The sequence below is a fragment of the Pistacia vera genome, unplaced genomic scaffold, assembly GCF_008641045.1.
Source record: "Pistacia vera cultivar Batoury unplaced genomic scaffold, PisVer_v2 Contig732, whole genome shotgun sequence".
Classification (NCBI taxonomy): Eukaryota; Viridiplantae; Streptophyta; class Magnoliopsida; order Sapindales; family Anacardiaceae; genus Pistacia; species Pistacia vera.
In genome coordinates this window covers 141,429-213,517 of record NW_022196593.1, presented here as the reverse complement: position 1 = coordinate 213,517, position 72,089 = coordinate 141,429, and the positions used below count along the sequence as shown (strand labels likewise).

The following is a 72,089-nucleotide window of genomic DNA, read 5'->3' as shown; positions in this document are numbered from 1 at the left end:
ACACACACGATAATTTATTCTTCTGCAACATTAGTTATTAATAAAAGCTAAATAGTTAAGAGGATGATGAGTTGGTGTTCTTTTGGCTCGTTGTTGATGAAGTAACAGCATCGGGTGCAGGATTAGTTATTGGAGGTTCTCCAGTGTCGGTTGTTGGTGGATTTGATTGTGTAGTAGTGTTATTCGTATCGAGTAAATCATTGGTTTCTGGAGGACTTCCCTCGTCGATCGCAGTCGCTAAGAGTGCTATAGTGTTATTATCTTTCTCTGCAACATTCAAGATGTTACCATTACTTATATTATCTTCTTCTTCTGCAACATTCAAGTTAACATTAGCATTGATACTCTTGATTGCCAGTGCGCTGCAAGGATTGTCTCCATTGATTTGTGGATCACTGCCCCCTTTTCTGATGACAAGAAGAATGAAAAAGAAAAACATATGCAAAAGAAATTAATTTTTATCATACTGATAAAATATATATGCTAAAAGAAATTAAACATCAAGAACTTGATTATAAAATTCAACTTACGATGTCGTATTTTTTTGGTTTAAAAGGGCTTCAAAATTAATGGACACGGCGAGGTGAATATTTCTTGGCTTTAAAGAACTGAATCTACCAATTAGAGCCATATTGAGCAAATAATGAAGAAGTTATAGCTCCTTTTAAATTGCTCAATCAATCTTGAGCAGTTAAAGAGGAGAGTTTGATGGGCTTCAAATTGAGCAAAAAGCATAGAGTATTTATACGCAAAATGTTGGAGAATATTAATTAGTCACACTCAAGTCTACGCAGGTAATTTTAAATGCTCAAAGTCAGCTTAAAATTTTCATTATTAATTCCTCTACTTATTGCTTAATTAGTTAACATTGTTTTTTGTTTATGAAAAACATAACCAAACAATCGATAATTAGTTGAAACATTGCATGCTTTACGTCGGTTGTCAATTCATTATTTGGCTACATATGGTAGGTCATTAATTTGTTCAAATTTTACGTTTTTTACTAGAGACTGATAGCAACTGTAACCTTACAAGCTGTGAAAGAAAAACTTAATTAATATTTATATAATTAAATAGACCTGTATTATATTGACTAGAATCTTTGGCTCAAGTCTCCCAGGTAATTTTAAATGGTCAAAGTAAGATTAAAGTGTTCATTATTCACACTAGCGACTATGATAGCCACTACAAACAATCGATAATTAGTTGAAACGTCCTTTGCAGTTAACTTTGAATTATACCACACTAGAGAACAGAGTATGTATGATAGCAACAGGAAGCCTTTCGAAAATAATTGTTTTTATAATAGATTATCTTTTATTGATTATATCATTTTAAGGCTAGGATTTCTTTTTCTTATACTTTTACTATAATTAAAAAGAATTCTAAATCCTTTATTTTGCAAAAAAATATGATACTTAAGAGTAGTAATACAATTTGTCAACCTTAAGCGATTGATTTTAAGCCTTCATGAAGTTTTGCTTTGCCTTTGTCCTGACATTTTCTTGCTCAGAAGGACAAAAAATAAATCTAAAAAAATTCTATTTAAACAAAACGAAAGATAAAATGATGATCAAGAAATTAATTAATTATAAACTTTTTCGATTAACTTTGATACTTAAATAAATACTCCCTGTGTTCACCGACCTTGGCCTCTGCAAGTATGTACGTACGTATTAGAAAATATATACATATATATGCCTAGGTTGACGTGTGGTGAAGATAAAACATTGAAAGAAAATAAAGAAGGAAAAAAAATTACTCCACGAAAACTTTTAATTAAGATGCATGATCCCATTTTTGGGATGGTGGTGTGGATTGAATGGGGGAGTTGAAGCTTGGCGCGTTTAGCCTCATGAAGCTACCCAAGAGAGCCAGGATAATTGAAAATAGCAAACAGAGAGAAGACCTATTTATGACAACTAGGTTGTTGTGGGTTCAAAAAAATTCTCTATTTTTATATAATTCTCTCACTGCTTTCTTCATTTTCTGTTAGGAACCCGGTTCTAGGATGATTGGGGAGATATCCGAAAAGGGTGCATTAAGTAGAATTAGGCAATTAGAATATCTTGTAATTAGGGTATCTTTTAGAATAGGAATTATAATTACTCTATTATGTGATTGGAATAGGAATTAGAATCCTTTTGGGAGTCATTTGGAGTCAGTGTAAGGCTAAATAATAGCCTAAATCTAGATCGTGGTGAGGAATGAGGAATTTTGTTAATTAATCTCTTTGTCTCTTGTTCTTAGAGGTCTCTGTTCTTCATATAAACAGATCATATCTCAAACCCTATCATTGATGCTCTCATTCCTTATCCATGGTGGATGGAACACGTACTTTGGATGATCAAGGGACTAAATTTAAGTTTGCAGTAGCGACGTCTTTCAACCTATTCTGATTCATCTTGTCGCGATTTTTTGGTTCCAATTTGGCGAGATAGACATGTAAGGCGAAATAATTTTTCGATAACCATTGATGTGCCATCTAAACAGCGACTAATTTGTTCTTCGTTTCACATGGATGGACAACCTCTTTCCTGGTATTACTGGATGTCCATCCTCCAATGGACAGTTCCCCGAATCAGTGGAGGTGACCAGAGTGACCAAGAGTGACCAAGGATGACAGTGTCTAAGCGACTGAAGCAAAGGAATCAAGACCAAAACCAAAAATATCGAAAGCTAGACAACTGTGGATGGAACTAACAGGTACGGAAGTCCAAAAGAGCGTCGATGAAGTGGCATAGTAGCATACACTAGGAAATGTCGTCTCATGAAACGCCGCATGGCGAGAAATGTAAACACGGTTGAGGGTATATGGAGGCAACCATACCCACGATGCAACAAGTTGTACCCTAGGAAAATGCAGAGAGCAAACGTGGGGCTAGTTTGTGTGCACCTATCGGAGTAAGCAAAGAGATAACAAGCTTTGTCAAAGTCTGCAAGAAGCCATAGTTAGTAGGACGCCGAAAAAATGCTTCAAAGGGACACCGATTCTGGCGTAATGGTGTCGGTAACCTATTAATCAGAAAACAGTAGTGAAAATGCCTCCACCCAAAGGGGTGGTGGCAAGTTAGCTTTAATAAAAGACAACGTCTTTTCTCCACTATGTCTCGATGTTTCCCCTCAACGACACCATTTTGGGTAGGGTGTAAGAGCTTGGCAGTTGATGGGCAATACTGTCAAACTCAAGAACAGAACGAAATGACTTATTATAAAACTCACCACCACCATCAGAATGATAAATTTAATGGGACACGAATGTAATTTTTCTACTAGTAGTTGACAATTTTGAATAATTACGGTAACGTTAGATTTCTTAAACATGGAAATAACCAAGTAAACCAACTAAAGTCCATAATGGATAGGTAATATTTAAGGAGCAAAGATGAGACAGGAACACTCCAAACATAAAGATGAAGAAGCTCAAGGAAAGCCCAAGTGTTTTGTATGTTCACTTTTAAGGGAAGACAACAACCTTTACCAGAGGAACACATGAGACACAAAGCAGAGAGATCCTGTAACCGTGAATGGGATTAGACACGGAGGTAAGTATAGTATATCTTGAGCACAACGGAGAAAGGGTGTCAGAGATGACGATTCCAAACATCAGATGACACCAAATAGAGGAATATTAGTGAGAAGTAAAGACGTTAGCTGATAAAGTCCATTACTGTTGCGACCAGAGAAAAGAATTCGACCCTTCCGTTTTGACTTAATCACACAAGACCAATGATAGCAAGACAAATCGAATCAGTATCTAATGTAATTTATGAATGGGCAAAAATTTTTGCGTAGTGATGGAACCACACAAACTCAGATATAATACGGAATCAAGGATTCTAATAGACCACACATAACCCTTATAAGTAATAGATAGAGACTAACCATTCCTAAAACAATGGAAGATGTACCATTATGAGGCTGAGAATAGGACATAGCAGTGATAATGGTGTCAAGTGTGTCTGGCTTTCAAATCAAGAACCCAATTGGTCAAAGGGATCACGCATGGACATGGCGGCAAAGGGCGTGGTAACGATATCTACAGACGCAAAATTTATATGCTAGGACAAACGTGAGCAATGTCTTCATGTTTGTCACAATTTGACAAGCACCCTAATGAAAAACATTTGTTGGAGTAGGCAACAAGAGAGGCTGAAACAGGACGAGGTGGTTATTGAGGATAGGATCGGCACCCTAAGGAGAGAACTGCACCACACACCACATTTACGATTTACCATGATTACGAGATCAAGTTGCACGGTATTGGAAGAAGAGTCAAAGGACCTTGATGATTGTGACAAGTTTGTGAGTAGCAACCATAGCCATAGCCTATGTCACAAACTCAAGTGCTTCTGTTGGTGTTGTTCTTCCTAACCAGGAGATCATACAAGTCATCAAATGTGGTAGAGGTCGGAGATGCATAAAGGTGATGAATCCCTATGTACTCAAGACCTAAGTCATCCATACATACTTAACTAAGTCGAATTTGGAATTGGAAGTCAGCTGCAACAAGAGAGTCAGACACGGAGTTGGCTTCATAAGAAAATCAACCATTGTTTGATAGGTAGTCTCTAAGAGTTTGCAACTTGTCACAATAGACTGAAGATGAACTTTGAAGAGTAGATTTAGTTGTATATCAAGGAAGGGGCATGCTTCAGTAATGGTAGTGCATGGTAATACAAAGACTGGACAATGGAACGAAATAATGTATTTGATCCAACTCAGGACCAAGCGATCAACTCTCAACCAATAAGAGTAAGTTGGGTTGGTAGTACCGTCTAAAGAAAAGGTGTTGGAGGATGCCCATTGCCTATGATCGGGATTGTAGGTTATGAACGGCAAAGACATCAGGAGTTGAAACTTCCAAGCACAATACTTGTCACACACGATACGGGTGGAGAAGTAGCTGCCAATGTTAATAGAGGGGCAGGATGCAAGTGACAAAGTGTCTGAGGGAAGAGAACCAATTGTAGAAGGAATTATCACCTGAGATGAAACAATGGTGGTAGAAGTAATAACTGACATTTGAGGAAAGACTTTGGGGAAGTGGGACTGGCGTCATGGTGAGAGAAGTCTGGTGGTGGGAAAAGGAAGCTGCTCATGGAGAGAGATGGAGACACAATAGGATCAGTGATTGGTTATCGATGATGTCGTTTGGGTAAAGAGGACGTTGAAACTGGTAAGTGTAGTAGACACAATAGCTGTAGTGAATTTGAATCAGCCATGGTGATCACCAAGGGTGCGAGTGTCCCTCTCAAAGTTTGGGGGTGGCGAGTGTAACTTCTCAAATTTTGGGGGGCGGGTGTAACTTCTCAAAGTTTTAGGGTGGCAATGAAAAATTTGATTGACTGACAAATGAAACTCGTGAGGTGAAACAAGTCACTTGCCAAGAGACGGAGAAAGCAGTGAGTGGCTTGGTTGGAATGGAACCCAGGAAGGTCGCGATCGAAAAAAGACAGCTCACGTTTTGAATGACAGGAAGTGTCATGATCAATAGGAAGGAAGAGACGACTCACCAGGAGTTGACGCTTGCTGTGTTAGAGGTTGGAGCTCACAGGGTTGACTTTGGAAGAGTGCAACATTGAGGGTGGTAGTTGATAAGAAAAGGAAGCAACTTGAGAGACAGGAGGAAATTGTCAGTTTCCAAGTTCAAGGGCATAGGATGAAATTGTCGGTCTGATCCCATGAAAAAAATGTAAAGATAAGCATATTGAATTGAATGAAATGTTACAATAAAACGTCCCATATAGGAAAGTGTAGTCACATAGTTTAGAAAATATAATCTTAAATATACACATAATAGTGAAATATATATTATAGAATCATATATTATATATTATATAATATATTCTGGGATTATTAATAAATCCTAGAATATACTAAATTAATACCACGATCCCATTTTTGGGATGATAGTGAGGATTGAGTGGGCAAGTTGAAGCTTGTGTGTTTAGCAATGATGAAGCTACCCAAGGCGCTGGTAATTGAAAAAAGTAAAATATAACCCACAACCTCTTCTCCACAAACTTCCTCTTACAACCCCAACGTGGCAGCTTGTAATTGGTAAGCTTGTAATGGGTCTCACTTAAGTCTCAACTGATAAATTGTAACTAACCAATTACGAGCTGTCACGTCAGGGTTGTGAGAGAAGTTTGTGAGAAGAAGTTATAGTGTAATATACTCTTATTGAATAAAGCAAACATAGAGAAGACCTATTTATGTCAATTAGGTTGTTCTGGGTTCAAAATATTCTCTATTTTTTATATATTCTCTCACTTTTTTCTTCTTTTTCTGTCAAACCAAACATTCTCATTTCACTCACCATTATAGTCGTAAAAAAATCTTCAGGCATAAAAATATGCATAATTCAATGGAAAGTTAGTCATGCAGCAAGAAGAAATATTGTAGTAAAGAAAAAGATTTTAACATTAACACCCAAACCAGGTTAGTTCCTAATTTCTAACACATAAAGTGTACAAGAATCTACTTTCTAACATAAAAGGAAGTAAAATGAACTAACTAGACTTATCAGATCCTAATGATGATCAAATCCACTGGTCGATAGATTTAGAATAACAACAAAATATTTATTCAATGATTAAAACTATCATCGGAAAATATACATACTTTGGTCGTAGGCATCAAATTTTAATTGACCACCATTGCCGGGCATGTTTGGCAATAACAGAAATATTGGAATGATCATAAACCTAATTCTTATCTAACCATGAAATTATTACTGGAAAATGCATGACTTCTATTTTTTAGCCCTAGAAACTGGTAAAACTTTGATTGGGCCAAGATCAGCCCATTGTTTGTATAGATCGGAAACAAGGAACATTTTTGAATAAACATACCCATAATTATAATAATTATAATTTATTGAAAAGGGAAGTGTCCCCACTTTTTAAATTATTTTTCGTTTTAATAAAATTACCTTAATTTAAATTACTAGAATAGCAATAATTTCTAATACACTTATACTCTTTTTTTTTTTTTTTTTTTTTAACATTTAATCTTACATAAACCCTAACCCTAAATTTTCATAACTTAATCATGAATTTTCATAATCATTAAAACCTTTGTTTTATTTAAATATTGTTTGTTTGTGATATATATATTAAAATTATGGAAAAGTAATTACAAAACGGAATGAATCTGAATCTGAAGAAGAAAACTTAAGTTGAAATTGGAAATTGTAGAAAAAAGGTTAAAGAAATGAACTAATTAAGTTTGATTGGGGAAAAGGGTATAAAAAGAAAACCTAATTAAGTTTGAAATTGAGAAAATAAACTAATTAAGCTTAGAAGGTTATTTTTTGTATTAAATAGGATTTAAGAGATTTTATTTTAATTATAGAAAAGGTATACTTAATTAAGGGATGTGAAGATCAATTAGATGGAGCTAAAATCACTTCCCATTTAAATTAAATTAGTGTGAATGTGGGTTATCTGAACCCACTCTATACCCATATAAACCCAATGGTTTTACCAAATCTAACAATGAAGGGGTAAACCCAACCCAAATAAATCCAACAGTTTTTGTTGTCATCGCTGTAAGTAGATGGGATCTTGCTCATCCAAGTGCTGCACATTCAACACAATCGATACCCCAATAATGCTACATTTAATTAACTAATATGATTGATCTATTAGCTGCAGAATTAACAGAACGATGGTGCTTGCATGATGTCTCAAATTGTTGATAGTTGAGGGGGTTTGGTTTTGGATTTGAGATATTGTCATAAAAAATATGCTTAATTCAATGAAAAGCTAGTCATAATAATGAAAGAATGATCCAGTATGAGAAAAAAGAGATTTTAACTTTTAACACTCACACCACTTAATTTTAATTTCCAAATTAAAGAGTACATTCATATCAGCATAATTTCTCACCAAGCCAAAACAAATGATAAAAGTACAAGACAACTAACATGGGAAATTAAAAATGACACTAGTAGATTTATCAATCAGATTCCATGATGAGAGATATTAATCTACCAGCTCTCTAGCCCACCACTATGGTTGACTGGACCACACACGTAATTGTTTCTTCTGCAACATTATTATTAATCAAAGTAACAGTTAGAGGATGATGAGTTGGTGTTTCTTTTGGGTAGTTGTTGGAGTATGCGTCGAGTGCAGGATTGGTTATTGGGGTTTCCAATGTCGGTTGTCGGTGAATCATTGATTTTTGGAGGACTTCCCTCATCGATCCGCATCGCCAAAGTTAGCGCTGCTAGGGGTGCTATGGTGACAACATTCAAGATGTTACCATTGCTTATATTGTCTTCTTCTTCTGCAACATTCAATTCAATATTAGCATTGATACTCTTGACCGTTGGTGTGCTGTGAGGGTTTTCTACATTGATTTGTGGATCATTTCTCCCTTTTCTAATGAACAAGAAAATGAAAAAGAAAATATTTGCATAGGAATTCGTTTCTATCATACTGATAAAATATATATGCTAAAAAAATAATTATTATATAAAACTTGATGAGAAATTCAACATACTGGTTATCTGGGCTTCAAATTAATTTCTTAGCTTGAAACTAACTACTGAAAATCTACCAATTATTTTGAGCGTTGAGGAAATTAAATGAAGAAGTTTATAGCTCCTTTTAAATTGCTCAATCAATCTTGGTATTAAGAGAGAGTTTGATGTTTCAAATTGAGCCAAAAGCATAGAGTATTTATACGCAGGTAATGTTAAATGCTCAAAGTTAGATTAAATTTTCATGATTAATTAATTCCTCTACTTATTACTTAATGATGTTAACATTGATGTTTTGTTATGAAAAACATAACCAAACAATCGATAATTAGCTGAAACATTGCATGCTTTACGCGGTTGTCAATTCATTATTTGGCTATATCATAGTAGGTCCTTAATTTGTTCAAATTTTACGTTTTTTTACTAGAGACTGATAGCAACTGTACACCTTACCAGTGTGAAAGAACAACTTATTAATATGTATAGTTCATATATATTAAGTAGACCTCTATTAGATTGACTACATATTCTTTGGCTTAAGTCTCCCAGGTTATTTTAAATGGTCAAAGTCAGATTAGAGTGTTCATTATTCACACTAGAGACTATGATAGCCACTGCAAATAATCGATAATTAGTTGAAACGTCCTTTGCATGCTTGACTCCTTTCCGTGCCATCTTTGGGATACTTTGACCATGAAAGCTTTTAATTCAGATGCATGATCCATTTTTGCCTTTTTTGGATGTGGTGTGGATTGAATGGGGGAGTTGAAGCTTGGCGCGTTTAGCATGATGAAGCTACCCGGAGAGCCACGATAATTGAAAAAAGCTAACAGAGAGAGACCTGTTTATGTCAACTAGGTTGTGGGGTTCAAAATAATTCCTCTAACTTTTTCTGTCAAATCAACATTCTCATTTCACTCAACATTACAGACAGTCCCTAAAAAATCTTCAGGCATATAAATATGCAAATTCAATGGAAGTTAGTCATGCGAGCAGTAGAAGATGATGCAGTATGAAAAAGATTTTAACATTAACCACTCAACTAGCTTAATTCATTTTCCAACATAAAAAAGAGTACAAGAATCACTTTCTAACAATAAAAACAAGAAAACGAAGAAAATGGAAACTTTAAAATGAACTAACTAGACTTATCACACTATCAATATCAGTAGATTGCCCCAGCCGGCAGTACGTAGTATATACCGTTGGTGGAAGAATCTACTTAATATAATTTATTCTTCAGCAACAATATCATTAGTCAAAGCTATATATGGCTGTTACTAAACACTTATTAAGAGGATGACTACTACTTCTTTTTTCCACGTTTTGATAAATTAGCATCGCCATAATAGAAGCATTAACTTTTCTTTTCTTATCTTTATTGTTTTCTGGGGGACTTCCCTTGTCGTTGAGGTGATTTTGCACCTAAGGCTTCTATTTATTATTCTTGTTATTATCTTCCACAGCATTGGGGGAAGAATTGGTTTCTGGGGGACGTCCCTTGTCGGTTGAAGGTGATTGTGCAACTGAGGCTTCTATATATTCTTGTTATTATCTTCTACAGCATTGGGTGAAGAATTGGTTTCTGGAGGGCTTCCCTTGTCGGTTGAAGGTGATTGTGCACTGAGGCTTCTATATTATTCTTTTTATTATCTTCTACAGCACTGGTAAGAATTGGTTTCTGGAGGACTTCCCGGATTGTCTTCTGGTGGAGCTGATGCATCTAAGACTGCATTATTAATTTGACTACTTCCCTCTTTGATTTGTGGATCATTTCCACAGCACCCCCTAGTTTCCTGATATGATAAATTAGAAATTATGTTGAGCCACGGGAAGTTTTTAGCCACACTAAAGAAATGATCAAGACTATTGACAAGCAAATCAACTTACCCACTCATATTATCTTCGAACTTATTATGGACGCAGAGAGATGTATGTTTCTTAGCTTGAGCAAATGAAGAAATTCTTCTTGCTTCTTTCGAATTGCTCATCGATCACGCTGAGTAATTGAGAACATTTGATGGGTTTCAATTGAGCAAAACGCTAAGAGTATTTATAGTAAAATCTCGACATAGTCAAACTTTAAGTCTACGCAGGTAACTTAAAATGGTCAAAGTCAGCTTAAAATTAATGTTCATTATTTATTCCTGTACTTACGACTTGATTAATTATATTTTTATGTAAAATATTACAAACTGAAAGAAATATGAAGCCTACCGTGTCGTTTCACATTAGTTGGGCAGATTAATCCTGGACGTTTGGTTCAAGACAGATCGTGTGGTTCTCATTTGGCTGATAGTCAAGGTATAAAAGACGGCAAATACTTGGGAAAAAATCATGTGGGTTCTTTCTTCTCTGTTAGTGCGTTTGGGTTGTTGTAAAAATCGGGTTAGGGCTTGTTCTATTGGTTGATCTCTCTGTAATTTGGGCAGTAGTTAGATTGAGGGTTGCGTTTCCTTCAAGGGCTAGAGTAGGCTCTAGGGTCTAGTGAGTTAAGTGAAAGGGGTTAGAGTGTTAAGTCTGATTTCTGTCTTCGTATGATCGTAGATCAGATTGTATTTCTTATGTATTGTTGATAATCCTAGTACAGTGAGTCTTTTTATTTCGGAGTTCAACGTAGATGTAATCTATTCAACTTGGACAGATGACACAATAAAAAATATATTTTATGTGTGTGATAAATTAGTTCTTATTGGTGAAATTAGACTCAGATTGCAACACAACAAAATAACTTAATGTATTTAACAATTAAAAACACTAGAAAACAATCTGCAATTAGTTGAAACATTACTTGCTTTACGCGGTTGTCAATTGTAGTCTATTTGTTTACATTAGACTTTGAATTTTGAATCATAATAATATGTACTAAGAACGATAGCAACTCCAGCAATTTTTGGTTAACATTCACATTTGTTAATGCTGAATTTGATTTATGATCTAGATGTCTCTGTACAAGTGTAATATGGGACAAACGTATGTTTATGAATAAATAATTTAAAATGAATATATGCCTACTGCATCAATTTTATGAAGCTTATACCTGTATAAATTACTAAAATAAGTTCATATTTTATCAGATTGAATTAAGATACTAGTGAAAGAAATTACTAAAACACTATTCATCTTCATTAATAGTTTAGTTCAAACGTTTAACCCTTGAGGAGAGGATATTAGATTCTGGATTTTGAATCTTCTCTTTATCTAAACTTCAATCAATTTTGAAAAATCTTTTGACATATACATATAACTGCTCATTAGAAGAGAATTTTAAACATGTTCTATTTGAGTCGAGATTTTAACATTTCTATACCACTATACTTAAGGAATTTCCATCTCTTAAGTTCCCAACGGATAGGCATAATGCTATTGTCTAATGAGACATGCTAAGCCATAATCTAGATTTTTTTCATAAGTATTGAGAATATATCGTCAAACTAAAAGAATTCTACAAAACAACCTGTTATCTCTTACTATGTCGATGTAGTGAGACCCCAATAAACTCATTTCTCTGTAACGATCAAATTGTTATTTTGGATACATGAGAGAATAATTTATTAAAGAGAACCTCAGCCGCGTAAATTGTATATAACTTATTTTTTCTCGGTTTGCTACATAATATTCATTATTCAATATTTTACATGCATGCACACAAGCTCTCATCAATTTAATGGTAGCCTGATCGCCTTTGAAGCAGTAGTAGTTTTTAGTAGAAGCATCGCTACTAATAACACTATCACTCTCATCAACTTCATGAACTGCCAAACTCCTCTTTTGTAACTTTGATATTGCCATTGATTTGTAGAGTCGTCCCAGTTTGATCGTTGGTCTAGTTTGTCGCTTAAATCTTCTAATGAATTTGAAAGAACAAATAAAAATGATATAAACTACGACAAAGCTATCAAATTATAATGACATAACTTTTAAGAAGAATCAACTTACATGGACATATTTTTTGGTGGTAGGTTTGGAAATGTGTATGGGCCAGTAGCCTGTTATTACTTGCCATGATTAAACTGCTACCAGCTGAAGCCATTAACAAATTTACACAACTTTTTCCTTTGAAACAAAGAGAATGGTATAACAGATATTATTATCATTTTTTTCTCTTAATTTCACATATTTCTTCTTATCATTTTTTCTAATTTTGAATTAAAAATATTTTATTTTTCTTCTTAACAGACTAAAGTAGTTCAATTTATCATATAACTATTTTGGCTTTCCATTCTCTTCAATTTCAAATAAAATATAATCATGATAAATTTATTACATTAAATATAATTTTATTATTAGAATTTTATTATTATCAAGATTGATAGCCATTTTTCCCTATATATTTAAAAAACAAAAAAAAAATCAGTCCCTCCCAAATGAAAATTCTAGTTCTCTGTATAGAACATGTTAATTGTAAGAGATTTTAAAAACATTAGCTCACCACAAGAATTTTTTAATTTTACCTATCCAACACTCGGTTGAATGGTATAATTTAAAATGATGAATTGGTAGCAATTGCAAGTCATGAAAGCAAAGTTTGACTGTTGAAATTAGAATTGTTTTTGTAAAACAATTCACATTAACTATTGGATTGTTGTCTCCGTAAGTGTTTAAAGTCTCATGTTTAATAATAATATTTTGGGTTAATAGGGCTTGAATATTAATGGACATGGGAGGTTCATATTTTTGAATCTACCATTCGAGCCATTTGGAGCAATAATGAAGACTTTATTGCTTCTTTTAAATTGCTCAATCCCTCTTGAGTAATATAGAGGACACTTGGCTGAGTTTCAATTGAGCAAAAGCTAAGAGTATTTATATGCAAATGTTGCATAAGTCAACGTACATGCACGCAGCTAATTTAAAAGGACAAAGTCTCTTAAAATTTTTCATTATTGATTCCTGTACTTAATTAGTTCACATAACGAAAAACACTACCACAATGGATAATTAGTTGAAAACTATTGCATGCGTATTTTTTTAACTAAAGACTGACGGCAACTGTATCATTCCTTATCATGTCGGAAGAAATACTTAAACTTCATTAATATTTATAGTTCACATATAATTAACTGAATTCTTTGTGTAATTATATTACAAAAAAAAAAATGAAACCTATATTATATTGTAGAATCTTTGGCTTAAGTCCAAAGTAACGAAGTCTTTCCAGGTAATTTTAAATGATCAAAGTCAGATTAAGTGTCCATTATTCCTGTAACCAATATTTTATTCTCATTAAAAATATATATATTTCCATGCACTTGTAGTTATTGTATTCAATTAAACATTAGAAACTAAATAAAAAACTAATTTATTTAAATTTGATTCGGGAAAGAAGGGTGTAAAATAAAAAACTTAATTAAGTTTGAATTTGAGGAAAATAAATCTAATTAAGCTTAGAAGGTTATTTTGGTATTAAATAGAGTTAACAGATATATATATATATATATATATATAGAAGAGGGGTACTTAGTCATTGGGTGTGAAGATCAATTAAATAGGAGCTAAAAATCACCTCCCATTTTGAAATTAAATTAGTGTGTATGTGGGTTATCCAAACCCACTCTATACCCAATATAAACCCAATGGGTTTACCAAATTTAACCAATCTTAAATGGAAGGGATAAACCCAACCCAAATAAATCCGACAGGTTTTGTTGCCATCCCTATAAGTAGATGGGATCTTGCTAAATCCAAGTGGCGCGCATTCAACACATTCGATGTCCCAATAATGCTTCATTTAATTTAATTAATATATGATCGATCTACTAGCTGCAGAATTAATAGATTGATGGTGCATGCATGCTGTCTCAAATTGGTGATAGTTGAAGGGGTTTGGTTTTGGATTTGAGATATTGTCATCAAAAATATGCTTAATTCAATGAAAGCTACTCATGATAATGCAAGAAGACGATCCAGCATAAGAAAAAGATTTTTAACACTCACACCCACTTAATTTATAATTTCCAACATATGAAAAGAGTACATTCATAATCAACATAATTTCTCACACACACACACAAAAAGAACAAGAACAAAGACATTGGGAATTAAAAATGAACTAACTAGATTTCTCAATCAGATTCCATGATGAGAAATATTAAATCTACCAGCCAGCTAGCCCGTCACTGTGGCTGAGTGGATACACACACTCACTAGATAATTTGTTCTTCTGCAACATTAGATATTAATAAGAGCTAAATAGCTCAGAGAATGATGAGTTGTTGTTCTTTTAGCTAGTTGTTGATGAAGTACTAGCATTGGCTACAAGATTGGTTATTGGAGGTTTTCCAGTGTCGGTTGTTGGTGGACTTGATTGTGTAGTAGTGTTATTTGTATTGAGTAAATCATTGGTTTCTGGAGGACTTCCCTCGTCGATTGCAAAACTAGCTTAATTCCTACTTCCACCAGTCAAAAAGAGTACAAGAATCAACTTTCTAACATAAAAACAATAAAACAAGAAACTGAAACTTAAAATGAACTAACTAGATTATACAGACTCATATTCAGTAGATTGCCCCAGCCGCAGTACGTAGTATATACCGTTGGTGGAAGAATCTACTTAATATAATTTATTCTTCAGCAACAATATCATTAGTCAAGCTATATATGGCTGTTATCTAACCTTATTAAGAGATGACTACTTCTTTTTTCCACGTTTTGATAAATTAGCATCGCCATTAATGAAGCATTAACTTTTCTTTTCTTATCTTTATTGTTTTCTGGGGGACCTTTCCCTTGTGGGGTTGAAGGTGATTTTGCACCTAAGGCTTCTATATTATTCTTGTTATTTCTCCACAGCATTGGGGGAAGAATTGGTTTCTGGGACGTCCTTGTCGGTTGAAGGTGATTGTGCAACTGAGGCTTCTATACTATTCTTGTTTTATCTTCGACAGCATTGGTGAAGAATTGGTTTCTGGAGGGCTTCCCTTGTCGGTTGAAGGTGATTGTGCAGCTGAGGCTCTATATTATTCTTTTTATATCTTCTACAGCACTGGGGTAAGAATTGGTTTCTGGAGGACTTCCCATTGTCTTCTGGTGGATGGATGCATCTAAGACTGCATTATTATTTGACTACTTCCCCTCTTTGATTTTGGATCATTTCCCAGCACCACCTAGTTTCCTGATATGATAATTAAGAATTATGTTAGCCACGGGAAGTTTTTTAGCCACACTAAAAGAATGATCAAGAACTATTGACAAGCAAAATAACTTACCCCTCATATTATCTTCGAACTTATTAATGGACGCAGAGAGATGTATGTCTTAGCTTTGAGCAAATGAAGAAATTCTTCTTGCTTCTTTCGAATTGCTCAATCATCACGCTGAGTAATTGAGGAACAGTTTGATGGTTTCAATTGCACAAAACGCTAAGAGTATTTATAAGTAAAATCTTAGACAAAGTCAACTTTAGTCTACGCAGGTAACTTAAAATGGTCAAAGTCAGCTTAAAATTAATGTTCATTATTTAATTCCTGTACTTACGACTTGATTAATTAATATTTTTATGTAAAATTTACAAACTGAAAGAAATATGAACCTACCGTGTCGTTTTCACATTAGTTGGCAGATACTGACGTTGGTTCAAGACAGATCGTGTGGTTTCTCATTTGGCTATGTCAATGTTATAAAAGACGGCAAATACTTGGGAAAAAATCATTGGGGTCTCTTTCTCTGTTAGTGGCGATTTGGTTTGTTGTAAAAATCGGGTTAGGGCTTGTTCACTTGGTTGATCTCTCTGTAATTTTGGGGCAGTATTTAGATTGAGTTGCGTTTCCTTCAAGGGCTAGAGTAGTGCTCTAGGGTCTAGTGAGTTATAGTGAAAGGGGTTAGAGTGTTTAATTCTGATTTCTGTCTTCGTATGTCGGTAGATCAAGATTGTATTTTTATGTAATTTGTTGATAATCCTAGTACAGTGAGTCTTTTTATTTCGGAGTTCAACGTAGATGTACTCTATTCAACATGGACAGATGAACAACAATAAAAAATATATTTTATGTGTGTGATAAATTAGTTCTTGAATGGGTGAAATTAGACTCAGATTGCCACACAACAAAATAACTTAAATGTATTTAACAATTAAAAAACACTAGCAAACAATCTGCAATTAGTTGAAACATTACTTGCTTTACGCGGTTGTCATTGTAGTCTATTTGTTTACATTATACTTTGAATTTTGAATCATATAAAATAATGTACTAGAGAACGATAGCAACTCCACAGCAATTTTTGGTTAACAATTCACATTTGTTAATGCTGAATTTGATTTTATGATCTAGATGTCTCTGTACAGTGTAAATATGGGACAAACGTAGTTTATGAATAAATAATTAAAATGAATATATGCCTACTGCTCAATTTTAGAAGCTTATACCTGTATAATACTAAAATAAGATTCATATTTTATCAATGAATTAAGATACTAGTGAAGAAATTACTAAAACACTATTCATCTTCATTAATGTTATAGTTCAAACGTTTAACCCTGAGGAGAGTATTTATTCTGGATTTTGAATCTTCTCTTATCTAAACTTCAATCAATTTTGAAAATTCTTTTGACATTACATATTAACTGCTCATATAGAAAGAGAATTTTACATGGTCTATTTGAGTCGAGATTTTAACATTTCTATACCACTATACTTAGGAATTTCCATCTTTAGTTCCCAACGGATAGAGGCAATGCTAATTGTCCTATTGAGACGGCTAAGCAATACTAGATTTTTTTCATGTAATTGAGAATATATCGTCAAACTAAAAGAATTCATACAAAACACTTGTTATCTCTTACTAGGTCGATGTAGTGAGACCCCAATAAACCATTTCTCTGTAACAATAAATTGTTATTTTGGATACATAGAGTAATTTATAAGAGAACCTCGCCGTAAATTGTATTAAACTTATTTTATACTCGGTTTGCTACTATAATATTCATTATTCAATAATTTACATGCATGCACACAAGCTCTCATCAATTTAAATGGTACCTGATCAGCCTTTGAAGCAGTAGTAGTTTAGTAGAAGCATCGGCTACTAAAACTACATCACTCTCATAACTTCATGACTGCCAAACTCCTCTTTGTAACTTGATATTGCCATTGATTTGTAGAGGTCGTCCCAGTTTGATCGGTGGTCTAGTTTTTCGCTTAAATCTTCTATATTTATGAAAAAACTAAATAAAATGATAATAAACTACGAAAAGCTATCAAATTAATAATGAACATAACTTTAAGAAGAATCAACTTCATGGACATATTTTTTGTGGTAGGGTTTGGAAATGTGTATGGGCAGAGGGAGCCTGTTATTACTTGCCATGAATGAAACTGCTACCAGCTGAAGCCATTAACAAATTTACAACAAATTTTCCTTTGAAACAAAAGAGAATGGTATACGATTATTACATTTTTTTCTCTTTTTCCATATTTCTTTTATCATTTTTTCTAATTTTGAATTAAAAATATTATTTTTCTTCTTAACAAGACTAAAGTAGTTCAATTTATCTAACTAATTTTTGCTTTCCATTCTCTTCAATTTTCAAAATAAAATAATATCATAAATTTATTACATTAAATAATAAATTGTTATTATTAGAATTTTTATTATTATCAGATTGATAGCCATTTTTCCCTATATATTTAAAAAAAAAAAAAAAATCAGTCCCCCAAATGAAATTCTAGTTCTCTGTATAGAACATGTAATTGTAGAGATTTTAAAAACATTAGCTCACCATCAAGAATTTTTTAATTTTACCTATCCAACAACTCGGTTGAATGGTATAATTTAATGATTGAATTGTAGCAATTGCAAGTCAATGAAAGCAAAGTTGTACTGTTGAAATTAGGAATTGTGTTTTTGTAAAACAATTCCTTAACTATGGATTGTTGTCTCCGTAGGTTTTAAAGTCTCATGTTTAATAATAACTATTTGGGTTATAGGGCTTGAATATTAATGGACATAGGGAGGTTCATATTTTTAAATCTACCAATTCGAGCCATTTGAGCAAATAAGGAAGAATTATTGCTTCTTTTAAATTTTGCTCAATCCCTCTTGAGTAATATAGAGGACACTGGCTGAGTTCAATTGAGCAAAAGCTAAGAGTATTATATGCAAATGTTGGACATAAGTCAAACTACATCAACGCAGCTAATTTTAAAAGGACAAAGTCAGCTTAAAATTTTCATTTTGATTCCTGTACTTAATTAGTTCACATTACAAAAACACTACCAGACAATGGGATAATTAGTTGAACTATTGCATGCGTAATTTTTTTAACTAAAGACTGACGGCAACTGTATCATTCCTTATCATGTCGAAAGAAATACTTAAACTTTCATTAATATTTATATTTGCTTATATTGTCTTCTTCTTCTGCAACATTCAATTCAATATTAGCATTGATACTCTTGACCGTTGGTGTGCTGTGAGGGTTTTCTACATTGATTTGTGGATCATTTCTCCCTTTTCTAATGACAAGAAAATGAAAAAGAAAATATTATGCATAGGAAATTCGTTTCTATCATACTGATAAAATATATATGCTAAAAGAAATAATTATATATTAAAAACTTGATGAGAAAATTCAACATACGTGGTTATCTGGGCTTCAAAATTAATTTCTTAGCTTGAAACTAACTACTGAAAATCTACCAATTATTTTGAGCGTTGAGGAAATTAAATGAAGAAGTTATAGCTCCTTTTAAATTGCTCAATCAATCTTGAGTAATTAAAGAGGAGAGTTTGATGGGTTTCAAATTGAGCAAAAAGCATAGAGTATTTATACGCAGGTAATGTTAAATGCTCAAAGTTAGATTAAAATTTTCATGATTAATTCCTCTACTTATTACTTAATTAGTTAACATTGATGTTTGTTTATGAAAAACATAACCAAACAATCGATAATTAGCTGAAACATTGCATGCTTTACGCGGTTGTCAATTCATTATTTGGCTATATATAGTAGGTCCTTAATTTGTTCAAATTTTACGTTTTTTACTAGAGACTGATAGCAACTGTAACCTTACCAGGTGTGAAAGAACAACTTAATTAATATGTATAGTTCATATATAATTAAGTAGACCTCTATTAGATTGACTACAATATTCTTTGGCTTAAGTCTCCCAGGTTATTTTAAATGGTCAAAGTCAGATTAGAGTGTTCATTATTCACACTAGAGACTATGATAGCCACTGCAAATAATCGATAATTAGTTGAAACGTCCTTTGCATGCTTGACTCCGTTCCGTAGCCATCTTTGGGATACTTTGACCACGAAAGCTTTTAATTCAGATGCATGATCCCATTTTTGCCTTTTTGGGATGGTGGTGTGGATTGAATGGGGGAGTTGAAGCTTGGCGCGTTTAGCATGATGCAGCTACCCAGGAGAGCCACGATAATTGAAAAAAGCTAACAGAGAGAAGACCTGTTTATGTCAACTAGGTTTTTGTGGGTTCAAAATAATTCTCTCACTTTTTCTGTCAAATCAAACATTCTCATTTCACTCAACATTACAGACAGTCCTAAAAAAATCTTCAGGCATATAAAATATGCATAATTCAATGGAAAGTTAGTCATGCCAGCAAGTAGAAGATGATGCAGTATGAGAAAAAGGTTTTAACATTAACACTCGAGTCAAGGGATCACGCATGGACATGGCGCAAGGGCGTGGTAACGATACTACAGAGTACGCAAAAATTTATATGCTAGGACAAACGTGAGCAATGCTTTCATGTTTGTCACAATTTGACAAGCCCCCTAATGAAAAACATTTGTTGGAGTAGGCAACAAGAGAGGCTGAACGAGGACGAGGTGGTTTATGAGGATAGGATCGAGCACCCTAAGGAGAGAACTGACACCACGACCACATTTACGATTACCATGATTACGAGATCATGAGTTGCACGTATTGGAAGAAGAGTCAAAGACTTGATGATTGCCAAGTTGTAGTAGCAACCATAGCCATAGCCATGTCACAAACTCAAGTGCTTTGTTGGTGTTGTTTCTTCCTAAACAGGAGATCATACAAGTCATCAAATGTGGTAGAGGTCGGAGATGCATAAAGTGATGAATCCCTATCCTCAAGACCTAAGTCATCCATAACATACTTAACTAAGTCAGAATTTGGAATCGGAAGTCAGCTGCAACAGAGAGTCAACACGGAGTTGGCTTCAATAAGATAATCAACCATTGTCTGCTGGTAGTCTCTAAAGAGTTTGCAACTTGTCACAAATAGACTGAAGATGAACTTTGAAGAGAGATTTAGTTGTATACAAGGAAGGGGCATGCTTCAGTAATGGTAGTGCATGGTAATACACAGACTGGACAATGGAAGGCGAAAATGTATTTGATCCAACTCAGGACCAAGCGATCAACTCTCAACCATAAGAGTAAGTTGGGTTGGTAGTACCGTCTAGAAAAAAGGGTGTGGAGGATGCCCATTGCCTAGCATCAGGGATTGTATGTTAGAACGCAAAGCACATCAAGGAGTGAAACTTCCAAGCACAATACTTGTCACACACGATAGGTGGAGAAGTAGCTGCCAATGTTAACAACAGCGCGGTGAGGGAAAGAACCAATTGAAGGAATTATCACCTGAGATGAAACAAGTGGTGGAGAAAATAACTGCATTTGAGGAAAGACTTGGGAAGTGGGACTGCTCATGGGTAGGAGAAGCCGGTGGTGGAAAAGGAAGCTGCTCATGGAGAGAGATAGGACGACAATAGGATCTGATTGATTATCGATGATGTCGTTGGGTAGGAAGAGGAGTTGAAACTGAGTATGTGTAAGACACAATAGCTTAGTGAATTTGAATCAGCCATGGTGATCACAAGGTGCGGTGTCACTTCTCAAAGTTTGGGGGGTGGCGAGTGTAACTTCTCAAATTTTGGGGTGGCGGTGTAACTTCTCAAAGTTTAGGGTGGCAATGAAATTTGATCGACGACAAGATGAAACTCGGATATGTGAACAAGTCAGCTTGCCAAAGAGACGGAGGAAAAGCAGAGCGCTTGGTTGGAATGGAAGCCAAGGAGGGTCACGATCGAAAAAGGCAGCTCACGTTTTGGAATGACAGAAGTGTCATGATCATAGAGAGAAGAGACGATCAGGCCAAAGGAGTTGACGCTGTGTGTTGAGGTTGAGCTCAAGGGGTGACTTTGGAAGAGTGCAACATTGAGGGTTGTTATTTGATGAGAAAGAAGCAACTTGAGAGACAAGGAGGAAATTGTCTTTTCCAAAGTTCAAGGGCATAGGATGAAATTGTCGGTCTGATCCCATGAAAAAATGTTAAAGATAAATGTCATATTGAATTGATAAATTTAACAATAAAACGTCCCAATATATAGAAAGTGTAGTCACATAGTTTAGAAAATAATCTTAAATATACACATAATAGTGAAATATATTTATAGAATCATAATAAATATATATATAATATTTCTGGGTTATTAATATCCTAGAATATACTAAATTAATACCACGATCCCATTTTTGGATGATAGTGAGGATTGAGTGGGCAAGTTGAAGCTTGTGTGTGTAGCATGATGAAGCTACCCAAGAGAGCCGTGGTAATTGAAAGGAAAATGTTATACCACAACCTCTTCTCACAAACTTCCTTTACAACCCCAACGTGTCAGCTTGTAATTGGTAAGTTTGTAATGGGTCTCACTTAAGCCCACTGATAAATTGTAGCTAACCAATTACGAGCTACACGTCAGAGTTGTGAGAGAAAGTTTGTAAGAAGAAGTTATAAGTATAATATTACTCTATTGAATAAAGCAAACATAGAGAAGACCTTTTATGTCAATTAGGTTGTCTGGGTTCAAAATATTCTCATTTTTATATATTCTCTCACTTTTTCTTCTTTTCTGTCAAACCAAACATTCTCATTTCACTCACCATTATAGTCGTAAAAAAATCTTCAGGCATATAAATATGCATAATTCAATGGAAAGTTAGTCATGCAAGCAAGAAGAAGATGATGTATATGAAAAAAGATTTTACATTAACACCCAAACCAGGTTAGTTCCTAATTTCTAACACATAAAAGTGTACAAGAATCTACTTTCAACAATAAAAGGAAGTAAAATGAACTAACTAGACTATCGATCCAATGATGATCAAATCCACTGGTCGATAGATTTATCAGAAAACAAGAAAATATTATTCAATGATTAAACTATCATCGGAAAAAGACATACTTTGGTCGTAGGCAGTCAAGTTTTAATTGACCACCATTGCCGGGCATGTTTGGCAAAACAGAAATATTGGAATGATCAGAACCTAATTCTTATCTAACCATGAAATTATTACTGGAAAATGCATGACTTCCATTTTAGCCCTAGTAAATGGTAAAACTTTGATTGGGCCAAGATCAGCCCATTGTTGTATAGATCGGAAACAAGGAACATTTTTGAATACTACCAATAATTATATAATTAATATATTTGAAAAGGGAAGGTCCCCACTTTAAATTATTTTTCGTTTTAAATAAATAACCTTAATTTAAATTACTAGAAATAGCATTATATTTCTAAATACACTTATACTGTTTTTTTTTTTTTTTTTTAACATTTAATCTTACATAAACCCTAACCTAAATTTTCATAACTTAATCATGAATTTTCATAATCATTAAAACCTTTGTTTTATTTAAATATTTGTTTGTTTGATATATATATATTAAATATGAAAAGTAATTACAAAACGAGATGAATCTGAATCTGAAGAAGAAAACTTAAGTTGAAATTAGGAAATTGTAGAAGAAAAAAGGTGTAAAATGAACTAATTAAGTTTGATTTGGGAAAGGGTATAAAAGAAAAACTACTGACTTTTTCGATTAACTTTGATACTTGCAAAATAAATATTCCCTGTGTTCACCGACCTTGGCCTCTGCAAGTATGTACGTACGTATTAGAAAATATATACATATATATGCCTAGGTTGACGTGTGATGAAGATAAAACATTTAAAGAAAATAAAGAAGGAAAAAAAATTACTCCACGAAAACTTTTAATTAAGATGCATGATCCCATTTTTGGGATGGTGGTGTGGATTGAATGGGGGAGTTGAAGCTTGGCGCGTTTAGCCTCATGAAGCTACCCAAGAGAGCCAGGATAATTGAAAACAGCAAACAGAGAGAAGACTTATTTATGACAACTAGGTTGTTGTGGGTTCAAAAAAATTCTCTATTTTTATATAATTCTCTCACTGCTTTCTTCATTTTCTGTTAGGAACCCGGTTCTAGGATGATTGGGGAGATATCCGAAAAGGGTGCATTAAGTAGAATTAGGCAATTAGAATATCTTGTAATTAGGGTATCTTTTAGAATAGGAATTATAATTACTCTATTATGTGATTGGAATAGGAATTAGAATCCTTTTGGGAGTCATTTGGAGTCAGTGTAAGGCTAAATAATAGCCTAAATCTAGATCGTGGTGAGGAATGAGGAATTTTGTTAATTAATCTCTTTGTCTCTTGTTCTTAGAGGTCTCTGTTCTTCATATAAACAGATCATATCTCAAACCCTATCATTGATGCTCTCATTCCTTATCCATGGTGGATGGAACACGTACTTTGGATGATCAAGGGACTAAATTTAAGTTTGCAGTAGCGACGTCTTTCAACCTATTCTGATTCATCTTGTCGCGATTTTTTGGTTCCAATTTGGCGAGATAGACATGTAAGGCGAAATAATTTTTCGATAACCATTGATGTGCCATCTAAACAGCGACTAATTTGTTCTTCGTTTCACATGGATGGACAACCTCTTTCCTGGTGTTGCTGGATGTCCATCCTCCAATGGACAAGTTCCACAGAATCAGTGGAGGGTGACCAAGAGTGACCAAGAGTGACCAAGGATGACAGTGTCTAAGCGACTGAAGCAAAGGAAGAATCAAGACCAGAACCAAAAATATCGAAAGCTAGACAACTGTGGATGGAACAGACAAGGTACGGAAGTCCAAAAGAGGCGTCGATGAAGTGGCAGTAGTAGCATAACTAGGAAATGTCGTCTCATGAAACGCCGTATGGAAAATGTAAACACGGTTAAAGGGTATATGGAGGCAACCATACCCACGATGTGACAAGTCGTACCCTAGGAAAATGCAGAGAGCAGAACGTGGGGCTAGTTTGTGTGCAACTATCAAAGTAAGCAATGGATAACAAGCTTTGTCAAAAGTCTGCAAGAAGCCATAGTTAGGAGGACGCCGAAAAATTGCTTCAAAGGGATACCGATTCTTGCGTAATGGTGTCGGTAACCTATTAATTAGGAAAACAACAGTAGAAAAGGTCTCCACCCAAAAGGGTGGTGGCAAGTTAGCTTGTAATAAAAGACAACGTCTTTTCTCCACTATGTCTCGATGTTTCCCCTCAACGACACCATTTTGGGTAAGGGTGTAAGAGCTTGGCAGTTGATGGGCAATACTGCCAGACTCAAGAACAAAACGAAATGACTTATTATAAAACTCACCACCACCATCAGAATGCATAAATTTAATGGGACACGAATGTAATTTTTCTACTAGTAGTTGACAATTTTGAATAATTACGGTAACGTTAGATTTCTTAAACATGGGAAATAACAAGCAAACCAACTGAAGTCATCTATAATGGATAGGTAATATTTAAAGGAGGACAAAGATGAGACAGGAGCAACACTCCAAACATAAAGATGAAGAAGCTCAAGGAAAGCCCAAGTGTTGTATGTTCACTTGGTTAAGGGAAGACAACAACCTTTACCAAGAGGACACATGGGACACACAGTAGAGAGATCTTGTAAACCGTGAATGGGATTAGACACGGAGGTAAGTATAGTAGTCTTGAGCACAACGGAGAAAGGGTGTCCGAGTTGACGATTCCAAACATCAGATGACACACAAATAGAGGAAATATTAGTGAGAAGTAAAGACATTAGCTGATAAAGTCCATTATTGTTGCGACCAGAGAAAAGAATTCAACCCATCTGTTTTGACTTAATCACAAGACCAAATGAGTCAAGAAGACAAATCGAATCAGTATTTAATGTAAATTTATGAATGGGCAAAAAATTTTTACGTAGTGAAAGAACACACAAAACATCAGATAAAATAATACGAGAATCAAGGGATTCTAATAGACACACATAACCCTTATAAGTAATAGATAGAGACTAAACATTCCTAACAACAATGGAAGATGTACCATTATGAGGCTGAGAAGAGGACATAGCAGCAATAATAGGTGTCAAGTGGTGTCTGGCTTCAGAATCAAGAACCCAATTGGAGTCAAAGGGATCACGCATGGACATGGCGGCAAAGGGCGTGGTAACGATATCTATTACTCAAGTGCTTTTGTTGGTGTTGTTATTCCTCAAGCAGGAGATCATACAAGTCATCAAATGTGGTAGAGGGTCGGAGATGCATAAAGGTGATGAATCCCTAATACTCAAGACCTAAGTCATCCATAACATACTTAACTAAGTCAGAATTTGGAATCGGAAGTCAGCTGCAACAAGAGAGTCAGACACGGAGTTGGCTTCAATAAGATAATCAACCATTGTCTGATCGGTAGTCTTCTGAAGAGTTTGCAACTTGTCACAAATAGACTGAAGATGAACTTTGAAGAGCAGATTTAGTTGTATACCAAGGAAGAGGCATGCTTCAGTAATGGTAGTGCATGGTAATAACAAAGACTGGACAATGGAAGGCGAAACAATGTATTTGATCCAACTCAGGACCAAGCGATCAACTCTCAACCAATAAGAGTAAGTTGGGTTGGTAGTACCGTCTAGAAGAAAAGGTGTTGGAGGATGCCCATTGCCTATGATCAGGGATTGTAGGTTATGAACGGCAAAGACATCAAGGAGTTGAAACTTCCAAGCACAATACTTGTCACACACGATACGGGTGGAGAAGTAGCTGCCAATGTTAATAGAGGAGGGCAGAGATGGCAGAGATGACAAAGGCGGTGAGGGAAGAGAACCAATTGTAGAAGGAATTATCACCTGAGATGAAACAAGTGGTGGTAGAAAGTAATAACTGGCATTTGAGGAAAGACTTTAGGGAAGTGGGACTGCATCATGGGTGAGGAGAAGCCCGGTGGTGGGAAAAGGAAGCTGCTCATGGAGAGAGATGAGGACGACAATAGGATTAGCGGTTGGATTATCGATGATGTCGTTTGGGTAGGAAGGAGGACGTTGAAACTGGTAAGTGTAGTAGACACAATAGCTGTAGGTGAATTTGAATCAGCCATGGGTGATCACAAGGGTGCGGGTGTCACTTCTCAAAGTTTGGGGGGTGGCGAGTGTAACTTCTCAAATTTTGGGGGTGGCGGGTGTAACTTCTCAAAGTTTTAGGGTGGCAATGAAAAATTTGATTGACGACAAGATGAAACTCGGATGATGGTGAAACAAGTCAGCTTGCCAAGAGACGGAGGAAAAGCAGTGAGTGGCTTGGTTGGAATGGAAGCCAAGGAAGGTCGCGATCGAAAAAAGACAGCTCACGTTTTGGAATGACAGGAAGTGTCATGATCAATAGGAAGAGAAGAGACGACTCAGGCCAAGAGGAGTTGACGCTTGCTGTGTTAGAGGTTGGAGGCTCAAAGGGGTGACTTTGGAAGAGTGCAACATTGAGGGGTGGTAGTTGATAGGAGAAAAGGAAGCAACTTGAGAGACAAGGAGGAAATTGTCAGTTTCCAAAGTTCAAGGGCATAGGATGAAATTGTCGGTCTGATCCCATGAAAAAAATGTTAAAGATAAATGGCATATTGAATTGAATGAAATGTTACAATAAAACGTCCCAATATATAGGAAAGTGTAGTCACATAGTTTAGAAAAATATAATCTTAAATATACACATAATAGTGAAATATATATTATAGAATCATATAATATATATATTATAATATATTCTGGGATTATATAATAAATCCTAGAATATACTAAATTAATACCACGATCCCATTTTTGGGATGATAGTGAGGATTGAGTGGGCAAGTTGAAGCTTGGTGTGTTTAGCAATGATGAAGCTACCCAAGAGAGCCGTGGTAATTGAAAGGAAAATATTATACCCACAACCTCTTCTCACAAACTTCCTCTTACAACCCCAACGTGGCAGCTTGTAATTGGTAAGCTTGTAATGGGTCTCACTTAAGTCTCAACTGATAAATTGTAACTAACCAATTACGAGCTGTCACGTCAGGGTTGTGAGAGAAAGTTTGTGAGAAGAAGTTATAGGTGTAATATTACTCTTATTGAATAAAGCAAACATAGAGAAGACCTATTTATGTCAATTAGGTTGTTCTGGGTTCAAAATAATTCTCTATTTTTATATAATTCTCTCACTTTTTCTTCTTTTTCTGTCAAACCAAACATTCTCATTTCACTCACCATTATAGTCGTAAAAAAATCTTCAGGCATATAAAATATGCATAATTCAATGGAAAGTTAGTCATGCAAGCAAGAAGAAGATGATGTAGTATAAGAAAAAGATTTTAACATTAACACCCAAACCAGGTTAGTTCCTAATTTCTAACACATAAAAGTGTACAAGAATCTACTTTCTAACAATAAAAGGAAGTAAAATGAACTAACTAGACTCATCAGATCCATAATGATGATCAAATCCACTGGTCGATAGATTTATCAGAAAACAAGAAAATATTTATTCAATGATTAAAACTATCATCGGAAAAAGATACATACTTTGGTCGTAGGCAGTCAAAGTTTTAATTGACCACCATTGCCGGGCATGTTTGGCAACAACAGAAATATTGGAATGATCAGAACCTAATTCTTTATCTAACCATGAAATTATTACTGGAAAATGCATGACTTCCATTTTAGCCCTAGTAAATTGGTAAAACTTTGATTGGGCCAAGATCAGCCCATTGTTGTATAGATCGGAAACTAGGGAACATTTTTGAATACCAATAATTATAATAATTAATAATTATTTGAAAAGGGAAGCGTCCCCACTTTTAAATTATTTTTCGTTTTAATAAAATTAACCTTAATTTAAATTACTAGAAATAGCATTATAATTTCTAAATACACTTATACTGTATTTTTTTTTTTTTTTTAACATTTAATCTTACATAAACCCTAACCTAAATTTTCATAACTTAATCATGAATTTTCATAATCATTAAAACCTTTTGTTTTATTTTAAATATTTGTTTGTTTGATAAATATATAATATTAACATTATGAAAAAAGTAAGTACAAAACGAGATGAATCTGAATCTGAAGAAGAAAACTTAAGTTGAAATTAGGAAATTGTAGAAGGAAAAAAAGGTGTAAAGAAATGAACTAATTAAGTTTGATTTGGGAAAAGGGTATAAAAAGAAAAACCTAATTAAGTTTGAAATTGAGAAAAATAAAACTAATTAAGCTTAGAAGGTTATTTTTTGTATTAAATAGGATTTAAGAGATTTTATTTTAATTATAGAAAAGGGATACTTAATTAAGGGATGTGAAGATCAATTAGATGGAGGCTAAAAATCACTTCCCATTTTAAAATTAAATTAGTGTGAATGTGGGTTATCTGAACCCACTCGATACCCAATATAAACCCAATGGGTTTACCAAATCTAACAATGGAAGGGGTAAACCCAACCCAAATAAATCCAACAGGTTTTGTTGTCATCGCTGTAAGTAGATGGGATCTTGCTCAATCCAAGTGCTGCACATTCAACACAATCGATACCCCAATAATGCTACATTTAATTTAACTAATATATGATTGATCTATTAGCTGCAGAATTAACAGAACGATGGTGCTTGCATGATGTCTCAAATTGTTGATAGTTGAGGGGGTTTGGTTTTGGATTTGAGATATTGTCATAAAAAATGTGCTTAATTCAATGAAAAGCTAGTCATAATAATGAAAGAAGATGATCCAGTATGAGAAAAAAGATTTTAACACTCACACCAACTTAATTTATAATTTCCAAATTATAAGAAGAGTACATTCAGTATCAGCATAATTTCTCACCAAACAAAAACAAATGATAAAAGTACAAGAACAATAACATGGGAAATTAAAAATGAACTAAGTAGATTTATCAATCAGATTCCATGATGAGGAATATTAAATCTACCAGCTATCTAGCCCACCACTATGGTTGACTGGACACACACGATAATTGTTTCTTCTGTAACATTAGATATTAATCAAAGAAAAACAGTTAGGAGGATGATGAGTTGGTGTTCTTTTGGGTAGTTGTTGATGCAGTAGCGTCGAGTGCAGGATTGGTTATTGGAGGGTTTCCAGTGTCGGTTGTCGGTGAATCATTGGTTTTTGGAGGACTTCCCTCGTCGATCGCATCGCCAAAGTTAGCAGCTGCTAGGGGTGCTATGGTGGCAACATTCGAGATGTTACCCTTGCTTATATTGTCTTCTTCTTCTGCAACATTCAATTCAATATTAGCATTGATACTCTTGACCATTGGTGTGCTGTGAGGGTTTTCTACATTGATTTGTGGATCATTTCTCCCTTTTTGGATGACAAGAAAATATTATGCATAGGAAATTCGTTTCTATCATTCTGATAAAATATATATGCCAAAAGAAATAACTATATATTAAAAACTTGATGAGAAAATTCAAGATACGGGGTTATATGGGCTCCAAAATTAATGGACACAGAGAGACGCATGTTAATTTCTTAGCTTGAAACTAACTACTGAAAATCTACCAATTATTTTGAGCGTTGAGGAAATTAAATAAAGAAGTTATAGCTCCTTTTAAATTGCTCAATAAATCTTGAGTAGGGGTGTTCAAAAGAACCGGTTGGAACCGGAACCGACGGGTACCCTGGTTTGGTTCTGGTTCCTATCCAGAACCAATCGTCAATGGGTAGGTTCCGGTTCCAAATTTTTGGAACCGGAACCAGGAACCAAGAACCAAAACTAATATAAAATTAAATTAAATATTAGGGGGTTAATAAAAACTTTTGTAGAAAAAGTAATGTGAATATATTTATATTTATATTTCATAACATTTAAAGTAAGTTGGTTTAACTTTTGAGAATCTATTTTTACAAAGTAATGGAGTTTGTAATTTTGAATTTATAATTTGTAATTTTATTTTTGTTAACAAGTGTCAGGTGGGGGGGGTATTTGTAAGTTTTTAAGGGATTTTTTGCTATTTTAAAAACTTTTGGGGGGTCATGAATTTTACAGGGTACCCAGAATCGGAACCGGAACCATTGTTACAGGTTCTGGTTCTAGTTACCTAGGAACCGGAACCGTCGGTTCCGGTTCTGGTTCCAAATTTCAAGGAACCGTTGTTTCCGGTTCCTTCAAAAAGTGCAGGGTACCCGGAACCGAACACCCATAAATTCTTGAGTAATTAAAGAGGAGAGTTTGATGGGTTTCAAATTGAGCAAAAAGCATAGAGTATTTATACGCAGGTAATTTTAAATGCTCAAAGTTAGATTAAAATTTTCATGATTAATTCCTCTACTTATTACTTAATTAGTTAACATTGCATGCTTTACGCGGTTGTCAATTCATTATTTGGCTATATATAGTAGGTCCTAAATTTGTTCAAATTTTACGTTTTTCACTAGAGACTGATAGCAACTGTAACCTTGCCAGGTGTGAAAGAACAACTTAATTAATATGTATAGTTCATCTATAATTAAGTAGACCTCTATTATATTGACTACAATATTCTTTGGCTTAAGTCTCCCAGGTTATTTTAAATGGTCAAAGTCAGATTGGAGTGTTCATTATTCACACTAGAGACTATGATAGCCACTGCAAACAATCGATAATTAGTTGAAACGTCCTTTGCATGCTTGACTCCGTTCCGTAGCCATCTTTGGGATACTTTGACCACGAAAGCTTTTAATTCAGATGCATGATCCCATTTTTGCCTTTTTGGGATGGTGGTGTGGATTGAATGGGGGAGTTGAAGCTTGGCGCGTTTAGCATGAGAGCTACCCAGGAGAGCCACGATAATTGAAAAAAGCTAACAGAGAGAAGACCTGTTTATGCAACTAGGTTTTTGTGGGTTCAAAATAATTCTCTCACTTTCTGTCAAATCAAACATTCTCATTCACTCAACATTACAGACAGTCCTAAAAAAATCTTCAGGCATATAAAATGCATAATTCATGGAAAGTTAGTCATGCCAGCAAGTAGAAGATGATGCAGTATGAGAAAAAGGTTTAACATTAACACTCGAACTAGCTTAATTCATAATTTCCAACATAAAAAGAGTACAAGATGTGGAATTTTGAGATTGAAAGTGTTTGAAGCTTAAAGTGAAGATCTGAGAAGAAAAAGACTTTCTCTATTGATAAAGATACACGAAAAACGCAGCAGACTTCTCTTTAAATACGACGAGTTTCAGCTCAACTTTACTAAAAACAGAGAGAAAAGAAACTGGTCAAAAACGACACAGTTTTTGTTAACACTAAACTGTAAAAAACGTCAGCGTTTCTGGTTGCCACTTAACTGCAGAACGGCAGCGTTTTGATCATGTTTTTATCTTGCTACAGCCCTCCTCAAGCTGAACTACTTCGTAGCTTCAGCTTGCCAATTCAACATGCAGCTAACATTCTGCTCAGGACAAAAAACTTGAAGCTCAAATTCCACTGCTTATAAATTCTGCTTGTAAATCCTGCAGATATTCTCAAGTTTGCTTCAACATAAACTTCAGAGTAACAACTTCAGAGTAGAAACTGATTTTCAGAGTAGAGACTGATAATTCTGCTTATAAAACCTGCAGATATTCTCCAGTTTGCTGCAACATAAGTTTGCTGCAATATAACTTCAGAGTAACAATTTCACAGTTTTAAATTCTGCTTATAAAATCTGCAGATATTCTCAAGTTTGCTGCAATATAACTTCAGAGTACATTTCACAGTTTTAAAATTCTGCTATAAAATCTGCAGATATTCTCAAGTTTGCTGCAACATAACTTCAGAGTAACAACTTCAGAGTAGAAACTGATTTTCAGAGTACAGACTGATCACCAAATGCCAATGCCACATACCAATGCCAACAACTTCAGAGCAAAGCATTTAGAACAACAACCTTTAGAACCAAAAAAACAACACTTCACCAAAAACAACAACCTTCAGAACCAAAAAACAAAACAATTTCACCAAAAACAACAACTTCAGAGTAACAATTTCACTGCTTAACTTTCACCAAAAACAACAACTTCAAAGTAACATTTCACTGTTTAACTTCACTGCTTTACTGTCTTTGCTATCAACAGCAATTTCACCAAAACAAACAATTTCACCAAAAAAAAAAACACTTCAGAGTAACAATTTCACTGCTTAACTTCCACCAAAAACAACAACTTCAGAGTACAATTTCACTGTTTAACTTCACTGCTTTACTGTCTTTGCTATCAACAGCAACTTCAGAGTAAAATTTTACTGCTTAACTTCACTGCTTCACTACAGCAAAAACTAACCAACTTGCCATAATGCATCAATCACTACTGTCATCCATCAGACTTAACCGTTGCTTCATTACTTTACTGCCTTTGCAACCAATAGCTGCAACACAATAACTAACCAATCTTCCAAAAGCCAAAATATCACACAATTATCAACACTCAATGCATACTGCCTTTGCAACCATAGCTGCAACACAATAACTAACCAATCTTCCAAATGCCAACATATCACAACAATTAATCAACACAACATGCTGCCAACATTACAAACATACAGCCAACATAAACAGCTCACTATTTACACATTTTACTGTAGCAGATTCAGTCACTACTGCCAACATTTTACTGCAGCATATTCAGTCACTACTCACTACTGCCAACTTTTTACTACAGCAGATTCAGTCACTATTGCCATCATTTCAACATTTTACTTACTGCAGCAGATTCAGTTAGATTTACAAGTCAGCTTTGCTTTTAATTCTTCAAAATGAGCAGCAGGAAGAGGCTTAGTGAGTATGTCAACAATTTGCAACTTAGAAGGTACATATGAACAGCAACCTTATTAGCCAATAATTGTTCATGAATATAATGAGTGTCAATTTCTATATGTTTGGTACGAGCATGAAAAACTAGATTTGAGGCCAAGGCTCCAGCACTCACATTGTCACACCATATAACTGGAGTTTTGTTGAAAGCCAGTCCTAATTCAGTAAACACCTATTCACCAAGCAATTTTAGTGGTTGTGTGTGCAAGTGCCCTATACTCAGCTTCAGTAGAGGAAAGAGCCACTACTTTTTGTTTTCTAGCTCCATTGGATTAAGTTGGACCTAGGAACACACAATACCCACTGGTTGACCTCCTATCTTCTATATTCTCACTTCCCCATCAGCATCAGCATAACACTCAATTTGAAGAGAGACAGCAGGAGTGATTTTCAGCCCATGATCTTTAGTACCCTGAATATATCGCAGACTCTTTTACAACTTGCCAATGAAGGGTGGTAGGAGCTTGTAAGAATTGACTTAACTTGTTAACTGTAAAGCTCAAATCTGGTCTAGTTAAAGTCAATACTGTATGCTCCTACAGTACTTCTAAACAGGTTGGGATTAGAGAACAGATCACTGTCTCCTGAAAAAAGTCTTGCACTAGTAGCCATAGGAGTAGCACATGCATTATTCTAACATATTTGTCTTGGCAAGTAAATCATTAGCATATTGGACTGTTTTAAATGTAAACCAGTGGCTGTCCTTGTTGCTTCCAGTCCTAAAAATAATGAATTGAGCCAAGTGTTTTGAGTGCAAATTGGTCATTAAGCTCCGCACTAACTATTTTATGTAGGACAAATCTGAACCAGTTAACAATATGCCATCAACATAAACCAAAATGTAGGTAACTTGACCATTTTGATGCAGGATGAACAGGCTCGAATCTGATATAGAATTAACAAAGCCTTTTGTAGAAGAGCTTGTTTAAGCTTGTCAAACCAGGCCCTTGGAGCCTGATTAAGTCCTAAGGGTTTTGTTTAACTTGCAAACTGAAGTGGGTGTGGCAGTATCTTCAAAACCAACACGTTGATCATGTAAACCACTTCATTTAGTGTGCCATTGAGAAAGCATTGTTTACATCCACTTGCTGGATATCCCAATTGTTTGTCATGCCAAGGTAAGAATAATCCGTATTGTGGAAGGCTTGATTACTGGACTAAAGGTTCAAAATAGTCAAGGCCAGGGTTTTGTTGAAGCCTTTGGCTACAAGCCTTGCTTTTTACTTTGCAATGACCCATCAACATTGAACGTTCCTAAAGACCCACTTATTCCCTACAACTTCATTTCCGAAGAAAAAGGGACAAGAGACCAGGTTTGGTTGCAAGTAGAGCATCATACTCTGCTTGCATAGCTGACTTCCACTCATGACTATAAGGCTTCTTGGACAGTTCTGGGTTCAGGTATTATGGAGGCAGCATCTAGTAATGCTGTTTTGGGAAAAACGTAGCAGATTTGCTTCTTGTAACATAGGATGAGTGTTTATGGGCACCTCTGAAGAGCTTGGAATGGCAGCAAACTTGGACAGGTTCAGATCAATTGCAATGGAACATGATGGTTCAGTTTTTCTGTGAGAATTGTGTATGAGTGATTCTTTTTTTCTTTGAGAATTGTGTATGACTGATTCGGTTTTTGAGAACTATATAAGGCTGAATCAATGTTGTGAAAGTTGTGTGGAGTTGTTGAATGATTAGGAAGTTGTGAAGATGTTAAGTCTATGTGATAGTACCAGGCAGTGTTTTGATGGTGTAGATGCACTGGATGATGATATAGGTACAGGCAGTGTATTTATGGTAGAGAAGTACTAGATGATGGTATAGGCAGTGTATTTTGATGGTGGAGATGCACTGGGATGGAGATTGATGAATGATAGGAATAATAGAGAGAAGAGTAAATCCTTACCACTTGTTAGAGGAGAATCATTTGAAGGACGGGCTACTCCAGAGAACCAGAGCTAGCTGAGCTGTAGGATTATGGATGGAAATGAAAGGGAAAATATAGATGTAGGGGAAGGGAATTCAGATGAAGCGGGCTGAACAATTTTACAGTGGTGGAACCAGAAGAAAAAGGGAACTCATCTTCATTAAACCTAACACTAGGAGTAATAAAGATTCGACCATGAGCTAAGACATTGTAACCCTTATGCATCAAACTGTATCCAACAAAAACACACTTACTTGAATGGAACTAAACTTAAACCCTAGGAAAACAAGCACAACCAAAGACCTTCAAGGTATCATACACAGGAGGAAATTTAAACAATAGTTGATAAGGAATGTATGTTGCAGTACATCAGTAGGCATCTTATTTATTAGTAGACTGCAGTCTCAAAAAAAAGCCACCAGAAATTAAAGGCATAGATGCATGGGCTAATAGTGTCAAACCTGTTTCTACAACATGCCTATGCTTTCTTTCACTTCTCCATTTTGTTGATGTACATAAGCACAAGATATCTAAACTGAATGCCTCACTAGTTACAGCAAATCCCTTATACTCACCTCCTTGATCAGATTGAATGCACTTAAGCTTATAACCAAACTGTCTTTCGGCTAAATGATGAATTTGATAAATGACTAACTTCAGCCTTAGTTCTAAGGGGAAATAGCCAAGTAAACCTACTAAAATCGTCTAAGAATTGCACATAGTATCTAAAACCTTCAGTTGAGGCAATAGGTGCAGGACCCCATATGTCACTATGGATGAGTTCAAGAGGAAAGTTAGCTCTAGAATGTGATTTGGGAAAGCTAGTGTGATGCATCTTTCCTAATTGACAAGCATCACAGAACTCAACAGATGTAATTTTCCTGATTGAAAATTAGTTGACGAAGTATTTGATTGTAAACTTTACTTGAGGGTGACCTAGTCTTTGATGCCAAATCAATGAATTAATACTAGTGTTTGTAGTAACAAGGGCTTCAGCATGAGGAGATGAGCTGTCTAAGACACTTGACTATATTTTGTGGAGTATAGGAGCAGAATTAGCAAATCAGCATTAGAAAACACAGCATCAGAGACACAGCATCAGACAGATCATTCAAATGATATGTTTTATCAGATAAATCATGTTGCTGACATTCATTAGACCTATCAATCTTGGAATTTTCAACAGGTACTGAGAGATTGAAACTGAAAGTGGAGTTGTATTTTTATGCAGAAGATTTAACACCAACAATGTCATTGCTATATATGGTATTGTCATCAAACATTACAGATTTTGACTTCCTAACACTGTTGACCCTAAAGATTCTTCTACTGAATGCTGAATCTGTTTAGCCAGCACAATTAACATAAGGTAAATTTGGAGTTCGACTTGGGAGGTAAGTGAGGGTCGAATAGACATACATAAGGTAGCATTAGTCGATATAGCCCTTCTTTAAGATCTCCTTGGAGTAGCACAGTCCTGGAAATTTGTCCTTCACACACAGCAATTAGAATTAAACTCAACAACCACATTATTATCCTTAGTGATTTTGAAATGCTTAGTAAGTTCTTGGTGATTTTAGGCACACACACGGATATTTTAAGGTACAAACATTTGCTGTAATACACTAGGTAATGAAGAAAAACCATGTGAGAAATGTTTAAGAACTCACCATTTCCCACTTGCAATTGATCTGACCTTCGTATGGTTTGCTGGTATTCAACTGAGCTGGATCAGAGGCAATGTGGTCTGTTGCACCTGAATCCATGTACCAGATGGGATCAATAGGTGTTGCTGAGTTTGCAAGGGAATTGACATATTGGGCAGTGTTGTGGAGCACATTTGATACATTTGTGGAGGCATATTTGGGTACTGTTGTGTAGGTAAAGCAGGAACCTGTTGGGACTGCACAGCAAAGTGTGCTTGTGACTTGTGATCCAAACATCATCTGTTGACTTGGGAGACCAACAGGACCAGTTGATATCTGCTGAATTGGAAGACCAATAGGACCAGAGTATCCAAAGTTTCCATAAGAGCCAGAGTTAAATTGTCCAACTGTCAGAGTGTCCTGAATTTCCATAGGAACCAAGATTAAACTGTGAAGATGCATATTGAATAGAACTTGCCTTGCAGAATGGGAATTTCCAGTTTGATAGTGCCCATTGCTAAACTGTGACTGAGACGGAAACATTCCTGACTAAATCCTCCAGAATAGGCTGAGTTCAATCTGTGGTAACATGGATCGTAGTATGTCCTGGTTTATACACACTTGACAAATAGGTCTACCTCTATTGTTGAACCTACCTCACCTCTACCAAAATTATTAATAGCAGGTCTGTAAGCATTCCAGAACATATCAGTTTGGCCACTAGGCTGCTGTGTTGAAGCATTTTGAATTGAATTGAGAAACTGAGTTTACAGGAACAGGATAAGTGGAGTGTGGTTTTTGACTCTGTAAACTATGAAAAGCATTCAATGTAGAGCCATTAAACATTGGAACATTCTCTGTTTCACAGCTGATGTAACTGATTTCCAGTTGCTGCAGTAGCTAAGTTAGCTGAGCTGTTTGAGAAGTCCAAAGTATTAAATTTTTCCAGCCTATTTCATATTTTTGTAGCAAAAACTTTGCTTCTTGCAGAGAGACAGAATCCACTTTAGACTCAATTCGTGAGGTTAAATTCACAACAGCAGCATCATACTTAGGGCCAAGACCATCTAAGACATATTGAAAAGATCCTCATCTGATTGGACTGTCCACTAGCAGATAACTGTCCGCAATCTCCTTCATTTTCTTGAAGTAACTATAATGCTTAGTCCTTCTTATGAGTAGTTTGCACAAGTTCTTTATGCAAAGCTCTAGCCTTAGAATCTATTTCAAATCTTCTCTAGTACAAACCCTATTCACTTGATAACGACACTTAGAGACATGACCAAACATACTTTCTGAAATTGAAGCTAACAGCCAGCTAACCAAGATTATCAGTATGTTTCCAAGCATATAAGCTGGATTAACTTCTCCGTAACTACATTTTCCTTGTCTATAGTTTCACCAACAGTTCCAGCATTATCTTTCTTAACACAAATAAGCGGTGGAGGACAAGGAACAGTACCTATCAGTGATCTCCCATGCATGAGCACCCACGGCAAACAGAACTTGTGATCTCCAGAATCGGTGTAGTTGTCGATGGTGAGCTTAGGTTTATTACTTGTAAATTGGATGAGAACACGGTCGAAGCAAGTTCTGGAATTGTTGAAGTTATTCAGCATCTTGTCGGTGTTAATGTTAGGAGGATCGTTTCAGCCATTGACGTTTGTCAAGGCTCTGATACCATGTGGAATTTTGAGATTGAAGTTGTTTGAAGCTTAAAGTGAAGATCTGAGAAGAAAAAGACTTTCTCTATTGATTAAAGATACACGAAAAACGCAGCAAACTTCTCTTTAATATACAAAAGTTTCACTCAACTTTACTAAAAAAAGAAGAAAAGAAACTGGTCAAAAACGACACAGTTTTGTTTAACACTTAACGTAAAAACATCAGCGTTTCTGGTTGCCACTTAAACTGCAGAACGGCAGTGTTTGATCATGTTTTTATCTTGCTAACACAAGAATCAACTTTCTAACAATAAAACAAAAAAACGAAGAAAATGGGAAACTTTAAAATGAACTAACGACTTATCACACTACATATTCAATAGATTGCCCGAGCCGGCAGTACGTAGTATATACTGTTGGTGAAAGAATCTACTTAATGTTGAAGTTCGACAACTCCAACATTCTCGCACTTGGCGAATATCACCACATGAAGGCCTACCTCATCAACACACCATGTAAACTTGCTAAGCTCACAGCCTTGGTAAAAATCTACAGCATTAACAATGTGTCAACGTTCTCTAACAATACCAATTTTTCCTCCACCTTTTGCCTGATGAATGGTATTGATGTCAATGTGTTTTGATCGCGAATGAAAGGCAGGATCTGGCTAAGTAAATGGCCCCTGATTGTCACACCCAATCTTCACACGCATCAAACTTGAAACCAAGCTCTAAACTCAATCTCGAAGCCACATAGCTTCCTTGCCAGCATGGTCAATGCCATGTATTCTGCCTCAGTCGATGACAAAGCCACGGTACTTTGCCTTTTACTCACAAACAAACAACAGCACCAATAAAGAGAATACATACCTACTTGTGGAACACCTACTATCGAGATCACCTCCCCAATCAGCATCCACAAAACCTATCACATCTAGCTCATCCCCAGTCACCATGCCTCCATACATAATGATAAATTCGAGGTCCCACGAGATATCTAAGAACCCTCTTTCAGCACTCCAATGCTCTTTACCAGGATTTGACATAAAGCGACTCAAAATTCCCACTGCTTGTGCAATATCGGGTCGCGTGCACACCTAGCATACATCAAACTACCTACAACACTCGCATACGGCACATGTGTCTTTCTTCAGCATCTTCCTCAGACTTAGGACACTGATCAATAGACAATTTCACTCCAAAGTCTGGAGTCTTCACAGGTTTGCAGTCTACCATGTTAAATTTCTTCAACACCTCCTCGATGTACTTTCTCTGCCCTAACCACAATTTACAACTCTGACAATCTCTAATAATTTGCATACCCAAAATAAAATTTGCAGCCCCAAGATCTTCATGTCAAATTGTCAGCCAACAAACCCTTCACGAATTTATCAACTCCTTGCTATTCCCTATCAGCAACATCATCTACATATAAGGTTAAAATAACAAAGACATTTTCTAACTTTTTTACATACACACAGTGATCCACTTGCTGCGGCTAAAACCATGCTGAAGAACATAGGAGTCGAACTTTTGGTACCACATCCTTGGTGATTGTTATAGCCCATACAAAGACTTTCTCAACCTACCACCAAGTCTTCCTTCCTTTACATACAAACCCCTCAGTTGCCTCATGTAATTTCCTCCTCTAAATCTCCATGTAAGAATGCCGTCTTTACATCAAGTTGCTCAATTTGAAGATCAACCCACAGCAAAGATAGAACATACCTGATTGATGTTAACTTGGCTACAGGAGAAAATCTCACCATAATCAACACCCTCAATCTCGCGAGAATCCCTTTGCAACGAGTCTCACCTTATACTTTGCAATTGTCCCATCTGCCTGCAAATTTTCTTTGAACACCCACTTGCAACCAATTGCCTTTCTACCTTAGGCAATTTACATAGGATCCATGTACTATTCTTGTCCAGTGACTGCATCTCATCATTCATCGCAACCTCCACAGATTTGTATCTTCCATGGCTCTTGTTTCATTACATTCCTAGGTTCATCACCAATCACATTCAAAGCATTAATCCACTCAGGCACTTAGAGAGAACGAACTGGTGCCTTTCTAACTCTTGTAGATCTCCTCAAAGTTGATGGCACCACAACTCATCATCATAATCATCCTCTGAATCATCCATAGAACCCTCATCAGCCACACTATCAAGTTTATCTTCATGGTCAATTCTGTAGACTCTAAATTTTCAGTCTCTGCAGCAAATATTAGGAGTCATCTCCTCATCTTACTCTACTATAGTCACATCAAACTGAATTTTCTTTGACTGCTCAAGATCTTCAGGAGTTCCACATGTTGTTTTACCTCTCTAAAGATTACATCTCTGCTGTAGATAATTCTTCTACTCACAGGATTCCACAACTTGTATCCCTTGATGCATCATTGAACCCCACAACTGCACTTCTCAGATTTACTGTCAGCTTGCTTCTCTTCTCCTTTGGCACATGCACATACTCAAACCACCAAAACTCGAATAAAAGACAGTTAGGTTTCTTACCATACAAAGCTTCATATGGCGTCATGTCTTTAACAGAAGAAGTAGGAGATCGATTCTTCAAATAACAAGCCATTGCGGTAGCTTCAACCCAAATTCAGACCTCAAATCTGTCGTATTCACCATACATCTAGCCTTCTCTAACAGTGACCGATTGAGGCTTCAGCCACTCCTTTTGCTAAGGCATGTAAGGTGTAGTTTTGCCTTGCAATTCCGGGGCACACAAAATTGCTCAAACTTATTAGAGCAAAACTCACCGCCATTATCAGTTCACAAAGCTTTAATCTTCCTGTCAAACTGATTCTCAACTAAGGCTTTAAATTCCCGAAATTTATCAAAAGCCTCAAACTTGCTGCGCATGAAATAAACCCAACAGTATCTAGAAAAATCATCAATGAAAGATACATAATACCTGGATTTACCAACAGATTCCACTGGAATGGGCCCAAAAATGTTACTGTTAATTAACTCCAGTGTTTTTGTTGCTCTCGTGCCTGTCGATTGAAAAGTAACCCGATTCTACTTGCCTTGTAAACATTCCTCACAAAACCCAAAACTCATGGAACAGTTAGGAATACCTTCAGCCATATTCTAAGTCACCAAAGTAGACAAAGCCGTCTCTCCAATGTGCCCCATTCGCTGATGCAACAATGTTGCAGACTCAATTTCTTTTTCAGCCTCCTTTTCCGAAACATAACCACCCAAAGAGGAATTTCTTACAACTGATGCTTACAGCCTTTATTGTGTACCATGTCGAACTCCTCGTGCAATAACCATAGATCCCCGAGTCATCTTACGGGATGTTCTGTCACAATTGAATACTATACCTGCGTCAACCATTGTTCCAATAGAGAGCAGATTTCTACTCATACCAGGGATGTGCACCACTTCAGGGAGCGTCCTCACTGAACCATCATGCAACCTCAGCTTGATTTTCCCGCGGCCAATAATCTTCACAGTAGTATCATCTCCTAACAGAACGTTTCCTCCATTGTATGTCTCATACTCACAAAACCATTCCTTGTGAGGTGTCATACGGAATGACGCACCAGTATCAACATACCAGACTGATTGGTCTGATCCAGCCATACATGCAGCAGCCACATATCACCATTTGATTCCCGTTTGTACGAAGTTTCAGCTTCTTTTCCCTTCACCAGTTTGTTTCTGCAGTCTTTCTTAAAATGTCCAAATTCCTGACATCTCCAGCATTTAATCTTACTTTTATCCTTGCTCTTAGATCTACCTCGCAACTTTCTCCTGTCGCCAGACTTATTAGAATTCCATCAAGGTTTAGTCCCTTAGCAATTAAAGCATCCCTAGACGAAGCCTCTGAACCTCTTCGCCGCATATCCTTGCCAACAATGTAGAACATACAGATTCCCACGACATCTGTGTCAATCCTCCACCACCAATCGCAACAATCAGATTTTCCCACGTAGAGGTAGAAAAGCAACCCGCCCGGCCCTGCCTAGCCCGGTCCGACCCGACCCAGCCTGCGACGAGTTGCTGTTAATGGCAGGTTGGTTCTGACCTGACCGGTGACATTGGCGGGCCGGGTTAGGCCTGCCAATATTAAGGAATTGGCTGGCCCAACCCAGACCGCCAACCCTAACTCGCCAGGTTAGGCGCGGGTTGGGCCGGGTTAACCCGCTTTTTGAATTTTTTTTTTTTTAAATTTTTTTTTGTTTTATTTTGTTTAAGTTTAAATGTTTAATTAACTTTTCAAATGAATAATTAACAATTTATAAATGTAATTGTTTTTTGTTAATTGTTAATTTCTTTTCAAATATCAATAATTAAATTAATTAATTTTTTTTTTTTTTGGTAACATTCCAAATATTAATTCAATTTTAATACATTAAAATTGTAATATAAGAATAATTAAATTTATTCATTTATTAAAAAATAAAATAAGAAATTACAATAATTAATGCCTCGTTAAAAACCTCACCAAGAAAACTCAATAGGAAAAAACTGTAAGGACAAAAGAGTGCAATAATTGATAATTATTTTTCAAGTTACATTTACAAAACAACTAATTTTGGGTTCGTTAGGACCTCCCTCATCCGTATCATCTATATTACAAAATTGAAATGATTCTATTAAAGTATCGTCGACAACCTCGTATTGACCTTGATGGCACAACCGCTCCCAATCTCGAAGACATGTGGACTTCAATCATTTGTGGTGAAGTTTAGTCCTCCTTTCACTTAAAATTCTTCCACTTGCACTAAATGTTTGTTCGGATGAGACGATTGAGACAGGAATAGCAAAAACATCCAAGGGAAGTCTTGATAATACAGAAAAATACATTTTCTGACTCTCTAATAGTCTAAGAGATCAATGTTAGCTCTCTGTTGTGGATCTACTGGTAACATTTCAGGGTTTGCCAATATTTGTTGAAGCTCATACTCTACGACTATATGGAAGACAGTACATTAGTTGTTGTTGGTTGGTGGAGCTTCGATGAGGAGGTTGTGCTTCGGATTCGGTCCTCTTCGCCTATTCAGTGCACCCCAAGAGTAGAAGTCTTCATTTTGTTCTTCTGATGCAGCTTCCCTGGATGTTTCGCCTCTTTGCGGGTTCCCATACCTGTTTTCATACTGGAATAACTTCGAAAATGTATTTTTTACCTATCCTATTTGATTGGCATATGCTTCGGTTTGTAAATTTTCACATAATTGTCAAAACCATTTTCTAAACCTGCTAATAAGCACCTAAACAATAAAGAAATGAATGGGTTCCCAATTTTAAAAAAAAAATTCCATTGCCTTTATTGGTGCATTTAAATTACATTGTCTTTGTTTTTTATAAATAACTCGGAAATTTTATAATTGTAGTATTACCAATGGACTATTAGATAATATCACCAGAAAGTTGTAAAGTGGATTAGTAAAAAGTTTAAGAAAAAACGAAATACCTTAGCTATTTGCCAATCATTTTCTACAAATAATGAGGACCTCTATTATTTGTTACAAAATAACTAATTATATTAACATAAGTAAACATCAAGCATTAAATAAGTACTATTCTATCTAACAATCATGTCTAATGCAAGTTCTGGAGATATTTTATTTTATACAAGCTTTTTGAAATTCACATTCTTTTATTACTACTAGTAATCCAAGCTAAACAATCTCTATTCTATTAATATTTTCTTTAATTGTTTCATACCACTTTTCACAATTAAATTAATATAGGCATGCACAAATGGTGAAATACTTCAAATTGTTATATAAAGGATAATTTTTTGAAAATAATCTATAGCTTTACTATTAGAACTGCATTTCTAAAGTTAAATTATCACTTACTAACAACGTCATAATCTTCTAAAACTTCAATAATTTTATTATAAATTTGTTCACCACTATGATCAACATCCGTTAGATCTTAAATCCTAATAAAGATTTATTTAATTTACATTCATTATCAAAATAATGACTAGTCACACAAATATAATCTTGTTTAGCTCTACCACTCCAAATATCGGCAGTTAGAGCCACACTAACATGACAAGTATGTATTTTATTTTTTAATTCTAATTTCATTTTTTAAAACAATTTTATTAAATCATTTCTAGTTGTAGTTTTAGAATAACTTTTAAATCCTGGAAAAAATGAATTTTGAACAAATCTTTGAAAATATTTATCTTCAGCCATATTAATAGGTTGATCAGTTGCAGCAATATATAAAGCTAACTGTTCCCTATATACATCAGAATTATCACGCCAATTAGTACCCATATTAGTTATTTGAGTTTGATTGTTTTCTCTATTTCCATGTTGATTAATATGTTTATTAGCATGCATTTTTAAAGTACTAGTACCATTACCTGAATCATCTTTATAAATATTTCCACAGTATTTGCATCTCGCTTTCTTGACTTGAACGCCATTTTCTATCTCGTAAAACTTGCCAAAATGCGCCCAAACGTCTGATGTGTGTCTGTCTTCGCTTTCGACGGCAGTTGATGATCCCGCCTCAGCTTGAGATGAAGTTGGATGAGCACGACGATTACGAGGATGACTTCTAGAACCACCAGAAGCTGTTGGAATCGAGGGCATATTTTGAGGTGTATCGGATTCTGAGAATGGGAAAACGGGACTATTTGAATCTCCTCCTGCATTTATGTTAGTAAAATCAACGGGACTGGGACTAGGACTAGGACTAGGACTAGGATAGTAGTTTCCGTCATCATTGTAATTGATGGGAGAGAAATATCTATCCATTGTAGTTGAAAAAAAAAATTGATGTAGAAGAAATAAAAATTAAAGAAAGAGAATTGGAAATTTGGAATATGGAAATAAGAATTAAAAATTGCAAAAACTAATAAAAATTAAAATACGAGCAAATTGATAACAAAGAGATTAAGAGAATAAATGAATAATTTAGAGATTAGAGAATATGAGAGAATGAGAGAATTTGAGTTGTGAGAAAAATATGAGAGTTTATGGCCAATTTATAGGAAAAAATGGGAAAAAAATGACAAAAAAGACCCCTCCAACGGCTATAAAACGGCTATATTTCAAGGGTAAAGGGGTAATTTGAAAAATAAAATAAAACTTTTTTTTAATTTTTTTAACAGCCAACCCGACGGGTTGGCGGGTCTCTTACAAAAGAGACAAAACAGCAACCCGCCGGGTTGTGAGTTGCCATTGTGCAACCCGGCCCGCCCAGGGGTCGCTGCCGGGTTTAACCCGTATTTTTACCCTAACCCGGCCCAAATGTTCCACCTTTAGTCCCACGTATCAGGCAGCGAGCATAACAATGTTACCACTTTCTCATATTCGGTGAGTTGTACATCCACAGCCAGCAGTTGATTCACCAGAGTATTAAACTCATCCAGATGTGCAGCAAGAGAATCCCCATCATGCATACAGAGATTATAGAGTTTCTTGCGACGAAACAGCACGTTCACCAAAGACTTACTCAGATACATATTTTCCAGCTTCTGCCATAAACCCTTAGTCGTATCCTGATCCATCACATTCGTTAGAACAGAGTCCTCAAGATAGATGCGAATCAAACCTCTGGCTTTCCGATCCATCTTGTCCCATTCAGCAAGTGCGGCACGATCAGTCGCTGATAATTCTCCTTCAAGTGACGTTGATGGTTTAGACCCAGACGTACTTGACAATGCAATTCCAGACGTTTCACTTGTCGTAACAATGGCAGTCCCGACTGTCAGCCTATCATTCACAATTACACTCCACAGATCCCTATCAACGAGTAGATTCTCCATCCATAGTTTCCAAAGCTCGAAGCGTTCGCCGTCAAACTTCTCAATCTCAACCTTTGATCCCGCCATCTCTAAATCACAATCTAACAAAACCTGGCTCTGATACAAATTGAACAAAATAGAGACAACAACAGGAATAAAATATAATAGTAAAATAAATCAAACAGTAAACAGAGAAAATAACACGCGCGATTTACCCTGGTTAACCCAATGTGGGCTACGTCCAGCTGAGTCAATATTATTGCAATATGCCTCACCTCTATCGTTTACAATGAATGAATTGCCCTATGATTTACTATCACAATCATAACAAGAGAAAAGTATATTTAGATACTAGGTTTAAGAGAATAAACCTAGTTTTACAAGGATTTCTATTTCTAAGCCCAACCCAATAAAGAATTAGTAACTTAAAGGAAATCCTACAGCGGTTATACATGGAAAAGCCCAAAACTGTCTACGAGTTCGGGGGCGCTGCCCCGGTGACCCCCGCCTGCTCACTAGGGAGCAGGGCACCCGAATGCATCTGCGTTACCCATTAATACTGAAGTAGTCGACAACTCCAACATATATGGCTGTTACTAAACACTTATTAAGAGGATGACAACTTCTTTTTTCCACGTTTTGATAAATTAGCATCGCCATTAATGGAAGCATTAACTTTTCTTTTCTTATCTTTATTGTTTTCTGGGGACTTCCCTTGTCGGTTGAAGGTGATTGTGCAACTAAGGCTTCTATATTATTCTTGTTATTATCTTCAACAGCATTGGGTGAAGAATTGGTTTCTAGAGGGCTTCCCTTGTCGGTTGAAGGTGATTGTGCAGCTGAGGCTTCTATATTATTCTTTTTATTATCTTCTACAGCACTGGGTGAAGAATTGGTTTCTGGAGGACTTCCCGGATTGTCTTCTGGTGGAGCTGATGCATCTAAGACTGCATTATTAATTTGACTACTTCCCTCTTTGATTTGTGGATCATTTACAGCACCACCTAGTTTCTTGATATGATAAATTAAGAAATTATGTTAGCCACGGGAAGTTTTTAGCCACACTAAAAGAAATGATCAAGAACTATTGACAAGCAAAATCAACTTACCCACTCATATTATCTTCGAACTTATTAATGGACGCAGAGAGATGTATGTTTCTTAGCTTGAGCAAATGAAGAAATTATTCGTTCTTCTTTCGAATTGCTCAATTGATCGCGCTTGAGTAATTGAGGAACAGTTTGATGGATTTCAGTTGAGCAAAACGCTGAGTTTGCTTGGGAGTTTTTTTTCACTAGCTTTGGGGGGGTTTAATTAGACTGGTTTTGAGGTGTTTAAAAACCATTACTTGCCATATTTTTTATGGAATGATTTTGACTGGTTTAAAAACACCCTAAAACCAGTGTAGTGTATTTTTTAGGGGTTTATAAAACACCCCAAATCGGGGTGTTTTGGCTGGTTTAAGAATTTTATCCCAAAAAAAACCCCTTTCCACTATTATTCATATACAATAATCTCTTTGCTAGTTTAAAAATTTCTTCAAACCCCATTCAATCTTCAACTTTTAGATGACTGTTACAATGCTTTTGAATCTTTTATCTTAGGCTTTCTAATCCTTCATTAGAGATATGAAGGTTTTTCTTTCTTTCTTCTTCATTTTCCTCTTCAACTTTTTGTTCTTTTAATCTGGTAAACTCCTTTGCAGGCTGTATATAATTTAATTGCATTTCTTTACCAGCTGTTTTAAAAAATTAGGTAGTTTTTCCTTTATTTGATTCTTTCTATTTGCGTTTAGGTGATTAATTGAATCATTGTCAGTTTGTTAAATAAAGATTGTTTTTTATGGCTTTGCTTCACTGATTGAAGAAAATAACAAAAAATTGTTTTTTAGAAATGTTGTTGCGGTTGTTATATTGATAATTTGCGAAGTCCAACATTGTGGCATCATATTTATTCTCTTAAAATGACAGATTTCGAATGAATGTGTGATGAATTAAATAATATACAATGAAACAACTTACAAATAAACTAAACTTGGAAGGAACTTTGATACTAAGTATTGGTAATTGAAAACAAAAAATCCCAAATCCTGGTTGAAGTTGGGGTATTTTTATGGGCATATATATAAATTTATCATTTTAAAAAACTGTCAGAACCATGGGAAAATAAACTCCCAAGCACAGGTTGAGTGTTTTAAAAACCGCTACTAAAAACCCTCAAAACCATTACGGTGATTTACCCTCAAAACTGCTACGATGGTTTACTTTCATAACCGCTACCATAAAACTCCCAAGCAGACCCTAAGAGTATTTATAAGTAAAATCTTAGACATAAGTCAAACTTTAAGTCTACGCAAGTAATTTAAAATGGTCAAAGTCAGCTTAAAATTAATGTTCACTATTTAATTACTGTACTTACGACTTGATTAATTAATATTTTTATGTAAAAATATTACAAACTGAAAGAAATATGAAGCCTACCGTGTCGTTTCACATTAGTTGGGCAGATTAATCCTAGACGTTGGTTCAAGACAGATCGTGTGGCTCTCATTTGGCTGATGGTCAATGGTACAAAAGAGGGCAAATAGTTGGGAAAAATCATTGGGGTCTTTCTTCTCTGTTAGTGCGATTTGGGTTGTTGTAAAAATCGGGTTAGGGCTTGTTCACTTGGTTGATCTCTCTGTAATTTTGGGCAGTAGTTAGATTGAGGGTTGCGTTTCCTTCAAGGGCTAGAGTAGTGCTCTAGGGTCTAGTGAGTTACAGTGAAAGGGGTTAGAGTGTTCAAGTCTGATTTCTGTCTCTGTATGATCAGTAGATCAAGATTGTATTTCTTGTGTAATTTGTTGATAATCCTAGTGCAGTAGTCTCTTTATTTCGGAGCTCAATGTAAATGTAATCTATCTAACATTGGATAAGTGAATCACAATAAAAAGATTATCTTTTGTGTGTGTGATTGTTCATTCTTGATTGGTGATAAATTAGTTCTTGAATTGGTGAAATTAGACTCAGATTGCAACACAAACAAAATAACTTAAATGTATTTAACAATTAAAAAACACTAGAAAACAATCTGCAATTAGTTGAAACATTACTTGCTTTACGCGGTTGTCAATTGTAGTCTATTTGTTTACATTAGAATTTGAAGTTTGAATCATATAAAATAATGTACTAGAGAACGATAGCAACTCCAGCAATTTTTGGTTAACAATTCACATTTGTTAATGCTGAATTTGATTGATGATCTAGATGTCTCTGTACAAGTGTAAATATGGGACAAACGTATGTTTATGAATAAATAATTTAAAATGAATATATGCCTACTGCATCAATTTTATGAAGCTTATACCTATAATAAATTACTAAAATAAGATTCATATTTTATCAGATGAATTAAGATACTAGTGAAAGAAATTACTAAAACACTATTCATCTTCATTAATAGTTATAGTTCAAACGTTTAACCCTTGAGGAGAGGATATTAGATTCTGGATTTTGAATCTTCTCTTTATCTAAACTTCAATCAATTTTGAAAAAACTTTTGACATATACATAATAAACTGCTCATATAGAAAGAGAATTTTAACATGGTCTATTTGAGTCGAGATTTTAACATTTCTATACCACTATACTTAAGGAATTTCCATCTTTAAGTTCCCAACGGATAGAGGCATAATGCTAATTGTCTAATTGAGACATGCTAAGCCAATAATCTAGATTTTTTTCATAAGTAATTGAGAATATATCGTAAAACTAAAAGAATTCATACAAAACAACCTTGTTATCTCTTACTATGTCGATGTAGTGAGACCCCAAATAAACTCATTTCTCTGTAACGAATAAATTGTTATTTTGGATACATGAGAGAATAATTTATTAAAGAGAACCTCAGCCGTAAATTGTATTAAACTTATTTTATTACTCGGTTTGCTACATAATATTCATTATTCAATAATTTTACATGCATGCACACAAGCTCTCATCAATTTAAATGGTAGCCTGATCAGCCTTTGAAGCAGTAGTAATTTTAGTAGAAGCATCGGCTACTAATAACACTATCACTCTCATCAACTTCATGAACTGCCAAACTCCTCTTTGTAACTTTGATATTGCCATTGATTTGTAGAGGTCGTCCCAGTTTGATCGGTGGTCTAGTTTGTCGCTTAAATCTTCTAATGAATTTATGAAAGAAACTAAATAAAAATGATAATAAACTACGAAAAGCTATCAAATTATAATGAACATAACTTTTAAGAAGAATCAACTTACATGGACATATTTTTTGGTGGGTAGGGTTTGGAAATGTGTATGGGCAGAGGGAGCCTGTTATTACTTGCCATGAATGAAACTGCTACCAGCTGAAGCCATTAACAAATTTACACAAATTTTTCCTTTGAAACAAAAGAGAATGGTATAAAGATATTATTATCATTTTTTTCTCTTAATTTCACATATTTCTTTTATCATTTTTTCTAAATTTTTGAATTAAAAATATTTTATTTTTCTTCTTAACAAGACTAAAGTAGTTCAATTTATCATATAACTAATTTTGCTTTCCATTCTCTTCAATTTCAAAATAAAATATATATCAGATAAAATTTATTACATTAAATAATAAATTGTTATTATTAGAATTTTTATTATTATCAAGATTGATAGCCATTTTTCCCTATATATTTAAAAAAAAAAAAAAAAATCAGTCCTCCCAAATGAAAATTCTAGTTCTCTGTATAGAACATGTAATTGTAAGAGATTTTAAAAAACATTAGCTCACCATCAAGAATTTTTTAATTTTACCTATCCAACAACTCGGTTGAATGGTATAATTTAAAATGATGAATTGTAGCAATTGCAAGTCAATGAAAGCAAAGTTTGACTGTTGAAATTAGGAATTGTTTTTGTAAAACAATTCACATTAACTATTGGATTGTTGTCTCCATAAGTGTTTAAAATCTCATGTTTAATAATAATATTCCGGGGACCCGCCCAGAAATAGGTGGGGATGGAGACAAGGAAAAATTCCCCGTCCCTATGGACGGGGTGGGGATGGAGATAGATGTCTCCCTGACTAATCTCCTACGGGAAATGTTGTGGGGAAAAATCCTACGAGAATTTTTCCTCGTTGTTTGGGGCATGGACGAGGGACACGTCTTTCCCACGGGACAAGGATGGGGATTCCCCATCATCCTCGTAGCGGGGGCAGAGAGAAGGATTGGGTTTAGGAGGTGGGGATGAGGGCAGGGAATGGGAAACCCGGCCCTGCCTCGGCCATGCACATCCCTAGAGAAGAAAATCAACTTAAGGAGTGATAATTTTTTGGGTTAATAGGGCTTGAATATTAATGGACATAGGGAGGTTCATATTTCTGAATCTACCAATTCGAGCCATATTGAGCAAATGAAGAATTTATTGCTTCTTTTAAATTGCTCAATCACTCTTGAGTAAATATAGAGGACACTTGGCTGAGTTTCAATTGAGCAAAAAGCTAAGAGTATTTATGTGCAAAATGTTGGACATAAGTCAAACTTAAATCAACGCAGCTAATTTTAAAAGGACAAAGTCAGCTTAAAATTTTCATTATTGATTCCTGTACTTAACTACTACTTAATTAGTTCACATTACGAAAAACACTACCATACAATAGATAATTAGTTGAAACAATTGCATTCATAATTTTTTTAACTAAAGACTGATGGCAACTGTATCATTCCTTATCATGTCGGAAAGAAATACTTAAACTTCATTAATATTTATAGTTCACAAATAATTAACTAGAATTCTTTGTTAATTATATTTTTTTAAAAATTAAACCTATATTATATTGACTACAATCTTTGGCTTAAGTCCAAAGTAACGAAGTCTTTCCAGGTAATTTTAAATGATCAAAGTCAGATTAAGTGTCCATTATTCCTGTAACCAATATTTTATTCTCATTAAAAATATATATATTTCCATGCACTTGTAGTTATTGTATTCAATTAAACATTAGAAACTAAATAAAAAATGAATTTATTTAAATTTGATTCGGGAAAGAAGGGTGTAAAATAAAAAACTTAATTAAGTTTGAATTTGAGGAAAATAAATCTAATTAAGCTTAGAAGGTTATTTTGGTATTAAATAGAGTTAACAGAGATTTTTTTTTTTTCAATTATAGAAAAGGGGTACTTTGTCATTGGGTGTGAAGATCAATTAAATGGGAGCTAAAAATCACTTCCTATTTTGAAATTAAAATTAGTGTGTATGTGGGTTTTCCAAACCCACTCTATGCCCAATATAAACCCAATGGGTTTACCAAATTTAACCAATCTTAAGTGGGAGGGATAAACCCAACCCAAATAAATCCGACAGGTTTTGTTGCCATCCCGGTAAGTAGATGGGATCTTGCTCAATCCAAGTGCCGCACATTCAACACATTCGATATCCCAATAATGCTACATTTAATTTAACTAATATATGATTGATCTATTAGCTGCAGAATTAACAGAACGATGGTGCTTGCATGATGTCTCAAATTGTTGATAGTTGAGGGGGTTTGGTTTTGGATTTGAGATATTGTCATAAAAAAAATGCTTAATTCAATGTAAAGCAACTCATGATAATGCAAGAAGATGATCCAGCATAAGAAAACGATTTTTAACACTCACACCCACTTAATTTATAATTTCCAACATATGAAAAGAGTACATTCATAATCAACATAATTTCTCTCTCTCACACACACACACCAAAAAAAAAAAAAAAAAAAAAAAAAAAAAAAAAAAAAAAAAAGAACAAGAACAAAGACATGGGGATTAAAATGAACTAACTAGATTTCTCAATCAGATTCCGTGATGAGAAATATTAAATCTACCAGCCAGCTAGCCCATCACTGTGGCTGAGTGGACCACACACACACTAGATAATTTATTCTTCTGCAACATTAGTATTATAAGAGCTAAATAGCTCAGAGAATGATGAGTTTTTCTCTTTAGCTAGTTGTTGATGAAGCCTAGCATTGGCTACAGATTGTATTGGAGTTTTCCAGTGTCGGTTGTTGGTGGATGTTGGAACAAGAGACCAATCACAGAACCAGTATAAGGCAAAAAAAAACCAGATTCAGCAGCAGATAATAGTAACATATAATCAGCAGTTTAAACACCCAATATATGAAGCAAAATAAAGATGAAAAAAGAGAGACAGAGATTATAGTGGTTCGGTAATCTTATAATTACCTACGTCCACTCTTCAGGGCAGTAAGAAAGTTTTCACTATGAAATAAAGAGATTCTTACAGAGATACGCTCACCCTTTACACAGTGTATACCCCTCTGTAAACCCAGATCTCGTACACCTCTCATACACACACACGATACCAAGCATTAGTAAAACGATTTATACAGAAAAGAACCAGAAAATCCACAGCTAAGACCTACCACAACCGTAGATTCAATCAACGTGTTTCGAAACCTCCAGCGCATCCTCATCTTGCAACAAACTTTCTCTCTCTGTTAACCAAGAGAGAAAGTTCCAGACCAAACGAAATGAACACAAAAAAAACCTAATTGAAATTAGGTTTATTGAAGGCTGGAGTTTTACTGAACTGCCCCTTAGCTTTTGGCAAAACACCTTTGACTGCCCTTTTCAAACTTTGACTTACCATGGCATAAATCAATTGCCACCCAACAACAAATCTCCACCTTGGCACTTGATTATTGCCCTCACTTACTGCCCTGGAAATTCCTTCTACTTTTCTTCAATGTGAAGATGGCTCTTAAAGAGCCTTAACTTTTCCAAAACAACAGACTTGGTAAACATGTCTGCAGGTTTTCACAGCCAGGAACTTTCTCCACCTTGATAGCTTTATCTTCAATCAAATTCCTTATAAAATGCACCCTGACATCAAGTGTTTTTGATCTCTCATGAAACACTTGATTTTTACTAAAATATTGCACTTTGGCTGTCACTCTTGATTGGAACCTGCTGCTGGTTCAAACCCATTTCTTCAAGCATTCCTTTGAGCCACATTGCTTCTTTAACACCTCTGTAATGGCAACGTATTCTGCTTCCGTAGTTGACAAAGTAACAATGCCTGCAGTTAGCTTTCCAAGAAACCAGATTATTCCAAAGAGAAAAACAGAAACCAGTCATGGATTTCCTATTGTCAATATTTCCTGCATAATCAGCATCCATATCCTACAAGATATTTCCCTGATTTTGCTCCCTACTGTAAACAATACCAGTAGTCATTGTACCCCTCACATACCAAGCACCCATTTTACAGCTTCAATGATCTTCCCAGGATACTCATAAACCTACTTACAGAACTAACTGCAAGGCTAAATCAGGTCTAGTACACACCATCAAATACATCAAGCTCCCTATTGCATTTGCAACGGAATACAGTTCATTTCCTGCCTTCTTCTTCTGTTTCTGGGCATTGAAGAATGAGTTTAAAGTGCTGTCCTAAGGGGGTTTTGACAGGTTTGGAATTGCTCTATTAAACTTCCTGATAACTTTTCCAGCATATTCCTTTTGTGACAAGATCAATTTTCCAATCTTTCTATCCCTTTCAATATTCATTCCTAGGATTTTCTTAGCTTGCCCTAAGTCTTTCATTTCAAATTGTCTACTCATCTCTCCTTAAACTTAGCAATTTCAGAAAGATCTTTACAACAACAGCATATCATCTACATACAAAGCTAGATAAATGTAGCACTCACCATACAAACACTTAAAATAAAAACAACCATCAAAGCTACTTCGAATAAATCCAGCATTCACCATAAACCATCAAATTTCTATCCCACTGCCTAGGTGACTGCTTTAAACCATACAGCGATTTTTTCAACAAACAAACCTGGTTTGTAGACCCCTTTTCAAACAATTCAGGCTGCTCCATCAGAATTCTTTCTTCTAAATCACCATTCAAGAAGTTTTTGATGTCTAATTGTTCCAATTCTAAATCAACTGAGCTACTAAGGCTAGGAGAATTCTGATATGTGTATGTCCACACATGGTGAGAAAATTTCATTATAATCAACTCCTTCAACCTGTGTAAACCTTTTGCTACCAACCTAGCTTTAAACCTAGGTGCTTCTACCCCTGGTATTCCCTCTTTCCTTTGAACCCATTTACACTTAACCACTCTACTGCCTTCAGGTTTGTTAACTAGGATCCAGGTCTGATTTTTGATTAAAGACTCATATTCTCCTGCATGGCAAGTTTCCATTCCCTAGACTCTTTACTAATCATGGCTTCCTTAACAGTCCTAGGCTCATCATCAATCTCTTCAGCAATTTGAAGAGCAAATGCTACCATGTCAGCATGTGAGTACCCCTAGGTGGTCTAATTTCCCTTCTTTCCCTATCTCTAGCTAGTTGATAATTTTGCAAGTCATGTCCATCAGCATCATTATCACCATTTTCACCTAAGCTAGCATCTTCCCCTGGGTATGGGAATCTGAAACAGGATTGTTCAGACTTGAAATTCTCCACCTAGATCCAGATTTAAGACCCTGTCCTGTCTGCATTGTTACTCTCTTCCTGACCCAAAATACCCAACTCATCTTCATTAATCTGACTCTCTACTAATGATACACTTTTTCCCTCCATATCCCAACATTTATAACCCTTAATGCCATCAGGATATCCCAGAAAAATGCATCTAATAGCCCTTGGTTGTAACTTATCAGTTTTTTCATGAACAAAAACTGTGCAGCCAAAAACCCTAAGGTTACTTAGTTTGCAGGATGCCCAGACCATTTTCCATGGGTGTTTTTAAACTAATACGATGAGGGTATTCATTAATAAGGTAAACTGCAGTGTGGCAGCCTCTGCCCAGAACTTGGTGGGTAACTTGGAACAGATAATAGCTTCTAACCTTTTCTAGGATAGTCCTATTCATCCTTTCAACTAAACCATTCTGCTGGGGTGTGTGCCTTACAGTCTATGCCTCAGAATCCCCCTTTCCCTACACAGATTATCAAAATCTTCATTTATGATTCTAGCCATTATCAGTTCTAAGTTTCCTAATTTTCTCCCAGTTTGGTTTTCAATCATGACTTTCCAATCTCTGAATTTCCTAAATGCTTCTCCCTAGCTTTCAAGAAATAGACCCAGACCCTCCTAATAGTCATCTATTATGCTGATGAAATATCTACAACCTCCCAAAGATGGGTGTTTAGTAGGTCCCCAAACATCTGAATGGATATAGTCTAAAATAGACTGAACAGTGGTTTCCCACACTAAATCTGATTCTGTTCATCTTCCATAAATACAATGATCACAGAAAGCCAACTTTTCTATTTTATCTCCTCCAAGAGCCTTTTGCTTACCCAGCTCAACTAAACCTTTTCACTAATGTGCCCTAATCTCCTATGCCATAAGGTTGTCTTATTAGACTTTGTGGGTTAAGGATACTGCTGCTGTTCCAGTAATAGTTGACCATTTAAGATATACAGCCCATTCCTCATCCACCCTTCATCACAACTAAGGACCCTTTAGTTACTTAAAGAACTCCACCTTGAGCTTTATGCAATAGCCAATTGAATCAAGACTTCCTAGAGAAACTAAGTTTCTTTTTAGCTCTGGTATGTATCTAACATCAGTAAGCCATTTTGGCTTCCATCATGTAGATTCAGCCTTACATCTCCTATTCCTAAGACTCTACAAGCTGCATTATTTCCCATCAATACCTTTCCAGACTCAAGTTTCTTAAAGTTTGACAGAAAACTCTGTTTGGAGTCATGTGGAAAGAACATCCAGAATCAATACCCATTCAGCATCAGTTTCATTTTCAGAAACAACTAACACATCAGAACTCTCATCCCATCAGAAGCTATGCTACACTTCCACTAGCATCCTTTTCCCGACTTTTTCTTCCTATCGGACAGTCCCTCTTAAAGTGACCTTCCTTATGACAGTGAAAACATTTCCTAGTGACTTAGACTTAGACTTTGATCTACCCCTGAAATTCCCCTTCTTTGGCCTTCTTATCGGTCTCCTCTTACATAACCCCTCCCCATCTAGTTTACCCTCCTTTTAAATTCAGCATCCTTAGTAGTTATTGCTACCACTACTTCATCTAGTTTAAGGGTTTGCCTGCCATACTTAAGGGATCCCAAAATTAGAGAAAATTTTTGGAAGTGAGTTAATTAGATTACTGCTTGATCTTCATCCTCAACCTTAACACTAAGCCCTTCTAGATCCTGTACCAGTTTCATAAAGTCATTCATGTTGTCTCCTAATAATTTTTTTTCATCCATTTTAAAACTGAACACTTCTGTTTTAAAACTAGCCTATTAGGAGAGGACTTTGACAGGTATAAAGAGTCTAGTTTTTCCCAAATTTCAAATGGTGATTCCATTTTCTTAACTTCCCTTAAGACCTTATCCCCTAAACCTAGAATTAGGGTACTGTAGGCTTTATCTAAAAGGTCTTTCTTCTCCTTCTCAGACAAAGAGTCTGGTAAACTATCCTCACCTTTTAAAGTGTCAGCTAAACCATCCTTAACTAAGATAGCCCTCATTTCACTCTTCCACAATCCATAATCATTATCCCCTGTGAATTTCTCCACCTCAAACTTAGACTATTCCTGGTTCCTATACTTCACAGATGCTTAGAGTAAAAAGCCCTAATTTACCTAAGACTTAAACAAAACCCTAACTTGCAACTGTTTTGAAAAGAACTCAAATCTAAGCCTAGATGTTCCTGATTCGCAAAAGTCTCTTAACCTAGAGAAACCCTAGGTGCTAGAATGAAACCTAGTCTGATACCACTTGTTGGAACAAGAGACCAATCACAGAACCAGTATAAGGCAAAAAAAACCGATTCAAGCAGCAGATATAGTAACATATATCAGCAGTTTTAAACCACAATAATATGAAGCAAAATAAAGATGAAAAAGAGAGACAGAGATTTATAGTGGTTCGGTAATCTTATAGATTCTACGTCCACTCTTCAGGGCAGTAAGAAGTTTTCACTATGAGAATAAAGAGATTCTTACAGAGATACGCTCACCCTTTACACAGTGTATACCCCTCTGTAAACCCAGATCTCGTACACCTCTCTCACACACACACGATAACCAAGCATTGTAAAACGATTTATCAGAAGAACAAAGAACCAGAAAATACACCAGCTAAGACCTACCACAACCGTAGATTCAATCAACGCTGTTCGAAACCTCCAGCGCATCCTCATCTTGCAACAAACTTTCTCTCTCTGTTAACCAAGAAGAAAGTTCCAGACCAAACGAAATGAACAAAAAAAACCTAATTGAAATTAGGTTTATTGAAGGCTGGAGTTTTACTGAACTGCCCCTTAGCTTTTGGCAAAACACCTTTGACTGCCCTTTTCAAACTTTGACTTCCACATGGCATAAATCATTGCCACCTCAACAACAGTGGACTTGATTGTGTAGTGTGTTATTTGTATTGAGTAAATCTTGGTTTCTGAGGACTTCCCTCGTCGATTGCATCGCCAGATTTAGCAGTCGCTAGAGTGCTATAGTTTTGTTATCTTTCTCTGCAACGTTCGAGATGTTACTATTGCTTATATTATCTTCTTCTTCGCAACATTCAAGTTAACTTAGCATTGATACTCTTGACTGTCGGTGTGTTAGGATTTTCTCCATTGATTTTTGCATCTACCCCCTTTTCTGTTGACAAAAAGAATGAAAAGAAAAACGTATGCAAATTAAATTAATTTTATCGTACTAATAAAATATATATGCTAAAAGAAATAAACTATCAGAAATGATTAGAAAATTCAACTTACGATGTCATATTTTTTGGTTGAATAGGGCTTCAAAATTAATGGACACAGCGAGCTGCATATTTTTGGCTTTAAGAACTGAATCTACCAATTAAGCCATATTGAGCAAATAATGAAGAAGTTATAGCTCCTTTTAAATTGCTCAATCAATCTTGAGCAGTTAAAGAGAGTTGGATGGTTTCAAATTGAGCAAAAGCATAGAGTATTTATAGGCAAAGTGTGGAGATATTAGTCACCTAAAGTCTACGCAGTAATTTTAAATGCTCAAAGTCAGCTAAAAATTTTCATTATTAATTCCCTACTTACTACTTGATTAGTTACATTGTTTTTTGTTTGAAAAACATAACCAAACAACCGATAATTGTTGAACATTGCATGCTTTGCGGTTGTGAATTCATTATTTGGAAATTGTAGTCAATTGTTTACCTGTTCAAATTTCACGTGCTTGGAGATTAGACTTTGAAGTTTGAATCATATAAAATAATGTCCTAGAGAACGATAGCAACTCCAGCAATTTTTGGTTAACAATTCACATTTGTTAATGCTGAATTTGATTTATGATCTAGATGTCTCTGTACAAGTGTAAATATGGGACAAACGTATATTTATGAATAAATAATTTAAAATGAATATATGCCTACTGCGTCAATTTTATGAAGCTTATACCTATAGTAAATTACTGAAATAAGATTCATATTTATCACATGAATTAAGATACTAGTGAAAGAAATTATCAAAGAAGTTACTAAAACACTATTCTTCTTCATTAACAGTTATAGTTCAATCGTTTAACACTGGAGGAGGGGATATTAGATTCTGGATTTTGAATCTTCTCTTTATCTAAACTTCAATCAATTTTGAAAAATCGTTTGACATATATATAATTAATTGCTCATATACAAGAGATTTTAACATTACTGTCTCACTATATCAATTTAGGAATTTCCATCTTCAAGTCCCCAACGGATGGAGGCCTAATGCTAATTGTCTAATTGAGACATGCTAAGCCAATAATTCTAGATTTTTTTTTTCATGAGTGATTAAGAATATATCGTAAAACTAAAAGAATTCATACAAAACAACCTTATGATCTCTTACTATGTCGATGTAGTGAGACCCCCAATAAACTCATTTCTCTATAACAAGTAAATTGTTATTTTTGACACAAGAGAGAATAATTTATTTAAGAGAACCTCAGCCGTAAATTGTATTGACCTTATTTTATTACTCGGTTTGCTACATAATATTCATAATTCAATAAATTTACATGCATGCAGACAAGCTCTCATCAATTTAAATGGTAGCCTGATCAGCCTTTGAAGCAGTAGTAGTTTAAGTAGAAGCATCGGCTATTAATAACACTATCCCTCTCATCAACTTCATGAACTGCCAAACTCCTCTTTGTAACTTTGACATCGCCATTTATTTGTAGAAGTCGTCCCAGTTTGATCGTTGGTCCAGTTGGTCGCTTACATCTTCTCCTGAATTTACGAAAGAAAAGTAAATAAAAATGACAATAAACTACGAAAAGCTGTCAAATTATAATGAACAAAACTGTTAAGAAGAATCAACTTACATGAACTTAATTTTTGGTGGGTAGGGTTTAGAAATGGGTATGGGCAGAGGGAGCCTGTTATTAACTTGCCATTAAACTGCTACCGGCTAAAGCCATTAACAAATTTACACAAGTTAATTTAATTAATTTGTTCAAAGATGATTATTGTTACTGTCACAAGCTAAATCAGACTTTCAATGGTATAATTTAAACTGCTGAATTGTATAAGTGAACTACCCCTGAGCGAAACTTGGAGATAGAAGTCTTCTTTCGTTTCTAGAAGGTAAAAAGACAGACCAAGCCCATGAGCTTATTATCCTTTGTCGGAACAAATTAAACAAGTTGATATTTGATAAGATCCCCCTCTGTAAGTGCTTAAAGTCTCATGTTTTATAATAGTATGATCAATTCGATTAAATCTTGCGAGCAATCAAACTAAAATGGTTCACCATCATTGAAATAGAATGCACATTTTCGGAGGCCTAACCATAGCAAAAACTAATTCTGGGGAGCTTTCTATTATGTATATTAAAGCTTACAATTTCAGGTTGTTTGCTTTGTACACTCTCGGCAGCACTAATGAAAATATTTTCACCTTCCTGTACAACAAAATGCTTTCATGTTCTGAATTTGCCCAACAAACCTGGAAAAGCAAAATTTCAGTTTAACTGATTTTGCAGGGAAAATTGCAGGAAAGCGTCAAGACTTTAAGAAAGCTGGGTAGAACTATCCTCAGAAGGAAATTCATACAACAGTTGAACCATGTAATGCTCCACTATGATTGCAGCTTTTACGTTGGATACTATAATAGCCATGCAATAATATGCTTCAATCACAGCAGGGGATTACACAACATAACCATTGCGTACTTGCTCATTTTCCCATGTGTGTTAATATTCTGCTAATCAAGGTTTCTTTTTTCCCTGTAAGAGGAAGGCCGTGTGCCGACAAGTAATACTTCAACTCTTGCACGGTCAAATCCTTCAACTGCATACATAACAAATAGATCAACGTCATTAGAACTATTAACCTAAAGAAAAGTGCCAAAATTCCAAACTATCTTACTAAGTAACTAAAAATTAGAATGCTCTCGTCCAGGATTTTTATGGAGTATAAATTAAAAAAATTTCTAGAAGTTTACAGCGACTAAATCATGGTGGATGATTTATCACAAGGCTGGGGGAATTTTTATAGTCTCTTAAATCAGTTTCAGGAAAACAAACTACATATCTTTTCTTTCTTTTCTTTCTGAAAAAATATCTCCTTGGAATAACTGTAAACAAGTGATGCCTCCCACCACCCATCAGAATTGCTGAAGAGAAAGGACAATAACTAATTTGGTCTAGATCTTTTGTCAAACATGCAAGACCAAATCAGAAAATAAGACCATGAGGGTTGAAATAGAAGGTAGCAACATATTGTTTAACCTTTCCATTGTCCGCCAAGTCAGCCCAATCATAATTTGCACTCTCCTTAACTGCATTTTCAGCAACTGCTTTCCGTTTTTTTGAGGCCTCACTCACTTTTCCATTGCCCGCACACTCACTTTCCTCATCATAATCTTCCCCATACACAGAAAGCTTGAATTCTTCTATTGCTTTAACAACTCCAGGTCTACAAGCCATACACAAAACAACATTTTGAAAAGTTGACGTATAAAAAAAAAAAAAAAATGTCTATCTAGATCAAAAATAAACGCACAGAAAAAAGCATGGGATATGAAAAGAAAGATGGTAAACAAATTTGTCCTTACCTAGACATGCCTTCCTCATCAGGGAGTGTCTCATCATTGATATCTGGCATCTCATCTTCTTCTAGAGCTAGGGCCTGTAATACTGCATAGTGTCTCTGCAAGGCTGCAAGATTATTTTCAGTTAAATACAGAAGGAATCAAGTAAAAATTCAGAAACAGAAATTGACATCATTATCAACTTAGTGGTCGCTTTTCAGTTCATGAGTCAACCAATGTCACAACATTTTATAATAATTGCAGAAAATATATAATATATGTGGTTGTACCATGTGATTGCATCACCTTCCATTACGATCGCTGTCAGTGTGTGACAATGCTATTTCTTGAGACTCTGGACACTGATATGAGATCACAGAATGTGTAGAATAGGGACTCACAAATGTTATCAGAATTTGCATGCCTTCAAAGTCTACAACTTTATGTGTTCAGTCAACCTGTTCTACAGATAATCTATGTTTCAAGTATTCACAGATTTAAGTTCAAAGATAAACTGACACTTCATCTGGACGTGAATCTATTGGTGATTCTACAAATTTATTGGATTTTAACTAAACAATATGTAATGTCAACAGCATAAATATTTTTCATAACAGGTAGTAAGATGAATTTTTCGCTCTATTATGAGCAGTTAGAAATCATTACATAATAAATGGTTAATTTAGGATGTTTGCATACTGTATTGACATTAATGAGCCTTTATTAAGCTACTAGATTAGCACATATCACGCTGCAAATTACCAGGATTTGCGAATTGGCATACTGAAAAATCTTTCAAGTCAATACGTTTCATCAATGCAGCGGCCTTTTTAACTTGATCATCGGTAGCTCGAGGTACAACATCTGGGCTAGAATGAAACTGCAAATGCAACCAATTTCCTCAGTGAAAACATTATAAGAAAAATTTAGTCATATTAACTTGGATAACTATCTTGCCTCTTCAACATTTCTAATATCATCAGAATATGGAAGGTATATCATGTGCATTCCTGGTGGCTCAAGCTGACCACCATTACTAATAATCTCATCCTGTGAAGTTTCAGAACGGTTAATGAACTTAATCAGTGATGTTAAAGGAAAGAAACAAAATATAAAATCCAGTCAAAGCAAGAGCACTAATTCAGTTTCACAGAGCACTAGAATTTTCATCTTGAAATTACTTTAATTTCTGTTCTGTATCATGATGTTTTTATTGTGATGAGAAAAAAATTCTAAAATTTTCTCCATTGTGCAATACCAGCTTATAATACTACAGTTTCTTCACATAGCATTTAGGCCTAAAGCACCTTGGTATTCAACGTTCAATTAAAATACAAAAGCAGTAAATAGCACTATCAGCATAAAGTACATAACGACTCAAAGGATATGTGGATGCATTTACTTTATACAATTCATGTTATGGCCTAGGTGCGTGCAGTGTTAATATTTGTAAAAAATTATTATGTACTCTAATTTCTGGGGAGAAAACAGTTTTGAGTCCAAGTCTGTCCCCTAATCAGATTCTGAAGGGAAGGGCCGGTTTTCTTTATACATAATATTGATTTCTAATACAAGGCTCACATATTTGGTTCAAATTCCTATTACAATAAGAATCCAAAAAGGTAGAATGTTATGGAGCTAAGGTCTACAGTCAAGCAAGAAGATGCAGCTTAACTTGCAGAAGAAAATCACACACTTCTCACAAAGTTGTCTGATCACATGTGGAACAATGGAATAACTAATACAAACATGTAACGGATGTCTTACTTGAGCAACAAGGGCGACCAAATGAGGATTAGATGGATTGCCATAAAAGGCAACTGCAAAACTGCAAATAAAAGATGAACTCCTCAAAGGCTTTCAATTACATGCAGTAATAACTTACATGAGAAAGTAATAAATACAAAGTTATAGTCAAACATTAACAAAAGCCAGATGATCATGAAATGCATGAATGAGCTGATAAATATGCATTGATCTAAGATTCAAAGTAGCTTGCTAATTTCATCATATTGTAGATAAAGAAATAATTAAAAGGAAAGCATTTGCATTATAGAAGCTCATCAATTTGCTAAATACAAATGACAAAAAGTAAATAAAAATATAAGTTGAAGATCGAATATTATTCATGACAGATTTTTAGTTCAAGGCCACCACCTTTCATCCTTACTTTTCATTCAAAAAATGAATTTTATGATAGCCACTTGGTAGTTTTAGAACCCTACGTATATGATTATGAATAATATTAAAGATATGCTACATATAGATGTATACTTCTGATGATATGTATGCCTACAAAATCACTTTAATTCTGCATCATTGATGAAATGTAATTTCGAAAATGCAGATGTGTATTGTCTAAAAAAATATATTTTATAGGAAAACACAAATGACAGTTGAAAATAAACACCATATACATACCCAGATAAAATGCCAAAATATTCAGCGGTCAAATTTTGAAAATACAACTGACAAGTGTATGCAATATTAAGAAGTACCAACCGTTGAAGCCGTAACATGGATCTATGAAGAGCAATAAAAATGCGAGCACTGCCAACCACTTCCTGCATAAGGCAACAAAAGAGTGAGCTAATCTAGGCAATGAAAAAAAGTTGATACAGTTGAAGTGATGAATTGACTGACAGCTTAGGGATCACAAGGACAGAAGATGATGTATAATCGCTGCACACACACACACACAAACATACATATACACACTAACTTAATTATTGCTACTAAGTCAAAATAATTCATATTTTAATAATTCATATAACATTTAAGTATAAACAAGACCAATCCTGAGAAGATTCTTCTAACAAAATTTAGGAATTCCACAGAAAGAATAAAAGAAATCCATTATCTTAAGAGTCAAATATGGGTAACACCAAAAAAACTTATCAACACAGAACGAATATATTACAAAGACAATTCATAAGTTCTACACTCAAAAAGGCCTGACCTCAAACTTTAAATCTCAGACCATGTCATTCTACCAGAATAATTAGTACTTACTAAAGGTTTTACTGCTGTTATAGCAAAAAATTTACAGGAAGGGTAAGGATTAATTTGGGGCAGGTGGTGAGGCTATCATTTCTTATTCTCATAACCCACCGAAGTGTGAAGTTTATAATAGGAAATACCATCATCAGATGTTCATTATTAAGCAAGGTTCTAATCATGTGAATAGTTCAAGGCCACTACTGTTTGGTTTCTTTTTTGGAAAAATTTGTTCTCAAGGTCTTTGGAATGATTCAGAAGCTGTATCACCAAACATCATTCAAATCTAAAAACAGTAACCAAACAGGTTTATGAGACAAAAACTGACAAGCCACAATCTGATTCAACCTTGCAAAGGAATTGCTTTTTGACATCATTCATGTATACATGCATAATTATCTGTGAGCATACATACAGGTTTCAAAGTATCTCCCTTACTTTCCGGTAAAAATTCTACTAAGATACAAAAGGGCATTAACTTTCCAGTCAAAATAACTTGGCATTTATCTTCAGAAAATATAATGTGAATAGGCATGATTTAAATGTTCAAAAATTTGAAAAGCACAACAAGCCATCAACAAGAATAATTGATTTAAGCATAAGATGAAACAAGAATTAACTTCAGCAAAATGATATTTACAGTACAGTATAAGATAAGATTTAATGCAACCTTGTCACTAGGAAAAAGAAATGTCGATGGCCTCAAGTTGTGATAATCTTTTAAGCAACTTAATGGCTTGAACCCAAGGAGCTGCAGATGTCCAGTTGAAACTCTTTTGATCTCAGATAGCTCCGCAGTGGAAAATTTGATATTTTCACTGAAGATGACAAAGAAAGCATTGACTAAAACTCCAAGTAGAAAACTAACAATAACATTAATGACTGGAACTGTAAAATATGAACAATTTGAATACAATAAACTACATGATACTATGCAGAGCTAACGATAAAACCAGCATCAGAGAAATTTTTTTTTTCTTCCTGGTGCTAGTTTACTACTACTTACCTATATACTAGATAAGTTAAAACTTGCAGAAAGACTGTTCAAACCAATTTTCATCTCACTCAAAATCATGTTTTTTTTCAATCAAAAAACATGTTAGTACTTTGCACTAACTTAAAGAAAATCAAAAGTCACATCTATGCAAAGAAGTAAAATATCAAGGCTTGAACATTAAAAAATGAAGAAAAGTTTGGAATTAAAAAACAAGGAACTGAAAAGACAAATGAGTAGAATCCACAGAAGCAATTGAAAATGCTTACTTTTTGTAAGACTGAAATCTTTTTGGAGGTTCTTGCATCAGTGCCCCGGTATCAGCACAGATGAATGATCTTTCAGTCTGCAGAATGTCACACACAATTATTTCAAGAAGTACGCAAACTCCAAAACAACCCTAGGTACTTGAATTAACTACTTTAACAAGCAAAAGTTTTGGTTAAAGCTTTACCTTATATTATAAAAAATTAAAAACTAAATTGCTTTGCATAGATGTAAGGGCTTTCATGAAGTTACGAGAGTAGAGTACAACACGTCAAAATGATATATTTGCAAACCTCTAACACATACTTGTATTTATTATAAACAGAAATGTAATATGAACGACTAAGAGTTGACAAATATGCTTCCAGTAAATAAGAATGAGCAGCTTTCACATAAGATCTAACAATTATGAATCAAGACACAAATTAGTGCAGTATTTGAAACTTTTACAATAGGAGTTGCCATCTAACATCTAACTGATACCAATTGTTATTGTTTGGCATTCAATTGGCAAACTGCTCTATGCTTATATTATGCCCTACAATTGTCACATTTCTCAAGAGTAGTTATTTAATTTAATTTTTCTAGCAGTAGACAGGATTGAAAAACCCTCGATGGCTCTTATTACAATATACAACACAGCCATCTGTATGCACAAATGTAGTGAGCAAAACATAATGTCAAGAGTGGATTTACCTTTAAAGGACGATTTGTTACAGAATCAAGCCATGTAGTCGCCCCTACAAACCACAAGCATGGAAACAAATGATTTTCAAGCATATTATAAAAAAAACATGCAGAAGCTTAAAAACTAAACATTACTTAGAAAATAGTGACTCGCGTCTACCTGGAACAGTTGGACGAATTAAAGCATATGAATTCAATTCAATTGACAATCCATTGGCAATTATAAATGATATTCTTTTCACTATGCGCTTTGTGAACATACGCTTTCTCAGCTGATCTTTCATATCTTCCAATCTGAAATAAAAAATAAATATTTTCAGAAAATAAAGAATATCTACAACAGGTAATCCACATGCAACAGGTAATTATACAATGAGTATGAGCACAAGGTTTTTGAAGTTTTAAGATCACATTTGATAAATCTACTGCAGGTAACCTAGGACAAGAGAATACAACTAGAACTACCAAGTGGAGTATATCAATGTTCCCTCAACAAAACAGAGATACTAACTAAAAACTACATAAAAATTGCTGTAAAATATATACAAAAAACACACAAAAAGGAAAAAAAAAAAAAAAAAAAAATCCAATCAGAGTTGCATACTTTTGTCCCACTGAGGGCATGAATAGAGCAAGATCATCACCTTCCAATCCAATCAAACCCTGACACAAATAAAGTTCGGTATCAAAATTTTAATAAACTAATTAGTCATAGAAGTTGCTGAAGAAATTAAATAACATAGGTATGGACATACAGAATAGAAAAGAGAAACATTGAATTCCTCGCCAGGCCGATTTAAGGGTAAAAGTTCAATTGAGATACCAAGATCTTGGGCATCCTGTAAAAAAGAAATATACAAGCGACTTCTTGTAATAACTTTAAATTACTGCAGGCATTATAAAGACCACTTAACTAAAATGCATGTGCAACATATTTAGACTGAAACTCATACTTTAGCTCGTTGCAATGTGGTTCTTGTCATATCAGTTTTTGCTGCACCCTTGATACTCCCAAAAGGGTCATCTTCATTTGTAAATAACAGTATCCTTTTGTCAGCTGTCTTTGCAGACCTGAGATAAATTTGTCATTAGACATCACCAAAAAGTACACAAGATCCTTAAGAAACAATTAAAAAAGAAAAGGATCCTAACTCAGATGTAATAGAAATTCAACAAAAAGAACCAGATCATAGCTAGCATTACCCTTTACGTAACAGCCCTTGTGCTACCCAGAGGGCATTGTAAATAGAATTCTCACGAGACCCAGAAACAATACCATATTGACTCCCAATTTCTTTCGCAAATGATTCTGCATACAAAATAGTTTGAAAATCAGGCAAGATTTTCACTTCAATCCCCTCCATCAAAAAGGCACTTAGTCAAACATCTGATATAGCAAATGAACCTTATTTCTGTTATATATGATCATATTTATAACCATGAATTTCATTGAAGAAGCAGTAATTTGTGTTAGTGAGAAAAAATTACCATTCTGCAATAATAAAGAATGTGGTAAGAATTTTGTAAAAAATGAGGACTTGTTTACTCTTATCAGTATTCATCATTATATGAGTCCAAGCATCCTCAACTTAATTATGATAAAATGGACGGCTCACCAAAGATGGGAAAAGTCAAGATCATCAATAAATGATACATTAAACAAGAAGTCTCTTGAAAGAAATTAATGGAGCTTGCACATCTTAGGGAAAAACCACAGAACTTTAGAATGCATGAATTCTATTATGAAATGGCTTTAATACAACCACAAGAAAGAATTTAAATACAAAGAACATCTACTCCAATGCTTGAAGGGATGAAATGAGAAATTACAGTATACATAAAAAGAGTAGTAACTACTAATTTTGTTGGGCTGAAGCTGTTATAAAAAGGTAACTAATACTATTGTCAGGCTTCAACTGTTATTCTTTTTCAATGGCAAAGACACATTTCAATTTCATAGTATTTTATGCCCTGACTGTTGGAAGCTCTCATTGTTTCCCTTACAATAAGAACTACTGGTTAATCTGAAAGCTTAGGTATCAACGAATATAGCGAACAATATTTCTCAAGCCAAAATTTAACAAAATAATATTATAACTAATGGATGCGAATTATCAAAAAAAAAAAAAAAATCAACCAAAAAGTTTTAGACTTTGATACTGATAAGAACTAAGTACTGCAAGTCATGAAATATAAATTATTTTGATGAAATTTGGAAACAGGGAATGTTAAGTTTTTACTTAGATCAGTCCAAAATGAACTCGAGCTTAGAATAAAAATCCATGCATCAGCTTAAATGCAAGCCAATGAACCATAACTCACCCTCTATGCGGTCAAATTCTTTTATAAACCTTGCTGTTGGCCTATCTAAAGAATCTCGTTCAGCAACATTATACACAAAAACACCATTTAGATCCTGCATATTCTTCTTTTCCCTCTGCAAATGATTCATAAGATAAGGATGAACTAATAAAAGAATGAACTGTAGCATAGCTAGCATATAAATCTTAAAATAAACATGCCAAGTGTTAGTAACAAAGCACTCTTAAAGCAAATAAAATATGGCCATCCAACATCATGATAAACGTTTTTATAGGAAATGCAGCTATTATATTATCAGCCAATGAATTGTCTAGAACTTATTGCTTCTTTCAAAATTTGAGGACAATAAGCTGTTTTCCTATTTCAAGTGAAAATCCCAGCTCTCTAATCCATTCGTAACAAGAGCAGTAACTTAAAGGTTCTGCCATGCCATAACCAAAACAACGTCAAAATATTCAAGAAATAAAGAAACATATCTTTCATTCTATCAGACAACGTCTTACCGTGTTAAAGAAGCAGATAGCAACTTCATCATATGATCTATTAATGATCTGAGTCTTGAGTGATTGCGCAATACAACTAACCACAATGTGAAAATGACTTTCATCCTTTTGATCTTCCTGCCAGAATGAACACATAAAAAAGGCCAATCAGATTAATTTGAAAATGGTATAAAGTAACAGCATATTCAAAAATCGAAAGAGTTGTGTGTGCAGAAACATCAAACTTGCATAAGCATGCTAAATATGTGCAGCCCGTGAATAGACAAATCTCCAAATCTTAACTTACTGAGATATAATGCATTCAAATATTCATTTCCCTTATTTACCTTACCAGTATAACAGCCAAATATATAGAGTAACATCATATACAGAGGCATTCATTATTTAGTGACAACTAACTGCTAAGAATAAATCTCATTCCACAGAAATACTCCTTGTGATGCAGCATTGCAAAGGAAGACATGTCCCCCAAACACAATCAGTAAAGCGACTTATACTACTGAGAGTCATATTCAAAACATATGCCCAAGCTCCTATGAAAAAACAACCCAAGTTTTTAGAACTGGTAATAGGTACATCACAAGTTCCAAATTGTAATAAGTTATTTGAGCACTTCAACTTGCAAAATGCTGCGATAAACAATCAATCAACTGATCAAAGTTACCAGTCAAGTTATAAGTCCCAAAAAAATGATTATCGAAATTGGCTTCTACAGAGCCACCAAAAAAAAAAAAAAAATTGTGGAAAGCTAATACCCAATCATGGTTCAAACTAATAAAGACCCTTATGTTTTCATTCTGCAACTGAAATAGACACAATCGCTTTTTGGGATCAAAAGGTACAACAAAATGTTTCCTGGAGAAGAAATTGATAGATAATTTTCTGAAAAACCCTTTTGAACCAAAAAATCCACTTAAAGTGCTTCGGACGTGATAACTGCTTTTCCATAAAGCACTTTCAGATACATCCGTAGACACGCTTTTACCCAAAATCACTTGCTGCATAAACACTCTCAAGCACTACACTAGTCCAATACATCGAAAGAACACAAAAAAAGCGAACAATTGAAACTATAAACTAAAATAATTTTAGTTATTACTATAGACAATAATCAATAATCAATCATGTAAACAAGTGCTTGGAAATTGAACAACCCAATCTTCTGCATACATATTTCAAACTAAACGATACCCATACAAACAAAAATAAATAAATCCATCCATCAGAAAAAAGAAAGAAAACTCACGGCTGAAGTTGAGGTAGAAAACATTTTGGGTGAAGCATCAACAAGGTACACCACATATTCTTTAGTTGACTCTCGTTCCTGCAAATTATTATTATTATTTTTTTTTCACATTTTTGTTATGCAAATACACATAACAAGAAAAGAAAGTTTTGAAGTATTAATATCAAATGGTAAGCAAAAACGAAAGAAAACCTGAAAGAGTTCGTTTTCGTCGTCTTCGTCGTCTCTGAAAACGTCATCTGGGTCCAAGTCCATTGTTTTCTCAGAGATAAATGAAAGGTTTTGGTTTGGGTGCTTCCCGAATCGTGAAATTCCGCCCGCGTATTTATATAAATTCGAAAGTCGAAAGTTCAGTTCAGTGTCTGACAAGCTATTTCAAGAGTCAATACTGTCAATGGGCCGGTTTAACTGATGACAAACGGGTCAAATATAGGGTCCATATTAATGGTGAGGATAATTTCTTAACTCCTCAACCTTTTTTAAATTTTACAATACCCCCTATAACTTTGAAATAATCTCTCACATCCCCATCTCGCTTCTCGCCGTTATATATCTCCAATTCTTGATTAGTTTACTTTAAGGTGGTATTTATTTCGTGGATGGGAAGGAATGGAAATAGGAATGAGAATGAGAATGAGAATAGAAAAGGAA

General features: G+C 34.9%; 2 protein-coding genes across 5 annotated transcripts; both read right to left on the bottom strand.

Moving 5' to 3' along the window:
• Positions 1 to 46,937: 46,937 nt before the first annotated feature.
• LOC116115164 lies at positions 46,938 to 47,609 on the bottom strand. The gene is made up of 2 exons (XM_031401327.1): positions 47,501 to 47,609; positions 46,938 to 47,403 (listed from the first exon to the last, which is right to left on the bottom strand). Exons 1-2 carry the CDS (start codon positions 47,506 to 47,508, stop codon positions 46,938 to 46,940), a joined length of 474 nt encoding a protein of 157 aa, XP_031257187.1. The 5' UTR covers positions 47,509 to 47,609.
• A 12,730-nt stretch (positions 47,610 to 60,339) lies between these two features.
• On the bottom strand, positions 60,340 to 71,764 carry LOC116115145 (ATP-dependent DNA helicase 2 subunit KU70). 4 transcript variants are annotated; one of them, XR_004125629.1, is made up of 20 exons: positions 71,631 to 71,764; positions 71,439 to 71,516; positions 70,193 to 70,309; positions 69,690 to 69,804; positions 68,571 to 68,676; positions 68,321 to 68,438; positions 68,123 to 68,206; positions 67,972 to 68,030; positions 67,528 to 67,661; positions 67,377 to 67,420; positions 66,683 to 66,759; positions 66,090 to 66,237; positions 64,925 to 64,986; positions 64,190 to 64,250; positions 63,380 to 63,472; positions 63,185 to 63,302; positions 62,447 to 62,549; positions 62,121 to 62,307; positions 61,233 to 61,680; positions 60,340 to 60,619 (listed from the first exon to the last, which is right to left on the bottom strand). XR_004125629.1 is itself a non-coding variant. In XM_031401302.1 (20 exons), exons 1-19 carry the CDS (start codon positions 71,691 to 71,693, stop codon positions 61,567 to 61,569), a joined length of 1,881 nt encoding a protein of 626 aa, XP_031257162.1. In that variant the 5' UTR covers positions 71,694 to 71,764; the 3' UTR covers positions 61,108 to 61,336; positions 61,563 to 61,566. The 4 variants fall into 4 exon arrangements, 2 of the variants coding, with proteins under 2 accessions (XP_031257162.1, XP_031257161.1); XR_004125630.1 differs by having other exon boundaries at positions 61,337 to 61,680; XM_031401302.1 differs by lacking the exon at positions 60,340 to 60,619 and having other exon boundaries at positions 61,108 to 61,336; positions 61,563 to 61,680.
• Positions 71,765 to 72,089: the final 325 nt, after the last annotated feature.

What these genes read in the sequence shown, in the direction of transcription:
- LOC116115145 (XM_031401302.1), bottom strand. Translation starts at nt 71,693, where the DNA reads ATGGACTTGGACCCAGATGACGTTTTCAGAGACGACGAAGACGACGAA. An exon ending in TCCATGTTACGGCTTCAACG is followed by an intron (nt 64,251 to 64,924) that starts GTTGGTACTTCT and finishes TTTTATTTGCAG; the next exon opens with TTTTGCAGTTGCCTTTTATG. An exon ending in ACTTGGCGGACAATGGAAAG is followed by an intron (nt 61,681 to 62,120) that starts GTTAAACAATAT and finishes TTATGTATGCAG; the next exon opens with TTGAAGGATTTGACCGTGCA.